This window comes from Malania oleifera, chromosome 3, assembly GCF_029873635.1.
Source record: "Malania oleifera isolate guangnan ecotype guangnan chromosome 3, ASM2987363v1, whole genome shotgun sequence".
Lineage (NCBI taxonomy): Eukaryota > Viridiplantae > Streptophyta > Magnoliopsida > Santalales > Ximeniaceae > Malania > Malania oleifera.
In genome coordinates this window covers 74613739-74685827 of record NC_080419.1, presented here as the reverse complement: position 1 = coordinate 74685827, position 72089 = coordinate 74613739, and the positions used below count along the sequence as shown (strand labels likewise).

The window sequence follows — 72089 nt, the reverse complement described above, 5'->3', positions numbered from 1 at the left end:
TTAGATCACAAAATGTTGCAAGTTTCAAGTGATATCAATGCTTTGTATTGTGCTCTAGATATTAATGAATTCAATAGAGTCATGGCTTACAAAATAGCCAAAGAAATTTGGGATAAGTTAGAGGTAACCTATGAAGGAACGGTAGATGTTAGAGACAATAGAATTGACATGCTAACTAGTGAATACAAAGCTTTCAAAATGAATACGGATGAAACAATCACTAGTACGTATACTAGGTTCACAAATATTATAAACTCCCTCAATGCCCTAGGAAAAACATATTCAACGTATGAAATGTATTGTAAAATTCTTAGAGGGCTGCCACCAATATGGGAACCAAAAGCCACAACAATAACTGAAAAAAGAAATTTGAAAAACACCTCTTTAGATGAACTTATAGGTTCCCTACTCACATATGAAATGTCAATAAATGATAGGAATGGTAAAACCCAAGCTTAAGAATCTATAGCCTTCAAAGCTTCATAAGAGAACTCTAGCAGTGAAGAAGAGATGGATGAAGATGAACTAGCCTTCATCTCTAAGAAACTTGCAAGAATATTAAGAAGGAAGAACAAATTCAAAAGAAGAATCCAAACTCTGAATCAAATAAAGAAGAAACCAATATAAAGAAATCAAAAAATAAAATTCCCACGTGTTATAATTGCAACAAAGTTGGACATATAAAATCAAAATGTCCACAACTTAAGAAAGACTCTAAAAAGAAAAAGAAAAAGGTCATGAAAGCCACTACTTGGTATAGTTTGAATACAAGTAGTTCTGATAATGAATCAAGTGACCAAGAGGTTGCTTATACTTGCTTTATGGCTTGAGACGGTAAGGGAAGCTCCTCATCCAAATCGGTTAATGGTTATAGTAGTGATGAATCCAATGATGAAAGCATGTCATCTTATGAAGAATTACAAAATGATTTATTCAAAGTACATAAGATGCTAATCAAAGTAACTAAACAAAACACATCATTAAAAAAAAAAAATGATGGAGTAATGAAAGAGCTAGAATCAATTAAGCTTGTTGAAAATGATAAAGATTCAAAAATCAAGAAAATAAAAAATAAGTATGAAGCTATGATAAAAGAATTAGAATCTAGAAATCTTACTGAAAAAGAAAAAGAATTGAAAATTAAGAAATTAGAGAGCAAGAATGAAAAGTTGATAGAAGATCTTCAATCCCAATCCTCTATGGAAAATGAGAAAGACAAATATATTTCTGAATTAGAGAATAAAATCAGAAAAATGTCTCAAGAATTAGAGAAATCACAAGAGATTATTGATGACAAGAAAGATATTGAGATAAATTATCTCAAAAGTCAAATTGAAGATAAAGAAAAGATCATTTACAATTTCACAAAAGGAAATGAAAATTTTGACAAAATGATAGGATCACAAAGAATGACCTTAAATAAAGAAGGCATAGGATTTAATGGAGTTGAAAATTCGAAAAAGAAGAACCTCTATATGGGGTACTTTACAAAAGCCTCCAAGGACTATGCAAGCACTTCTTCAAATGCTTACACTCATGCCATATGCTACCTATGTAAGAAGAAGGGACATATAAAGTTTGAATGTCCATTCTAAAGAAAGGGTGTGAAAATTAAACAAGTATGGAAAGTAAAAGAAATATCTATTATTAAACCATCGGGACCCAAGAAAGTATGGGTACCTAAATAAAAAGTCTTGTATGGAAAATCTCAAAGAAGAGTTTAAGAGCTTATCTTATTAAAACAAATAAAAACAAAAATAAAAATTGTTGGTATCAATTAATGAATGATTCATACAAAGCTTAAATTAGAAAGTATTAAGTTTTGAAAAGAAATATGAATATTGGGAATCCATATGTAAGAAAATTTGAGCTTATTGCATAAGTTTTTAAAGAAAATGATATTTTCACTAAACCTCTATCCAAAGAAAGGTTTGTGTCTATAAGAAGAGAACTTGGACTATTACAAAGTAGGGAAGTAAGTTAAAAAGGTTTCAAAACAAGAAAACAAAGAAATTTCTGAAATTGGAGAACTTCGGTTGAGTGAACTGATAAGTTCAGACACCTACACGTACTTCAGGCGACTGAGCTCTAGACCTCAAGCGACTGAAGAGCTACTGCCTGCTGAATTTCATTCCAGAAATTCTTCAGGCTACTGAACTTATTCTTCAGGCGCCTGAAGTCACAAATCCCTTATATTTTAACGTGTGAAACCCTATTCTTTTCTAAACTCTAGGCTCCTGAATCCTATTACATCACTCAACCAAAGTTTCCACACTAGATTTTCCTCAATTCCTTGCTTTAAAACTTTTGAATTCGAGCCTCTAACCATATGATCATACATCACCTTCCACCTATTCTAGGGTTTGAAAGAAGTCATTCGTTTGCTCCAAAATCTTCACGATGCCTCGAATAAAACAAACGGCACAACGTGGTTCGTCTTCAAGTAGAGATGATACCAACATTGAGCAATGGTTAGTAACCCCTCATTTAAAGCATATATATCGAACCCGTCTTCAGTTTATAGAACCAATATTCGGTAAGGTTCTTGATGTTCAATTCTTCAATACTGAGTTTCCTGAAATCCTACCATTATTCCACAACATAGGATGGAAAAACTTCATTGTGTATCAAGCTAAAGGGATCTTTAAGTTGGTTGGGGTTTTGAAGGGAAAGCATTCGAGAACTTTATTTATACGTTGTTTATGATGTAATTGTATGGTTATTGGTGTCTATGACACAAGATAGTAAGAAAATACTGTCAATTGCTCCCATGGATGTAAGCATTGCTGAACCACGTAATCCTTTGTGTCTTTTGTTATTGCTTTCATATAATCTACATGATTGTGTTTTTTTATATTTTCACAGTTGAGTGCTACGTTATAAGATTGTGTTATTCTGTTGTGCATTCGATTTTACACAACATAGGCAATTGTGATTCTTGAAGTAATTCTTTTGAAGAATTTTTGTATGCTTCCCTATATTACACAATTTTTTGAAAAATAATTGTTCTATTTTGTAATGTTTTTGTTTTCACTAATGAGTAAAAGATTAGCATTGAATGTTGAAGGCAATTTTGAATCAGTGAACTAAGTTATGAATATAAATAGAATTAGTTTTTGAGTATGAATGCTAAATTTTTTTAGTTGTTTGATAATTAACCTATGAATATATGTATTTTTCTAGTTTTAATCCTTTAAACTATCACGGGAAAAGTTTATTAAATTAATATAAAAAAATTTTGAGAACAATTTTTTTTATATTTATAAAAAAATAATGTGTCTCAAATATAAAACATAAAAACATTAATTGAAAATATTTTCTAATGTAAATACTTTAAAATATAAAATATTATTTATTATAAAACATAATAAGAAATTAATTTTTCTAATTAACACTTCAACTAAATACTTGCTTTTTATTTATTTTTTTCACCTTTCTTCTACAAAAATCTCAGTTTTATAATTTCCATCAATGGATCTAATGTTTTTTATTCCTTTATATACACAAAAAAAAAATATTTGTAAATTTCCACAAAGGAAGTGAGAAAGTTAAAAATCTATCGCTTTCATAGCCTCTTTTTGCTATGGCTTGGATTCATTGGGGAGTAGAGTTCATTTTAATATGCAAAAGAATATTTTTTATTCTTTCCAAAATAGTTTGTCACACTAGTCGAAGATAATTCAAGCAAGATTTTTCTTCCCAAATCATATTTTGAGATCTTGTGCAACAGTAGATAAACCAAAGTATGACTAGGAAAAAAAAAATCCCAGAACAGAAATGAAAAGGAAGAAGGAGAAGGAGAAGGAGAAGAGGAGAAAGAACATGCTAGTATCGAATGAGCAAGGAGAATGTTGAAAGAAGAGAGATAACACAAAATGTGCATGTTTAGCAATAGAGAGACGAGAAAGATAAGAGCTTGGGGGGGATAAGGCATGAGTTGTTTGGGTAATCATGGGAGGAGAGCCAAGGTTGTGTAATTTGTATCATTTTTTAGGGGTAAAAATGTCAAAAAAAAATTCTAGTTTATACTCTTACCATAGCACAAGGAGATTGTTGGTTTTCCTTGAGGCAATCCAGAGCTATTTCAAAGGTTGACCAAATAACACCGATTTGCTAAATTTTGGACCATTAACAACCCAGTCTCTATTTAGAGACCATTAAGTGCAAACAGACAATCCCCTTAGTCTATGATTTCACACCTTATAATTTTTGCAAGTGAGGAATATTTTCCTTGGATTTACCTCAACCTATGATCTCCTTAATGATGCTATCCTTGTGCATTAACAAAATGAAATCCTAATCTCTTTTTGAATGACTGCAAGAGTGTGAAAAGAAGGGATACCACCCTCTATTTAAAGGATGGTAAAACTTTTGATAAAGTTTGTAGGTGGAAAGGAGCAAAGCGGCGCATTTCAAGCTCCCAAATTTCTTTTATATGTATGCAAATGCAAGACCATATTGCATCAAGCCCAAGGACTTAAATTTTGATTTTCGATGAAAATTTTGATGGTCTCAATTTACGAAAATTTCGATGGAAATTTTGATTTTGATTTTAAAAAATTATGGAAATTTATAGTCAATGATTGAAATTTACAATAAAACTTTAAGAAATATTAAAATAGATAATTATGCTTAATATGGTATTAAAATACATTAAAAAAATGCATATATGACAAGTTTTTAGTGTGTAGGATATTAAAATGCATATCGCGAAACAAACTATAAAGTGAAGAACATTCAAATGATTATAAAGTTTTGAAGCTATTCCTTTAAAGATTTAAGGCAACAAGTTATCTTAAACAACTACATTTTTCAATGAAATATCATACATTTAATGATGTAATACCACATGGACTTTCTTAGTGGCTCAAAGTCATCTCTTCTATCCCTATCATTGGGATTTTGAGATGACATATATTATTTACAATAATCACTCCATGTCATATAGTTTCCAAAATATTGAGTATAGGTGTACATGTGTTGCTCATACTCCTCCATGGTCATCTGATTCATAATAGCTTCTACTTGGCGAGAAGATCTTCATGTACTAGGATGTCTTCTTGCAGGCTCTACTTGTTGTGTATGTCTATAGGATTGTTTTGCGTTTGCATACTGGTTATAACCATATTATTGGCCTATTTGTCCATACTCATAGGCATTTGGTTGCCAATTTCTATATTATCATGCCTACTCATATGCATATGGAAACGCTTGGCCATATGTAGATTGTGAGGAGTTGTTCTGTGTAGATTCATAACCACTATAACTATTAGAGTCATGCTCTATTCCTATACTTATAGATTCCATACTAAGGGAAAAGGTATCCTCTTTTATTTGATGCATCTTCCTTTTCCCCTATCTACGACTATACTTCCTATCAACTGGACATGTTTCTCTTTGTAGACCCTCGTCTTCTAGTTGGGGAGGACATGTATATTCCACTTCTAATTTATAATCTTGACATCCCTCATTTCCTCCATAGTCCCCAACCATCACCACTTTGCCCATTGCTACCGCCAAGGTTAGATCCATCACCACCAACATCATCGTCGTCATTATCATCACCACCACCAGAGGGCATAGTGGATGAAGTTCCATATCTAGACCCAAGAGTCATTAGTGAATCATCACTACTAGATATTACTTCTTCTACCATCACTTGATTAACATCAATTTCAAAGTCATCTCGTACATGCTTGGCTATTTGTGGGTGGGGACTTCTATTTCATTCATCGAGATGGGATGGTCTAATCCACTGAAAAAGTGGATACTCATCCTCATCAACCAATTCAATTGATATGTCAAGAAGGTCCAGGGGATCTTGTTTAGCCACTTTGTCCATTTCGGCCTCCATATATCTTATTTAAAGTTTCATGTTGTAATAACAAAAAACAAGCTGCTAAAGTCTAGTGTTGGCTAGTCTATTTCTTTGCTTTGTGTGAATGAGTGCAAATGTGCTCCAATTTCATTCACAAGCTGATGAAAATGCAATTTGTGACAAAATGCACAATGCTAGCTTCCTTAGGATTGGAGCACTTGATCTATACATCATCCACCAATAAGTTAGTACTTAGTAGATTGTACTTGAAGTTTGCAACTTTGTATTATATATTTATATATAAATACTTAGGAGGTGTCGTGGTTGCCCCAACTGTTTTATTAGCTGCTTCTCCGAAGCTTCTTTTAGCATCTCTAAATAGAATAATCTAAAAAAAATTGTTATTGAAAATTAAACATGGATTAAGACTTATTTTATTTAATTTTTATTTTAAAAATATACCTCATTTCCAATTTGATACAAGCTAGAGGAATGTGGCTCAAGGGTGTTAAAAATTTTATGAACTGCATCAAGAAAATAAGGATCTTCCCTAACACCTTTGTTGGCCTAACTGGGCTTTTCAATCTTATTTTGATGATAACAAAATGAATGATGTTTTAACATGCGTTGTTGAGTGGTTTTAATTCAGGTTTAAGTAAAAGGACACTCACGATTAATCATGGAAGTAAGCTGAAGATCAAAGTTAATCAAATGAAAGCTTCTCAAAACATTAAAGAAATAAAAGATACGTGAAGAGCTTAAAGGCCAAGCAGACCTTAAAGTAAAGACTGAACCTCTAGAGACTTAGTGATTAAGGAGATCATGCTTAGAAGGATATTTGTAAGTACTTCAACTCATCACTATTTAGATATGTGAAGCTCCTTAAGATACAAAAACTTAAAGACTAGCATTTAAAAAAAAAAAAAAACTCTTGAAAATGTTTTTGAAAAGTTATAATTAAGTTTTTCAAGTAAACTAGATTTTAAAGAAATCAGAAATAGAAAATATTTGAAAAGAGAAGACTGCCCAGCCGACTAACTAGTGCAAAAAGTGACCCAGTCAAGTGAATTAGCCGACTGACTCTGCGGATAATTTTGGAATTTCAAACTTGTGGGAAAATTTTCAAAATTAATTCTATAATTTAATATTTTTTGAAAAGTTACCTAAATACTTTATATTAAATGAGGAAACTTTTCCTTAAAAAAGTCTATAAATTACCTTCCTTGCTAAATGAAGAATACATTCAAGCAATACACGATTTCTATGCTAAAACCCTCCTAAAGTTCATTTTTTATCACACCTTGCTGAGGGGAAAACTTTACGAAATTGTTGGATTAAAAAAGGGTTCTGATTCTGAGTTGCATCTAAAATTCTTATATCAATAAGAAAGAAACTTTGGTGACTTCTAAACCTTGAGTTTCACATTATCTATTTAGTTTTGGTTTTGAAGTACGATTTGAGATTTAACTTGTACAACTTGCTCTGTGTTTGAGAGTGTTTTTGTAGGCAGATATCCATTTCCTTTCTACTTGATCTTTGACGGTTCAAGGTATAGTTGGATCGTTAGACCAAGCATAAGTTGTTGTTTGGAGAGGTTTCTCTTCCTAAATAAAAAAGGTTGGTTATTGTAAAGGTTTTTGTTCCCCCTAAAAGGAACAAGGTATGAAATCCTTAGGTGGTTGACCTAAGGTGAAGACGTAGGCTGGGGTAAGCCGAATCTCGTAAAAATAGCGGTGTCATTCTCTTTCCCTTATTCTCTTTAAATTTCAGCAAAAATATAAACAGCGTGGATGTTGTAATTCTTTCAATTATAAAAACAATGCATATTGAAAATTAAATAAACCAAAGCCTAATTTGTTCTTAGGCTTGCGAAAATCGAAAGGGAGTACGTTGGTTAAACAATTTTTTGCGGAAATCGTAAGGGAGTACATTAATTGGTTAACAACCCAAAACCTATTAACTGAAGGTTTATTTAAATTTTAATTTTGAAAAAGGGGTTGGATGTTATTTTAATTTTCAGTTCAAAGGCCAACTACAGGACTTGCACATTCATGAACAGGGTTGCTGAATATTGCAAAGTTAATATTAATTACTTGTATGGTGTTTTATTTGGCTTGAATAGTTATTCAATTGGTTGTGTATGTTGTGGTTGTAGATTGAATAGTTGAAATAAGTGTTTGTGTGGATTTCCTAATCAACAAGAATATAAGAAGTCTTTAAAAGATTGTAAACAATCAAGAACTTATAAAAGGACTCTCAGGAATTTTAAATAACCCAATTCACCCCCCTCTTGGGACTACACCTTAGGTTTCAACTTCTTTGTATTGACATTTTGGATTTAAAAAATAAGCTGTCAATCAAATAAAGTAAAATATAAATATGTAATAAGTAATTTGATATATGAATTTCTTGAAATTTATAAATATTTAATACCTACTGCATGAGAAGGATGTTCAAGGGTTCTTTCTCATCAGTCATTGATTACTTTGAGATTTTATCTTACACTTCTTGCACCTACTTCAAAAGCCTCTTTCATCACCTTTATTGCTTTAAACACAACTCCTAATATTGGCCACACTTCACTATCGACTATACGCAATACTCGATATATAGGCCCATAAATGTTACAAACTTTTGCCACTCTATCTCAAAATTGATGGTTAAGAACTATACTTCCAATTTCTCTATTCAATTTTGTTCAACTAAGAGCATGCTCAGCCCATTCATTAGATGTGAATAGAGATTTTAAACCTACTTTTTTTTTTATAGGCTATCAAGGACAATGTAGTTTGTAGCAAATTGTGTGGCTCCTGGACACACAATATCCCATTGACAGTGCTCCCTCATTTTAGCAAGCAACCATCCATGGTTATATATAAGATTAGTGATTTGTCTCCCTTACACGATCATTGCGCTTATTGCCTCCCTTTTTTTGATCTCCTAAAAAATGATATCAATACAATGGGTAGCGCAAGGAGTTCAATACAAGTTGAATTTTTTTTATTAATTTTAGACCCTCTTTCTTGTAGGCGCTGTCATTGTCGGTCACCACCTAGATAACATGTTGCTTTCCTACCTCTTGCACAAGATGTTTTAATAAGGAACATATGTATTCATGGTCTTTTATTTTGTCAAAAGTATCTACTAACTTTAGAAAAATTGTGCTTCCTTTCTAGTAAACCATGAAATTTATGATGGATAATTTTGTAGGGCCTGTCCATCCATCACACATTACAATGCAACCATACGTGGCCCACGTTTTCTTCACTTCTTCTGCGTGGCCTTCCATTTCTTTTACCCCTAAATCAAGGTATTTTATTTTAATTTCATATGGTGTTGGTGGACCGAATACCATTTCAGCTGATTGCCAACCCCATACCATGTTTTTAAAATGAGGCGATTTTGCCTTCTTAGGTGGAACATTATTGTTGGCCCTAGAGTTGAGTATAGAGGGAGGTGAATAGACTCTTTTTGCATATTTTCACTTTTCTCTATAAAATATAAATCTTGACAATATTCAAACAATTATATCACAATATGTAAAATGTAAATGATGCACAAGACATAAAATAAAAAAAGTAGGGAAGAAAAGCTCGAAAAACAATTTTAACGTGGTTCGGCCTCTTGCCTATGTCCATGCCTTGAGATACTCAAGGATTTCGCAATCTACTATAAACCTCCTTCACTAGCAGAGAAGCTTTTACAAACGGGAATAGTCTCCCTATCACTCATCAAGAGCCGCAAGGTTCCCCAAGAACCTTCACATGAGAACCAATCCCTTTCGCTTACTAAGAGCCACAAGGTTCACCAATAATCCTTGCAATTCGGTTCACCAAGAACCTTCAATCATGGTTCACCAAGAACCCTTTGCAACTCGGTTCACCAAAAAACCTTTGTAATAAGAAGATGAATTACAAAAAATGCTCCTTGAATGAGTGGATATTTGATACAACACAAACCTCACACAAATATCTCAACTAATGAATCAACACAAAATTAGAGAGTAAGAGAAAGATTGAGCACAAAAATGATGAACTAAAAAGTAGTGTGCTTGGGAATGATAATCACTAAATTTTAATCACTAAGAATCATGTTTAAACAAGTCTTTGGACTTATATTTATAGGCAAAGGAGCGAGTTAGTCGTTTTATGGTCGTTAGGAGTTTAATAAAAAAACCATTTTGAAAACTAACCATTTTTCGCCCGTTGGGTGTTCTGTTTCCATATCAAAACATCGATGGTTTTATGAAACATTTGACTATTTTTGCCTGAAAGTCTTCAACATGAAAGTTATGGGATTTTTCCTTAACTTTCCGAAGATACCAAGATTGCCTTTTTTGGAGTGTTTTAGAAAAAGTTATGTTCCAAATACTTAAGGGTGTTTAGGAAATTTGAGAGATGCATAAATGAGGTTTTAAACCCAACAAGGACCAAGTTATTTTAAAAAAATTATAACACTAATATGATTTAAAACTTCTCCCATATAAAAATACATTTAAGTAAAGGATAATTTTATAAAACTCTGGTCTTGACTTTGAAAACTCATAAGTATCGAACTTATGATTTGGTGATATCCTATATACTCTTATGTCCTAGTATGCATATGCAATTTGCTCAACTCTTGCTCAATAAACATGTGTGAAACAAAACTATAAGAGTTACAACAAGTACTACCTCAAATACTCACTGTTACATATGATTCTACATTAGCTTCCTTGGATGTGCTTGAGTTCATCCGAGTGAGTGTCCTTTTGATCTTTCCTACTCGAACATCTACTCAGCCCAATCTTTACTTCTGATCCAGTACCTTCATGTATTTGTCATTTGTACCTGTACTTAATGTGATATTCAAAGATAAGATACACTTGGAACAACAAATAGGTTAATATCATCAAAACACATTATATATGATTATGTAGCCACTAAGGCTAACAATTATCATACATAAAAAACTTTGAAATCAACCTATTCATTTTTTATTTTATTTTACCTTATTCGAATAATTTTTTCAAGCTTTTTTGTTTTGCTATGTCTAACTTGTAATATTGAGAAGACTTTGAAAGATATGGCTCTGTTTCTGGCTCTATCACACTTTGAGATTGCCTCATCGAAGGTCTCCCTCCACTACTACCAGCCCCCAAACTGCCTCCTTGTTGGCTACCTTCAAACCTACAAGATTGGTCTATTTCCCATTTCATTTGTTTTGAAGCATAGAATGTTTGACGATATGCAGACCTTTCATACGAAAAAATGTCAGGCGGGTATGTAATATCGTCAGCATCGTCATCTTCATCAATTTGTTGTGGTTGCATCAAGTTCCCACGCAATTCATTTTTTATTTCTTCCTTTCTTTTTATTTTCATTGCCTTAATTGTTGTTTTTCTTTCTAAAAATATTTTATTTCTTGCTTAACTTCTGGAGGTACTTTGTCGCAGAATTTTTTATTATGTTGTGGGTCAAATTTGCTAAGTGCATTTTTAATCTTGTTGCACTATCACTCTTTATTGGTATTCGGCAATATTTGCAAATAAATCGATTCTTTACAGTGGACATCAGGTACCCATGTTCCCATGTTGGATCTTGTTTTCTTCCTTCATACATTTTTTGTAGATAATTTTACTTTCCTACAAGGTTATAATGAATAAAAAATTAGGTGTTAAATTAGTCAACAATTTTAAAAGAAAATTATTTAAGATGTTTTATTATCAATATAAATTAATAAATAAGACAAAATTAAAATATTAAATTAAATTTACAAAATTTAATGATAATTGTTAATCGTCCCACCCGAGAGTATATAGAGTGAGAAGGGAGGTGAATGGATTCTTTTCGCGAAATTCATATTTTTCTACAAAATAAAATACTTGGCAAGATTGCAAGCAATTATATCACAATATACAAAAAAAAAAAAAAAAAAAAATCATGCACAAGATAAAATAAAGAGTGAAGAGAGAGAGAACTTAACATCGGAGATTTAACGTGGTTCAGCACCAAGCCTACGTCCACGCCTTAGCACCAAGTCAAAGATTCCACAATCCACTATAACCCTCCTTGTAACGACCTGCTATTTAACTGAGTTATATATATACAGCAAAATTTATAATGCTTTGATTCCTACTAGATCAAACCAATCCATCAACCTAAACAGCGAGAAGTGGAATCTATATAAACATCATCAAGAAAATATACAATACCAGAGTACTAAAATGTGTCCCCAAAATATACATATATGACTATTTCCCAAAATACCCTCAACTGGCTAGAGCTATACATAAATACTCACTTTACTAATAGGGCAGTACTGAAGCCCCTCTATCTGCGAGCCTAATCTGCTCGCCTACTTAGATCACCTGAAAAATGTGAAAGTAATGGGATGAGCCAATGCTCAGTAAGACGAAATATCTCATTGCTAGTGTGTGGCAAATGAGTTACAATACTGAGAAGACCTGTTTCTATATAAACATATATAATTGAATCGGAAAATATAGTACAAATAAAATAATAACCATCATCCCATGTTACTTAACATAACTGTATTTTTAGGTTTCTACTCAAAATACTTCTAATGTACATAAGTATATTTTGTCTCTGTAAATCTGTATATACATAATAATAATTGAAAACTTCCCTGTCGATAACTGTGTGCCATGATTTAACCCCTCATGACAGGGTTGTGCAGCCCGTAGGCGAGATCTATCCTGACTAGTCGATCAGGATAAACCACTATACTCCGTCAGTCTGATCAGCCCTCTTCAACCCATATCTGATGGGGAGCCTATCCACTCGTGGGCACTATATGATCGACTTACATACCACGTATTATCTGAATAGGTGGTTGCACTCTATATTGGATATAGCTACGGTACCGTGCTCTGTAAACTGTATTTGTAATGGTCCATCAGGGTCTGATACTATATAATACATTTCTATTTACAACTATCTGTTTTACCATGACTTTGTAATAACTATATTAACCATGACGTTGTGATAAATTGTATCTATATAAACTGTATTTCTGAAATGAACTGTAAAACTGTATGTCATGTACTGTAAGCTGTATAATCATGGTATTCTATAATTACTATAAAACATATCCACTGTCTATATATTTTGTAAAACATAACTTTGAAAAATACTATAAAGCATGTTTCTGTACTATATCTATATTCTCAAGCCACATAGTAATTTAAAACATATTATTCATAATTACTAAACTGTATAAGTTCTGCTGTGAATAATGATCTGGTAAAAATATATATTTCATACTAAAAATCATTCTAAAACTACCTAGCATAGCATATTTCTCTTACCTGATTTCTGCTAAAATCTCCTTACTATGAAGGGTCCTACACCCGCAAGATTCTCCACTCAACACCCTAAAAACCATAAATCTCATAACAAAACATCATTATTTCTAGGTCTATTACATTTCCTACAACTGCTACTAAACCAAATTTTACTTAAAAGATCTTACCCTGAATTTGGGATGAAATTCAACTTCGTCCCATTGACGATCCACTCCAGCAGACTTGGAGAAAACTTCCCCAGAAGCGTCGTGGTGGCCTCAGATTATCGATCCGGCAACTAATGGGGTTGAAATCGAAGAGAGAGAAGGGAGAGGCCATAGGAGAGAGAAAATGAGAGAATTTCTATAAATTTCTGCTTAAAAATTCAACTTTCAGCTATTTATAAAGTCGGATTCATCGACAAGACACGTCGCCTCGTCGACGAGTCTTGTAAAAAGTTCGTCGACGAATTTCAGACTTCCAAAGATCCTCTCTCGGTATCTTCTCATCGACGAGACAGAACTTCGTCGACGAGATCCTGAAGAACCCTCATCAACGAAACCTTTGTGTTCGTTGACGAGGCTTGGGAACTTTTTTGGAATTATCACCTCCAAAATGCAATGTCATCGACGAACGCAAAGCGTTCATCGACAAATTCGACTACCTCCTTTCGTTACTATTTCAATTTTCCTCCTTCTTTATTATTTAAATATCATTATTCATCGGGTCGTTACATTCTCCCCTAATTATGAAATTTCATCCTCGAAATTTATTATTCATATAGGACATCATCCCTTAAAGGTAAAACAGTCTACTTATTTTATTACTTGCCCTCACTTATGGCGGAGGAATACCGTGGTTACATGGATAGTTCTGGGAGATTACAAGTATAAAAGAAAATTCTCCCAAAACCAAAATACTACCTATCCTGTACTCTACATTATAATTACGTTGTACAAAACAAAATTTTCACTACTTCACTTACACATCACTGCCATTACCCACTAAACAAGTGGGGGTTTTTCTGTCTAATCTCGCTTTCAAGCTCCCACGAAACGTCTCCTATCGCGTGATTCCTCCACAGGACTTTTACCAGCGGTATTTTCTTATTACGTAATTCCTGTTCCTTTCTATCTAAGATCTATACTAGAGCTTCCTTGTATGTCAAATCACCACTGAGTTCCAATTCCGCATAGCTGATGATATGGGAAGGATTTAGGGCGTATTTCCTCAACATAGAAACATGAAACATGTCGTGAATCCTAAATAGAGATGGTGGTAAAGCCAGCCGATAGGCAACTAACCCAATCTTCTCAAGTATCTCAAATGGGCCAATGAACCTAGGGCACAATTTACCCTTCTTCCCAAACCTCATGATTCCCTTCAATGGTGCTATTTTCAGAAATACATGATCACCCACTTCAAATTCCAGTTCCCAGCGGTGAGTATTTGCATAGCTTGTCTGCCGACTCTGTGCTGCACTGATTCGAGATCGAATGAGTTGGACTTTATCGAATGCCTGCTGAACTATCTCTGGCCCCAAAACTCGCATCTCACCCAACTCACTCCAATATAAAGGGGAACGACACTTCCTACCATAAAGTGCCTCATAAGGAGCCATGCCAATGCTAGCCTAGTAGCTGTTATTGTAAGCAAATTCCACCAATGACATATACTGAGTCCAGCTACCCACAGTATAAATAGGGTTAAACGAGAATTTTCAGTCATTTTCCTACGCCAAATCTCTCTCTCTCTCTCTCTCTCCTCATATGGTTTCTCCTCCTTCTTACTAAGATTTTGAGCCAAATTTTAGCCGATTCGATGATATGAGGCCACCACAACGCTCATGTGAAAGTTCTTTGCAAGTCTGCCGGAGCGGATCGTCGGTGGGGCTAAGTTGGAAACCATCCCGAAATCCAGGGTACGGCTTTCTACTCAGTATTTGGTTATTTGAAAGTTGTAGGAAGTGTTATACGCATAGAAATACTGAACTTTAGTTCTGGGGAATGCTGTTTCCAGGGTGTTGAGTTGGGAACCCTGCAAGTGTGGAACAGATTTGCTTATGGGCTTTTCAAGAATCAGGTAAGGGTATAAACTAAGTTAGTATTTTATGAAAAATATGTATATTGTTATAACATTTGATTTCAAGAAAATAAATATATTTATATATGATTTACATTTGGGAAAATATTGTTAAAATGATGGTATGTTAAATATGTGGAAAACCTGTTAGGGTGGCATGAGTATAAATTGTTATGAAATACTTGTTATGAAATACTGTTTTCTAGGAATGTATTAATGATACGGATTTTCATAATGGAAAACCAGCATACGGGCCGAGATTTTTATATATTTTGTCGGCGTACGAGCTGTGTTATGGATGTGATTTGCCAACGTATGGGCTGAGCTATGTATATGATTTTTCAGTGTACGGGCTGAGCTATGGATGTGATTTGCCAACGTACGAGCTGTACTATGATATGATTTGCAGGCGTACGGGCCAAGTTATGGTAAAATGTGTAATACCGATGTACGGGTTGATGATTGTCATGATATACGTATATATGCAAAATGATATGATTGATTTGATAATTAATGATATGAAATATCCATGTGTCACAGTTTCAGTATATGTTATATGATATCAGAACCTAGTTGGCTTGGTCTAGGCTAGTACTTGCATGATACCGTTGCTATGTGTCCATGGTCTTCATGATCATGATATTTGTGTTAATATCACTGTACGGAGTGGTGTGAGATTGGATGGTCGATGTGGTTTTTAAGAAGTGTGTGAGTGCCCCTGGTGTACGGACCAGGTCCGGCAAACCCATCAGACTTATAGATTGTACTTTTGACTTGGCAGTTGTCGGTCAACCATTGTCAGGTCTCGTCTTCGGGCCACACAACCCAGTCATGTGGGGGTAATAAATGACAACAACCAACTAACCTACCAGGAATGTTTTTGTATTATTATTATATGAGATGATATATGTTTATGAAAATGCAGTATGTTCTGCCATGTTTTGATGATATATATGTTTTCGTAGATTCAATATAACAGCTTATTGAATAGGTTTTGTATGGTATATGTACAACACGGAATACTCATGTTGCCACACACTAGTATTAGTTTATTTCCCTTATTGAGAGGTGTCTTACCCCAAAATTTTATAAACTTTTCAAGAGTCCCAGATAGGAGAGCGGGAAAAGCCCCGCTAATCTAGTGTTGTTTGTCTGTCCTCTTTGAAGGGTAAGTTTTAGTAGAGACAGTTGGATTTTGTGGGAAATGTCCCTAGATCTTGTTTTTGGGATGTATATACTGAAATACAGTAGATATAGTGACTCTGGTATTTATGGTAATGTGATGGATGTTTTTGTATTTATAATATTGTGATTGTATCTTTCCTACTACTTAGGCTTCCGTTATGTGTTCTGATGTATCCCTGGTACCCATGGGTCTAGGTGGATTATGATCTACTGAGTTGATGGTTGTGATTTTGTAATAAAAAAAATGTGAAAATTAAGCAGGTCATCACAGCAAATCTATAGGAAAGTCCACCTCGCGTTTGGGAGGCAACCCTGGTAGCTCCTCTTGAAAAACATTTGGAAATTATCGTACGACCAGGGTACTATCAAGCTTCAATTCATTCTATGACGCTTCCTTTACAAAAGCCACAAACCCTTGACTTCTATCATGGAGTAATCTGCTTACTATACAGTTGATACTATTTGCAACGGAGTATGTACACGCGAACCAACAAACTTGAATTCTTGCTAACCGAGGGGTCTAAAAAACTACTTCTTTCTAATGAAAATCAATACTGGCATAATTAGTTGCCAACCAATCCATACCCAGTATTACATCAAACCCACATATATCAAATACAATCAGGTCTACTAGAAGCACTCTCCCCTGAATTTTTATTGGATAACCTATGAGTACTCTCTAACACTGTATCACTGACCCTGATGGTGTAGCTACCAACAACTTCGTATCTAATAATTGAATCTCACTTCCATATTATTTAACATACGATGCATAGACAAAGGAATGAGTAGCACCTGAATCAAATAAAACAATAACGGATTGTGGTAAAATAGTAAAAGTACCTGTCACCACATCCGTAGCAGTCTTAGCATCACCGGCATCAGAGCGTAAACTCATGCTGGGGCTACATTCCTCTACTAGCCTCCACAAGGTGCCTTATATCCTCCCCGAGCTGCCTGATGTCCTCCATGATAGGGCCTGAGAGCTGGAACCTGGTCCTGCGGCCGTGGGCATACACGTGCCATATGGCCGGGTCTCCCACAATGGTAGCATACGCCTCTCCCTGCTAGGCACTCCCCCAAATGATGTCTCCCACACGTCTGACATACCGGGACATTTGGTGTACCCTGATTCCCACAAGGCCCTGTCATCTGCTTCTGACCTCCCCTATTACGACCTCCTCTCCATGGACCCCTACTAGAGCCATCCTGAAAGTCTTGAGGAGCAGACCTCTTCCTCTGAATCTGAGCCACAATACCTCTCTGTATACCACACTCAATGATTGCAGTTCTGTCTGTAAGAGCTCTGAAGCCAATCACCTGCTCAAACAAGTTCTACCTCAATCCCTCTTCAAACTTCCTTGCCTTTTTCTCTTCATCAGGTGCCAAATGTGGAGCAAAATGTGACAACTTGATAAACCGAGTTGCATACTGGGAAATGGTCATCTGCCCCTGTACCAGATGCATAAAATCTACTACTTTAGCACTCCGAACGATAGTAGAGAAATATCGCTCGAAAAACAGCTCCTTGAATCGGTCCCACATCACTGGTACTGAAACTGGCCTTTGCTCCTCAATCAATCACGCTGATCTCCACCAGCGCTTCGCCTCCCCTGTCAACTTAAATGCTGCAAATACTACCTTCTGTTCATCCGTACAAGGAAGTACTGCCAACATCTCTTCGATGTCCTAGACCCAATTCTCAGCTACAATTGGGTCATCTCCTCCAGCAAAGGATGGGGGCTTCATCAGCGTAAACTGTTCGATCACACAGCCACGCTCCCCAGAGCTCTTGGCCATCTCAGCCATCACTTGCTAAGTGACGCTACACAGTACAACATCTGTATCTCCTCCACCTATGCAGGAAGGTCCTAGCCTATCCTTCCTAGCATTCGTACCATTGCTTCGTGGGTTCATCTTGAAGCAAGAAACACACTTAAGCACCTTATCTCCTATACAGACCTATCCTATACCAATTCAAAATTAACTACCTTCCCTAACCTTAACTCAATATCCAATTCTGTCACCTAGACACACGATTCGACAATAGTTTACTATGGTTTTCCTGAAATCGTCACCTCAGGAAAAATACAGAAACCACCGCTGTAATCTTGTACCCAGACATAGAATAAACCTCAAATCCTTTTCTTATACTCTAGTATTGCTTCTGATGCACTCTAAAGTCTACAGAACCTAGCAACCTAGGCTCTGATACCAAATTGTAATGACCTTCTATTTAACTAGGATTTATATATATATATATATATATATATATATATATTGCAAAATTTATAATGCTTCGATTCCTATTAGATCAAACCAATTCATCAACCTAAGCAGCGAGAAATGGAATCTATATAAACATCATCAAGAAAATATACAATACCAGAGTGCTAAAATGTGTCCCCAAAATATACATATATAACTGTTTCCCAAAATACCCTCAATTGGCTAGGGTTATACATAAATACTCACTTTACTAACAAGGCAGTATTGAAGCCCCTCTATCTGCGAGCCTGATCTGCTCGCCTACTTGGATCACCTGAAAAATGTTAAAGTAATGGGATGAGCCAACGCTCAGTAAGACGAAATATCCTATTGCTAGTGTGTGGCAAATGAGTTACAATACTGAGAATACTTGTTTTTATATAAACACATATAACTGAATCTGAAAATATAGTACAAATAAAATAATAACCATCATTCCATGTTGCTTAACATAACTATATTTTTAGGTTTCTACTCAAATACTTCTAATGTACATAAGTATATTTTCTGTCTTTGTAAATCTGTATATACATAATAATAATTGAAAACTTCTCCTGTGCATAACTGTGTGTCATGATTTAACCCCTCATGACAGGGATGTGCAGCCCGTAGGCGGGATCTATCCTAGCTGGCCGACCAGAATAAACCACTATACTCCGTCAGTTTGATCAGCCCTTCTCAACTCATATCTAATGGGGAGTTTGTCCACTCGTGGGCACTATACGATCGACTTACATACCACGTATTATCTGAATAGGTGGTTGCACTCTATACTGTATATAGCTATGGTACCGTGCTCTGTAAACTGTATCTGTAATGGTCCATCAAGGTCTGATACTATATAATACATCTCTATATATAACTATCTGTTTTACCATGATTTTGTAATAATTGTATTAACCATGACATTGTGATAAACAGTATCTGTATAAATTGTATTTCTGAAATGAACTGTAAAATTGTATGTCATGGTACTGTAAACTGTATAATCATGGTATTCTGTAATTACTATAAAACATATCCACTGTCTGTATATTATGTAAAACATAACTCTGAAAAATACTATAGAATGTGTTTCTGTACTATATCTATATTTTCATGCCACACAGTAATTTAAAACATATTATTCATAATTACTAAACTGTATAAGTTTTGCTGTGAATAATAATCTGGTAAAAATATATATATTTCATATTGAAAATCATTCTAAAACTACCTAACATAGCATATTTCCCTTACCTGATTTCTATTAAAATATCCCTACTATGAAGGGTCCTACACCCGCAGGGTTCTCCACTCAACACCCTGAAAACCATAAATTTCATAATAAAACATCATTATTTCTACGTCTATTACATTTCCTACAGCTGCTACTAAACCAAATTTTGCTTAAAAGACCTTACCCTGAATTTGGGATGAAATCCAACTTTGTCCCACCGACAATCCGCTTTAACAGACTTGGAGAGAACTTCCCCAGAAGCGTCGTGGTGGCCTTAGATAGTCGATTCGGCGACTAATGGGGTCGAAATCGAAGAGAGAGAGGTAGTAGGAGAGAGAAAATGAGAGAATTTCTATAAATTTCTACGTAAAAATCCAACTTTCGGCTATTTATAGAGCCAGATTTGTTGACGAGACACGTCACCTCCTTGACGAGTTCTATAAAAAGTTCGTTGATGAATCTACACCCTCGTTAACGAATTTTAGACTTCTAAAAATCCTCTCTCGGTATCTTCTCATCGACGAGATGGAACTTCGTCGACGAGATCCTGAAGAACCCTCACCGACGAAGTCAACTGCCTCCTTCTGTTATTGTTTCTATTTTCCTCCCTCTTTATTATTTAAATATCATTATTCTTCGGGTCGTTACACTCCTTCACCGGAGGAGCAAGCCTTACGTCTCGAGTACACAACCTTACACTTGGGAATAAATCCCTACCCGCTCACAAAGAGCCTTCGGTTCACAAATAACCTTCACCAACAATGGTTCACAAAGAACCTTTACACCAAGAAGATGATTTACAAAGAGAATGCTCCTTATTGAGCTGGTTGCGAATACAAATCAAACCTCACACAACTCTCTAGAAGATTGAATCAAACAAGATAAATGAGCAAGAGATAACTTGAGCACTTGTGAATGAATAAACAAGGATGCAAAGTGTCTAGGTTTTGTATTCAATGATATCTTTCACTATGAACTTGTAATAATAATCAAAACAATGCTAAACAAGTCTATGGACTTGTATTTATAGCCACAAACCCCTACTAGCTGTTAACTAGCCGTTGGGAGCAATTCCCATGAGAAACTAGCCGTTATGGTGGTGGGCATGATACCACTCGTCGACGAGTCCCCTGTACTCATTGACTAGTCACCTGGGTAGGAAACTCGCGTTGGCTACTGGTTTTACTCGTTGACTAGTATCGACTAGTCACTCGTCAACAAGTCCCCTATTTTCGTCGATGAGTGCCCTGAATAAGAAAATTCATCAAATAGCTTTCCAGGGACACACCAAGATCGTCCTTTTTGAACTGTTCTAACAAAAGTTATGCCCCAAATATTAAAGGGTGTTCAAGACTCAAGGCTACACTACATTAGTTGACGATAACTCTATTTTTCTTTGTCAAAAAGCCTTTTAATGACTTAAAACATTCTTGGACAAAAGTGTATGAAATATATTAAGTCTAATGAAAATTAAAACTTGTTCAAATGAGTTTCCTATGAATATAAGATATATTATTTTATGAAAACATATTTGAAGGCTCGTTTTGATATCTTATATGCTTAGTATGTCCTTTATAAAAATATACTTAACTTTCTTGAGTACTTAGGACGTAAAGGTTGTTTTGATACAACTGTGACTAAGTATAAAGATGTTCTTAAAATTAGAATGTTAAAAACTCATCCCTTTGAAAACATATTTTGAGTATAGGAAATTTTTGACAAACTCTTTGTTTTGACTTTGAAAACCATGAATGATGAGTTTGTGACTTAGACGAAATCCTATAAACTCATGTGTCCTAGTATGCATATGCAATTGCTCAACTCTTACTTAAAAAATCATGCAAGAAATAAAATCGCAAAAGTTACAAACTATGCTACCTCAAACACACCCCATTACAAATAAACAATTTAACATTAAGTTTCATTGGGTGCTTGAGTCCTTTTGAGTGAGTGTCATTTTGATCTTTCTTTCTGAACGTCAACTCAATCCAATCTTTGCATTCGATCCAGTACTTCTGTATTTGTCACTTGAACCTATACTAAGCATGATCTGCAAAGATGGAATGCACTAGAAACAACAAGTATGTTAATATTATTAAAACACATGAACCATGATAGTGTAGCCAACAAGGCTAACAATAATGTACAAAATTACTAATAAATTATGGAAATTAAATTAGTCAAATAAATAAAATAATTTAAACTATATTAAGCTAATAAGTATTAAATTACTTTAATTTATTTAATTACAAGGCTATAATGATTTGGTGTTAAATTACTCTAAATTTGTAAAAAAAAAAAAATTATTTGAATGTTGCTCTATAATTTTAAAAGAAAAATATTTAGATGCTAAATAAATATAAATTAATAACTAAGAGAAATATTAAATTATTAAATTAAAATTACAAAATCAATGATAATTTTTACAAAATTACAATTAAGTAATAAATTTTGGAAATTGAAATATTCAAATAAATGAAACAATTTATTAATTTATACTATAATAAGATAATAACTAGGAAATTATTCTAATTTTATTTAGTTATTAAACTTACTATTTACTATGTTTACTAGCAACTAGCAAGTAGCAATGTAGGATTAAGGGGGTAAATGGGAGAGGAGGGCAATCTTGTAAATATATTGGGGGATAAGGGAGATTTTGAGTAAATAAAAAAAATACATAAGTAAGCTAAACTTAAAACATGAAATTTAAAACTTAAACCAACAATTTGCCTTTTAGTTCAACTCTTTCTTTTTTCGTGTTGTTGGTTGCTGCTTGTGGAGGTGGACAATGAACTTGAGTCTCGAGTCTCTCGACTAGGTCATATGACCCGTTTCTTGTTCGCAGTTCTGCGAGAACCTCAACCGAGAGGAAGATTGTAGCAATGAGAGTTTTTGCTGTTGGCTGCAAGTCTGCAACGATGACAGAGGTGGAGGTGTAGTCGAAGGCTAAAGTCAGAGGGTCGAAGGGTCAGAGCACTGGAGGGGATCTGAAGCCTAGGACTTTTCGGAGTTCAAACTTCGAAGGTGGAGGCAGGAGACAGCTCGAATCTAGGGTTTATTTTTTATTTTTTATTTTTAAGTTTGAAGATGGAAGATGAGAGAAGAATGCTTTTCTCAAGGTCCCAGAGGTATGTATCCTACCGTTGCATGTAGCTAATTTATAACAAAAATTTGTGTAGATATTTTCACTGATAATGGTGGCGGGTCTTAACCCTTCGATGAATTTGTGGAATTATTGGCTTGAATTTGTAGAGCATCTTTGTAAGATCTCTTTTTTCCACTTTACACTTACGAGTTGTACAACTTACACAATCATGCGAGAAAAACAAAATAAAGAGGGAACACTCATAACAACACTAAAATTCCCCCTTCCAATTTTTTTTTTCTCATGATTTCCAAAACATTTCATAATAAAAGTCAAAATTTTTAAAATTTATCGAAATCTTGAAATTTCTTTCAATTTCCTTTTGAGATCCCTCAAAATTTGAAAATTCGATCAAAATTTTGACATTACCACTCAAATTTGAGTCCTTCAATTTTAGTATAATAATTTAAAAAATTTATCGGCCTGAAAAAAATGAAGGAACCCAAATACGAGTATACAACTATGGCCATAGCCTAGAGTTGCAGTACAATTTACCCTATGGAAAAAATACTAATTACTGAGCGCTACTCGTTCCCTGTTCAGGAGAAAAGTGAAAACCATCAAAATGACCTGCAGACCGTTTACATTCCGCATCCGAGTTTCGAAGGGACGCTGAGCAGGGAAATATGCATCCCAGGGCAGTCGGAGAGAAGCATTGAGCTCGTTCATGGCAGCTTAAAGACCCCTTCGGAGCCGGATCGAAGCAGGCGAGCACAAAGAGAGAGAGAGAGAGAGAGAGAGAGAGAGAGAGAGAGAGAGAGAGAGAGAGAGAGAGAGAGAGAATGGACAAGAACCACAACCCTCTCATATGGCTGAACATCATGGTCTCAGAACCATTCTACCTTTCTCATTTCCTCGTTTTCTTCTCTTACTTCGTTCTTCACATCTCCGCTACCCAAATCCTCTCCCCTCACGCCGCCCATCGTCTTCTTCAAAGAGTAATCCCTCCTCGTCCCCTCTTCAATGTGTATGTGTGCGTGCGTGCTTTTATGGTCGTGTGAACTGTATTGCTCTTGTAGCTTTGTCCGTGTTCTTCTGCTAATTTTTGATATTTTTATCATGTATTTGTGATAGTTGATGGTTCTCTGTGTAGGAGATTCAAGCGATTCTCGCTTTTTGTGTGTTTGCTGTTATCAAGGTACGGCTTTCAGTCTTCCACTATTACATTTTGATAGAAATATGTAATTCTGGGGGTGAGTTTTTTGAATACTGGCAAGAGAATTGAAAATATGAAATTGGATTTGGAGTTTGGATGTACGGGAGACTGTATATCATGGTGTGAACGAAAAAAATTGCTTCTTCTTTTGTCTGTTTTTTTAGTGCTTGTTGTTGTTTCTGTTTGGTTCTAGTATGTATTCTTCTTTTGAATGCAACTGGTTTTACTTGATTTTATTCACTGACACTTTTCTCTCTTCTCTTTTTTCAGTTGTTGTATTTCTTTATTTACTTGTTCTGTTATGATATGTTGAAGGGGAATAGGAATGCAGAACTTGGGTTACAATGGGATGTAAACTGGTGAGGTTTGGGCTATTTTAAAATCCATGGTCAGAACTTAAAAGATATACCTGAGGTAAACGTAAAAAATATGGTGCTGTAGTATCATGGTGTCATTGAGAATTGCTAAAATAATTTTTCTTTCTTTGCACCCCTCTCTCTTATTTAATTGGCTTATTTGTCTACAATCCAATGGTATTAGGTATTTTCCTAAATGATAGGTTGGAGCTTTAAATGCCTGTTTAGTGGTGGAAAACATTTTCCGTTTTCTATTTTTTAGTTTTCCAAAAACTTATAAAATTTTTGGCATATTATTTAGTTTTTCAAGATTTGTATAAAAAAGGTAGAAAATAAAGAGTTTATTTAAATGTTCAAAGCAAATTTTCAATTTTAACTACTAGATTTCAATATAATTACAAAAAACACAACTATTTTTTTTTTGACTTTCTAAAAAATATAGAACAACAATAACAAACCAAGTCTTAAGTCCCACTAGGCGGAGTCGACTACATGAATCATTTTCTGCCAACTTATGTGATCAATGGATAATTTCATTTAACAAATTCAGGACTATTAAATCCTTACTATCTTATTTCAAGTTATTTTAAGTCTACCCCCACCCCTTCCACTGCCCCTTAGAGTAACTAACGCACTTTTCCTCAATGACGTACTATGCGACCTTCGTTACAAGTGCCCAAACCATCTAAGTTGTTCCTCTCTTATCTTATCTTTTTTAGGAGCTATGCCTAACTTACCGTGAATATGTTCATTTCTTAATTTAACTTTGAGTGTTATATCACTCATCCATTGAAACATCCTCATCTCGTCAACTTTTATTTTTAGCATAGCTGGCCTTACAGTCGTCTTATAAAACTTCCCTTTTAATTTTAAGGGCATTCTGCTATCACAAAGTACATTTGAAGCGCTTCTCCATTTTACTCAACCCGCTTTAATTGTATGCATTACATTTTTTTCAATTTCTCCATTAGCTTGCATTATAGATCCAAGGTATCGAAATCTACTAGTGCTATTGATTTCTTCATCATCAAGTTTAACTATATCTTTAATATTCCTTTGGTTATTACTGAAATTGCATTTCATATATTTTGTTTTATTTCTACTTGTCCTAAAGCCTCTATATTATAAAGTTTCTCTCCATAATTATAATTTTGACTCTACTCTACCCCTAGTTTCAACAATCAAGACAATATCATTTGCAAACAACATATACCTTGGAACCTCATTTTGGATACTCTTAGTCAATTGATCCATCACTAAACCAAAAATTATATTAGGTAATATTTAGGATTATGGATTTTGGGGTTTGAATTTGGAATTGTGTGGGTTTACAAGAAACTCTATGGATAATAAATACAAATCAAAGTCCAAGATTCAAGTTTCATGCTCCCATATGCAAAGTTAGAGTTAGAAATCTAGAAAAGTAATAAAAAAATGTTTTCCAACTCTTTTGGATAAATTTGGAAAAGTGGAAAACAATGTGGCATTTGTGTAATTATTTGAAATTTTAGAAATGGAAAATAAAAGTATTTCCACAAGAAAATAGTGCTAAAACTGTTAATTGTTATTCATTTATTTCATACAAATGTTGCAAAAATGAAAAATTAGTTTTTTTTTTTCTTTTTAATTTTTTAGAAAACTAAAATGTAAAATGAAAACTGATTTACACAACTAAACAGACCCTAAATATTTATTGCAAATTGCTCCATTACCAAAACTACTTATGATAACTTTGATGGGGCTATATAATTTCATATACTTGGAGATAACTGCTTAAGGTAATGTTGCTAGGACTATGTAATTTCATATTCTTGGAGGTTTTAAAACAGGAAACTTCATGTAAATTCTCATCAACTGAACAGTTTGATTGCATTATATCTCTGTATTGATTAATGTGGCGAGGACCCTTTTGAAAACAATGAGATAACAATTCATTTTAATTTTTGAAACTGAAGTAAAAAAATGAGGACCCATGTAGGTGGTACAAAATTTGCATGCAAATTGTAGATTTCTATTGGATTATTGCTTGACAAACAGTGGAATTGTTTGGCATGAATAGTAGCTAATTGAGAAACTATAGCTTCATAAAGTCATAGGCTCTAAAGATGGCAGATTTCTCCAAGTAAAACATATAACTTATCTTCAATGCCTTTCTCAACTATTGCAGCTGTAGTTTATAAAACATCATTTGTTAGATCAAAGTGTCATTTTTATTGTATAAATAGAATCTTTGTTGCAAATGGTTTCTACATTAATTGGTGGTTAAATTTATTTATTTAATTTTAAATTTTGGATTTGTTTTTATACATTTGCAACAGATAGTGAAACAAGAAACATGGGAGGCGTTCATTGGAGACGCACTGTTTTTTGCGAAGGTGGTTATTTCATTACTGCTGCCTGGTTTTGCAAATATTCTCAAATATAAACTTGACAAGTTCAATGCCTTCTACCTTGCATTCATCACATTGATGATGTTTTAATTTACATGTAGGCAACATGACGAACATCTATGTAGAAATCCAGAGGATTATTAGAAGTCCTGAGAATAATGGGTCAATGATACTAGAGATTGTATAGGGATTTATAGCCTAATACTTGGGCAGATTTCATGCTCCTATTTTAGGCAATTCTTTCCTTGTTGATATACGGTTTGTATTATTTATAGAGTGTTGTGATTGTACAAAATTAATTCAAGAAATACAGAAATCATTCATTCTGATTTCATGGTATTAGAGCTAGGAGATTAAACCTAGCTATCAATGGCGGAAACTGCCAGCCAAAGCAGAGGTTCGATGACCTCTGAATCTCATGAGGGTGAGAACGAAGCTATCTCCACCATGGGCTCAACAGGACTCGACAACTCGTCCTTCCAGCTCATGATGGAGAAGATGAATGGCAAGAATTTCTGAGAATGGGCACAATCGTTCAAACTTGTGATCAATGGTAAGGGAAAGTTGGGAATTCTTACCGGCGAGACACGGAGACCTACCCCAACCGAAGCTGCCGCCCTTTAGAAATGGATATTGGAGAACTCCATAGTCACGACATGGTTGTGAACTCCATGAAGCCGTTGATTGGGAGGACTTATCTCTTCCTGTCGTCAGCGAAGGAAGTCTAGGATGCCGTTCGTGAGACCTACTTAGACGCCGAGAAATCCTCCCAAATCTTCGAGCTTAAGACGCGACTATGGCGGATGAAGCAGGGAGAAAAGGATGTTACGGATTACTATATGGAGATGACTGCTCTTTGGCTGGAACTCGATTTGGAGTTTCGAAGAAGAGTGGGAATGCTTGGGAGATAGTGTCCGATATAAAAAATGCCTCGAAAATGAACGGGTGTTTGAGTTTTTTGCTGGTTTAAATCGGGCCCTTGATGATGTTCGTGGAAGAATTCTGGGTTGTCGTCCTTTACCATCAACATGCGAAGTTGTCTCAGAAGTGAGATGAGAAGAAAGTAGGCGTAAGGTGATGCTGAAGGAGACAGTCTCTACTGACCATACTGGATCAGAAATGTCTGCCTTGGTGTCTCGAGGGACTCTTCCAGGATCTAGTTCAAGACAATAGAAGGGATGCCCTTGGTGTGAACACTGTTGAAAAACTGGCCACACTAAGGAGACGCGTTGGGAGATACACGGGAAACCAGCTGATTGGAAGCCACGACAAGGCAACAAAATCGGGGCTACCAAGCCACGGTTGATAATCAAGCCGAGAGACCTCAAGGGGAGAAAAGAAATAATAGTTCCAATTCAAGTGTTGCATTTAATTCTGAGCAGTTGGAACAACTCTACAAGATGTTCTCTACCTTTCGACCTTCGGGTCAGTCTTCCACAAATATTTCTTCAGGTTCTTTAGCCCCAAGAGGTAATTTTTTGCAAGTTTTGAGTATAACCTCTAGATCCAAAGCTCCTTGGATTATTGATTCTGGTGCCTCTGACCACATAACCGATGCCTATCATCTTTTCTCATCATATTCACCCTGTGCTGGAAATTTGAAAGTTAAAATTGTAGATGGATCACTCTCATCTATCGCAGGCCAAGGGAATATCCGACTCTCTGACTCCATTACACTGGATTCCATTATTCATTTTCCTAATTTATCCTGCAACTTACTATCCATTAGCCAGTTAACTAAGAATTCCAATTGTTCTGCTAAATTTCTTCCCTCTCATTGTGTTTTTTGGGACCTATCATCGGGGAAGACAATTGGTAGTGCTAAGGAGTGTGAGGGACTCTACTAGTTTGAGGAGGCTAATGTCAATGAACAACGTCAAATTGTTATCTATGATTCTACATTTGTTCCTAAGGGTAGTGATATTTTGTTATGACATTTTAGAATGGGTCATCCCAATTTCCAGTATTTGAGACAGTTATTTCCTTCCATTTGTTCGAATAAAACATCATTTGATTTTCAATGTGAGATTTTTGTAATTTCAAAACACCAACGTACTTCTTTCCCAAAGTCCAAATACAAACCAACCTCACCGTTTACTATGATTCACAGTGATGTATGGGGCCTGTCTAGCACTCTCAATCGTACCCACTGTTTACGCCCAAAGAATAATGCGGTAGTTGTAGCATAGCTTTGGGGTGTCGATTCCATAGAGAGACAAATTAAAAGAATAGCAGAAGGAACAGAGAAACTAAAGAAAAATATTAAATGATTAATGGTGAACAGAGATTAATTTTAAATGCAAATTAAAGTGAAGCAAAGTGACTAACGGAAAAAAGTATCCAAATTTGACGAACAGTAAAGCGTCGGGAATCTCTTGCACAAATCTGGTATTTTAATTATTCTTAATTCATTGAATAACTCAATTGGGAACTCTATTCCCAAAATTCCCAATCGGAAAGTATAGATTTATAAACCAAAATTAAACCAAATGTAACCCTTTGAAAATTCATTCACCACTTTTAGAATACGTAAATTATTATCCCTATTGAGAAAATCCAACGATGACAATATACTCAGGGAGCGATATTGCAGCAAAGAAGTAAATCAACATAGATAAATAATTGATCCAAGCAGAATCAAAGAACTAATTCATTCAATAGAAAAAGCATGACTAAATCGATAAACATGATAAATTCTATGATTATTCGGAGAAGAAAACATCAACAATGAATTGAGAATGATAAAACAAAGGAGTTTAGTAATTGAAAATCAAATGCATAAATTAAAAATACCATCTAGTGTGCAAATTCATCCCTAGCCCTAGTTGAGAATTTTAGTTTTCCATCCTAAGATGAAAGACCAATAAATTCTAGAGAAAACCTAAAAGTCTCCAGTCTCCTTTCTTCACAAAAAGTTTAGCCTATATATGTCCCTCAACAAAACCCTAAAAATGGAATAATATAAAAAGAAAAATGCTGAAAAATATCCTTTGATTTCCGGGCTTGGATTGCGGCCCACTTTTGAACTAGTAAATGTCCGAATTAGAGAAATACTATCTCACAATGAATTGTAGCTCTTTTCGTAAGATTTCCAATGCCACTTGAATCACACCCTTCCGATATTAGATGAGAGAGTTATGATTAAAATACGGAAATATGTCCAGATTGTCTCTTAGCGAATTTCGGACTTGGACTTGTTGCAATTTCCTTTTGTGATTTTTTTCCTTTTTTTCTTTTTCTTGATCCAAATTGCTCTCAAGGCCCATGAGAGTCCTTTGAATTTGATTGGGCTTTGACTTGCTCTTTTATAAACTCTGAAATTAAACATAAAAATCTGCTTAGGAGTATCCCAAAGTAAATAGAAAACCAATTCAAGAATACACATTAATTTTAATGATTTCTATTCACATTTTAGCATTTTAGTCCAATAATAGGGTATTTAGAGAGCACTTTCCCACAAAAAATGGTTTGTTACTTTTATTGATGACCACACTCGTATTTGTTGGGTATACTTTTTGAAAGACAAAACTAAAGTGTGTTCTATGTTTATCAATTTTCATTCCATGATTCAAACACAATTTCACACGAAAATTCAAATTATGCGTACAAATAATGACACAAAATATTTTAATCATATTATGGGAAATTATCTCCAAGAACATGGAATAATTCATCAAAGTTCCTGTGTCGACACCCCCCAACAAAATGGGGTTGCTGAACGTAAAAACAGACATATCCTTGAAGTAGCTCGTGCATTGCTGTTTACTACTAATATGCCAAAAATGATTTGGGGTGATGCCATTCTCACAGCTACATATCTCATTAATACAATGCCTAGTCAAGTTCTCTCTTTTGCCTCACCTCTTCAAAAATTCCAGGCATTTTTTCCAAACTCTCGTCTCAGCTCAAATCTCTCTCTCAAAGTGTTTGATTGTACTGCTTTTGTCCATATACATCATCGACATAAATTGGATCCACGCGCTCTCAAGTGTGTTTTTGTTGGTTATTCTCCTACCCAAAAAGGGTACAAATGTTATGATTCTGCAACAAAAAGGGTATTTGTTAGTCTTGATGTTACTTTCTTTGAAACTACTTCTTACTTCCAAAAGCCCTTACTTCAGGGGGAGACTTTGAGTAGTAAAGAAGCTCAAGTTTTGGACTTCAAAACCTTTATTACTGAACTTGAGCATGTCCCAAACATTGAACTTGTCCCAAAAATTGAGCTTGTCTTGAAAAGTGCTTCTAATCTGCCAAATACAAGGGAAAACTTGAATTCAGGGGGAGATGCAGGAAAACAATATAACAAGGAGATACTTGTCTACTCAAAAAAGCCAAAATTAAAGGACATAGAGAATCTCATACCTGAGGCACCAAAAGAGTTGGAACCGGTGATAGATCCAAGCAATCATGAGTCTTCATCCACTCTTGATCAGGTCATGTCTTCAAGTAATCTTGAGTCCTCCTTTGATAAACTTGCGCAGGCTGATCTCAATTTACCCATTGCTCTCAAAAAACAAACTTTGTCATGTACTCTCTATCCCATTTCCAAATTCATGTCTTACAATACTTTGTCTACAGGGTGTCATGCTTTTACCTCTAATCTTGATAGGATAAAAATTCCAAAGAATATTCAGGAAGCCCTTGAGATCCCTGAATGGAGACAGGCAGTTATGGAGGAAATGTGAGGCTTGGAAAAAAATGGAATGTGGGATGTGATGAATCTACCGAGAGGGAAGAAACCAATGGGCTGCAAATGGGTGTGTACTGTGAAATACAAAGTTGATGGGACAGTGGAACGGTACAAGGCCTGCCTTGTTGCAAAAGGGTTTACTCAAACCTATGGCATTGACTACACAGAGACTTTTGCACTTGTGGCAAAATTGAATACCGTCTGAGTTCTCCTAGCCTTGGCAGCCAACCTGGATTGGCCTCTCCAGCAACTTGACATCAAGAATGCTTTTCTGAATGGCGAACTAGAAGATGAAGTCTTCATGATGATACCACCAGGCTTTTGTAAAAGGGGTGAAAAAAACATAGTATGCAAACTCAAAAAGTCCCTATATGGACTCAAATAGTCTCCAAGAGCCTGGTTCGATAGAATTACAGAGGTGATTAGGAGCCAAGGATATCGACAAGGACAATCAGACCATACTATGTTCTTCCAGCAGTCTAAAGATGGGAAGAATACAATTCTGATTGTATATGTCGATGACATCATCCTAACCGTAGACAACATAGCAGAGATGGATAGGTTGAAGAAAGTCTTGGCCACTGAGTTTGAGGTAAAAGATTTGGGACAAATGCGGTATTTTTTGGGGATGGAAGTTGCTAGATCAAAGAAGGGAATTAGTGTTTCTCAGAGGAAGTATGTCCTAGACCTCCTAACTGAAACTGACATGCTTGGGTGCAAACCAAGCGATACCCACATTGAAGCAGGAAAAAGAAGAGAAGACATCGGAAAACCTATTGAACGAGAAAGGCATGAGAGATTAGTGGGCAAACTAATTTACTTATCACACACTAGACTCGACATCGCATTTGCAGTAAGTGTGGTGAGTCAACACATGCATTCACCAAGGGAAAGTCACTTAGAAGTAGTGTACATGATTCTTAGATATCTCAAGGGATCTTCGGGTAAAGGACTATTCTTCAAAAAATGTGAAAGCAAAGAGGTAAAGGACTATTCTTCACAGATGCTGATTGGGCAGGATCAGCAGAAGATAGAAGGTCCACTTCCAAGTACTGCACCTTTGTATGGGGAAACTAGGCGACTTGGAGAAGCAAAAAACAGAACATTGTGGCTAGAAGTAGTGCTGAAACAGAGTTTAGAGCATTGGTGCAAGGGATATGTGAAGGACTGTGGTTACGGAAACTCTTGGAGGAGTTGCATGCCATGGTAAAGTTCCCTATCAAACTCTATTGTGATAACAAAGCAGCCATTAACATCTCTATCATTCCAGTTCAGCGCGACAGTACCAAACATGTAGAAGTGGACAGACACTTTATCAAGGAAAAGGTTGAAGAAGGAACCATTTGCATGACTTATGTTCCTACCAAAGAACAAACAATTGACATCTTCACCAAAGGACTACCTCGACAAAGTTTTGATGGTTTCACATACAAGTTAGATATGGTCAATATTTATGATCCAACTATTGAGGGGGAGTGTAGAATTCTCTAGGATTATTAGAAATCCCAAGAATAATGGGTCAATGATACTAGAGATTGTATAGGGATTTCTAGCCTAATACTTGGGCAGATTTAGATTTCATGCTCCAATTTTAGGAAATTCTTTTCTTGTTGATATACAGTTTGTATAATTTATAGAGAGTTGTGATTGTACATAATTAATTCAAGAAATATAGAAAGCATTCATTCTGATTTCAATCTAACTTCTAAATACTACTCTTAAATGCTTCAAAAATGGAGGTTGACAAAGTGAAGTACATTATAGGTGGATCAATTAGGAGTTGTCCAGACCTTTTCTTCATGAGGATGGCAAAGAAGGCTAACATGTATGGATTGCATTGTTGTCAATGTGGGGAGTTTGACAACCCAAGTTATGTTTGTCTTGTAGATGTATACATTTAGAGACACATGGACCAAAGATGGTGCATTAGAACTTGGCTTGAGGCTGGAAGAAAAAATTAATGGCCCATGATCGAACTAAAGATAGTAATAGATAGAGTATAGTGACAAACACATACCTATGTAGCCAATGTTAGCTAGTTAAGGCTTGGCTGAGTTGAAAAAGTAGAAATTTTTTGGAACTAATTCTTCACAAAATTAAATTGTATTGATTATCTTGGGATTCCTTGATTTACTTTTTATATATTTTGGATTTGGTATTTTATATCTCTATCTTTTGACTTGAGTTTCCTTTTCCAGGTTTCCCTTGTTGCCATTGCTTTAATCATGGATTTTCGGTTTGCTCTTTGGTACACGGTGGCATTTCTGGGTAGGTATATTGTCTTGCATTCTATTTTAGTTTTACAATTAGGGGTATACCATTGTCTCATTAAAACGAGCGGGAAAGAGTCATTGAGAGAATACATAAATAGTATTGCATAAAGTGTGCTGTAGGTCCATTAAAGCTACTGTTTGCTTATGTTTTGTTTACACTCAACCTAAATTGCTTCTCATTGTTATCTTGATAGTATGGTAGCTTTGTCATTTACTTATGTTTAATATGCATTAAGGCAGTCTAGTGCTATCATGTTTGTAAACTGTGGACTTCATATTATTCGATGCCGTGTCTCTTCATGTTTTTTTCATCTATATAATTCTTTTGTCTTTCTTTTGATATTGTGGCATGAATTTTTCTTATTCTTGTTCTTAACGAAAAGTATGCTTAGTGCAGTAAAGATTATCAACTTTAATATGTCACTTTGACCCAACAGCTTCTCTTTTATAATGTCCTTTTTTGCAGTGATATACATCTTGACACCGCAACCTACATGCGAAGAACTGGGTATGGACTCACTGTATGCCCCTATAAAATATTCCCTACATCTTTTCTGTAACATAATTTTATTGTAGAATAATAAGTTATGAATGAGCAAACTCAAAATGTCACTCTTTTCTTGTCATTCATTTGTCTAGGTTCGTCAAATAAATTAACCCCATTGCAGTTGGAAGCCTTGCTGACCGAAGGGAACACATCAAGATTCTGGCTGGTTGGTTGTACAGCTAGTTGCAAAAATTCTTAATTATCATGAATTGTAATGTATTTGTTTTGGCATTGCAGAAATGTGCCTTTTTTAAATTATTGCTTCTAATTCTAGAGTGCCCATCCTAGGGTAGACAAACTTGTAGATCTAATAATTTCACACTAGCAGATGCCTATTGTAGGAGATCCAACCAAAGGTAAAAAAAAGATGGCTATGGTAAGTGGAATCCATTTTCATGCATATTGTTAAAGTTTATATGGCGTAATCTACTTTCAAAAATAGTTAGAGATATACGTGTTGTGAGAATTCGTAGGAATTGGGAGTTGTAGTTGGGGAGCTTGTGGGAGAGAGTGTGAGCATGGTTGTCAAATTGGAAATCCATTTTCTGAATCATGAATCATAATTTTTGGTAACAAATTCAAGAATAGCTTTGGAACAATAAATACCTTGGTATTAGGATTCTCAAAGCTATCATTGGTTTATAGGATTTTTGGCAGGGATTTATTATGTTTTTTTTTTTTTGTTATTTAGGGATTTGATATTGTGTCTTGTATTTTTTGTTTCCTCGGATTTTAGGGGGTGATGTCTAAATAAAGGCTTCATTGTGTAATTTTGAGACAGCTTTGATTTAGAATTGGAAATTCAATTTCCTTGCTTGTTTTTCATGAAAATTTCTCTTTATTTTTCTTTCCTTTCTTCCCAATTGTTTTTGTTGGAAATTTCACTTGTGAGAATTGTCCCACATCGGAAAAATAAGTGGAGGATGGGGGTGTTCTATATACATGGACGAGGCCAAGACCTAATAGCTTAAGCTTTTGAGTCAAGTTGGTGCTCACCCACGAATATCAAGCCCCTCCCCAATGTAAAATGTTGTATTAGAGCAGATGGTTTGTGACTTTAGGTAAACAGAAAACAAAAAATATAAATTGAGGTGTAACTGCTAATTCTCTTGACATGCTAATCGGAGGACCAATTGTGTGATTGAGGCCATCAAGGATCATCTATGTTGGATAGATGGATCTATATAGGACCAAAACGTGAGAGCCAAGATTGATTTGAAGGCACGCGGAACGCAATCTGAGGCACGTAAAGTGTAAGGCCCACTTGAGCAACTATTGTAGTTGAGCCAACTCCTTCTCCTGCTGAGAGGAAGATTGTTGGAAATTTCACTTGTGAGAGTTGCCCCATAATGGAAAACTAAGTGGAGGATGGGCGGCTTATATATATGGTTAGGCTCAAGATCTAATAGCTTAAGCATTTGGATCAAGTTGGTGCTCACCCATGTATATCAAACCCACGTGAGGACTCCTTGATGTTAACAGACTTGCATCAATTGATATCAGGTTCAAGTTGATTTGCACCATCATCACCATCAATCATCATCACACTTTCATCCTTACGTCAACATTTGTATCCTTCTTGCTTACCCAGCTGTCTATCTTATTACTTTGTTACATGACCACAAGTTCTAATTGAAGTCTTGATCCAGAACTAATCCAAACCCCATGACCAAGCAACCTTCACCAACAAACCTGAACCTCAACTCACCCTTGTTCAGACACTGGCCCTTCGATCTAATCCAACAAAGAAGAAAACACAGAGCTGTGACAAGGAGCAGAGCATAGACAAAGTAGCTGGAATCAAAACAATAAAAGGAAAAAGAGTTGCTCCTTCAAAGTCTTTCTTTCTCATCGAAGCATGTCCATGCCCAATGCTGTTGAAGTCCATTGTCGTTCACTGAGACAAACTCAATCATATCGGCCTTGTTATTGAAGCCACATTGGAGAATGAGGCCCACATCATTGCTGGAGTGAACCATTGTGTCATTTTAGCCAGTGCAGACTGCTGTTCGTAATCATCGCTGATCCTTGCTCGAATCCTCTGTGAAACTGATCATCTGAGTGCCCAAACTCCATTCTCCTTTTGCCAGTTTCTACTGCATCCTAATAATATAACCATATTCCCTTTTAAACCTGACAACCAACTCGAGTCACACTCAACCTCTTTAATTAAAACATCACCCACCTCAACTTCATAACTCATGCCCAAATCATGAGCCAAGCCCTGATCTGATCCATATCCACGTAGGTCCTGACCACTTTGGGATCCTAACTGCTCTTCTGTTCAATTCAGTTTGAAGTCCAAAAAGGGCAAAAAAAAAAAAAAAAAAAAAACCAGGAGAGAAGAAATAAAAAATCATAGAGGAAAGAAATTACAAAAAAAATTCTTCCTGTTTGCAGACTTTGTTTATTGGTTCTTGATGATCTTTTCAGTGAGTTAAAGTATGACTTCTGAACTATTTGGTTGTTGGATTGTAGTGGTTCGTTGGCATGATTATTACCAACATTGCACGTTCCAATGTTGTGTAATTCTGATTAGCATTCTATTTAACTGGTTGTTCATAAACCTTTGATCTGTTTGTTGCACTCTTTCCCTTTGAAATTCCTGTTGCTGTTTTGTGGAAAAAAAGAATAATGAAATCCAATGCATTGTGATATTGTCCTGAACTACCACCTAACCTAACCGCATGTGCCCAAGCATAGGCCCCTTGTTAATTTTGCATCTTTATTGTCTTCATTGCTCAAGTGCTCTTCAATCTAAAATCAGCACATCTTGCCAGCTTTCCAACTGTTTCTTTCAACATGATCATTGGAAATCAAAACATGCCCATGCCACCATGGGGGGAAAAAAATTGAAACCACAAGGAATAAGAATAACTAAATTACTCCCCAAGAGGCTGTTGCCCAATTCCATAATTTAGTTAAACAAGCGGGAGGCTACACAGACATAGTGAGTCTCGTAGGTTAGCAAATTGAGCGTCAAATTTCCTTGCATGAGAAGCACATGGGAAGCTAAACGTGGAGGAGACCCAGGTCAAAGCCTCTGATACCTAGATTCTTGAGACGTCACAGTTCATTCATCATCCCAAACTTCATAATTTAAAGTTCTAACTAAAACAAGTCAACAACTTTACACTTGCTCAAATTTCATAGTTTAAAGTTTAAGGAGCAAAACAAAATTAAAATACCCAGTCACCGGCATGATTAATACATGAACCCATACAAACACAAAATAGAAGTTTGCATGTCCATACATCATGATCAGTATAAATCATCTGCATCATTTTCATCCAAAGTAAAACTAGCTGCAGCAACATCATCAGCGTAAACATTGGTGGCATCATCTAAACTGCTCTTACCATCCACTACCCTCCTATTAAGTTCCACATCACCAACATTAATATCATGAATCTCCAAGGGACGTGGCAAATTAGTAGTGTCATCAACTGAAGTGTCCTCCATCTTCACCACTTTCATCTTTGCTGTTTCTTAGTTATCCATTTATTATCCGAGGAGAGATCATCCAAGTTGTTATTAACTTCTCATTTAGTCTGCCTTTCTCTGAACTTCAAATAGCACCTCACAAATACAAAGTCATTCATCTTCTTTTGCTGCAGGCAGTTTCTTCTTTTTGTATGGACCTCAAAAAGTCATAAAGGTTTTAACAATAAGGCAATAAGTAACAAAACTAACACGTAAAGTAAAAAAAGTACAGTGTCCAAACGACAAATTGAGGACGTCTGCGCATAATTGGAGGAGAATGTCATGAGCCAAACTTGCTTAGGGCCTTATGATTGCCTGCGATTGCATGTATTATGTTCATTGGGTAGGTAACCATCATGTAAATAATAATGGAGGGTTCATTTTCTGCAAGGGGTGTATGACTACCTGGTCATAGTGATGTTTCCTAGTGGTTGAATTATATTTGCATTGAAAGCTCTTTAAGGGGAGTGGGAGGGTTTATCAAATCGTTATATAACTCACTAGTTATTGTAAATGTGTTAATCTTACTAGAGTTTCTCACTAAACACACATTTTTGACATAGGTGTAAGAAGATGAATTGTGTTGCTTTACAGTTGACCAGTAGACTCTCATGTTTACTTCATGATTGCTTACCACTTACTGTGTATGTTGTATTTAATGCTTATGAACATGTTTGAGTGATGCGTTGCGGTTTTACTTTCAGTTGACTAGTTAAGCTTGTCTACTACAACTAGTGCCACACAGCCTTTCACTTGATGTGAAGTGCTTGTCCAGCAACAAATGGCCATGTGTGCTTGAAGTGTCAATCGTGGAATCACCCTTGGCAGAAGACTTATTTCCCAAGTCTGTTTCCCATTGAGATCCCCAAAAACGATCAATAGTATGATTGTCCTTGAGACAATGTGTGCAAATGCGAGGATTGCCACGATAAGCTCTTCATCCTGATGCATTACGTTTGCCTCAAGCTCTTCCCAACCTTGTCCTCGTCTTCCAGCTTTTTCCTTACCATGGTTAGGGACAATGCTAACCATGGCTAAACCATCACAAAAAGAAGCTTGAGATTGATTTGTTGGATTCTAGCATATGCTTCATTCATAGTTGGTATTGGCTATCGATGAGAATTGGGTCACAAATGGGTTGAATCTTAGGACAAAAACTTGGTAACCAAGAACTTTACCCATGATCTCTTAATCATTGTTATGTGCAATGGATCTACGTCCTTGGTCATATTTGAAAAGCTTCTCACATAGGTGAAAAGCATGAGTTTGATTTTTACCTTGCAAGAAGCTTCATATGGTCTTTGCTGTTCTATGAAACATCACAGTAGTAAAAATTCATGGTTCCATGCTATTCCACAACATCACAAGCATTCTTTTTCATCCAATGTTCATAATCTTTGAAGTCTGGAGGCAGAGGAAAATGCAACATATACTTGGACTTCCCTTTTTCTTTAATACTAGACCATAACAAGTAGAGGATCCAATCAATTGGTGGCTGTGATCTCTGCATTCGTAATATCAGTTCTAACTCTCTGTAGAGGCCATCAGGGCACAATTAGAATACACCAATATTAGAAATGAATAATACAGCAACAGTGCAGAATCAGGCAGCACACACTAACACAGAACAACACTTCAAAGATTCAGAGAACTGTAAAGTTATATCCTAGGAGGAATCTGTGGACCAAACAAAATGGGGCGGATCGCAACAAAGCACTGCAGGCATTTAATAAACAATCTGGCAGCATCTAAAGGCATTATGGCTGGCAGCAACTAGAAGTGAGTGCAGGTAAGAGGAGGAGATAGGGTAATCCAACACCAATCAAAACCAACCAGCAAGAGACAAGATTGCCAGCAGTCTAACTGAAAGGAAGAGAGTCCTTGAACAACTCTCAAACTAGACAATCAGATTTGAGAACCAATTAGGAAGATAAGATAAAAAGGGGAAAAAGAGTGCCCAAAATCAACTCAGATAAATAAGATTTAGGGGAGTTCAAGTTCAACACTTGGATACCATGTAAATCTGAAATAAGTTGAAGATTCAATGAAGAAAATACATTCCGAAGCTTGTGTACAGTTCCAGGCCTGCAACATGAGATACAAAAGTAACACTCCCTCCCCTCCATTTGTTAGAATACCACTTTACCTAGAAGCTTAAGCTATTAGATGGTGGGCCAACAATGTATATCTGGCTTTAACACTCCCCCACATGTGCAGCCTGGCGCACGTGGAGAGATAAACACACAATAGATAACACCCAATACAAGGAATACAATAAATTTTTAAACACCACATAATAAATGCAGACAACGAGACTAGAACCCAGTATCTTTTGGTAACCAGCTCCGATACCATGTTAGAATACTACTTAAACTAAAAGCTTAAGCTATTAGGTTTTAGGCATGTTAGAATACTACTTAAACTAAAAGCTTAAGCTATTAGGTTTTAGGCCAACAATGTATATCAAGCTTTAACAACATTAAAAGTTAAAACACCAGGGTCCTACAAATATTGCATATGAGTGAGTGACTGAGAGAGAGAGACATGTGCATGCATTGAAAGATTTATGCACATTAGATTGTGTATATAAAACAAAAGCCATAGGTTATATGAGATATAAACTAAACAAACTTATAAAATACATGTATTGCTTTCATTAAACAACAAAAACGAAGTTCTGTTATCATCAAAATCAAAATTTCTTCCACGTCAATAGTTTCAACTTGTAAAATCGTACAATTGTATAATTCAAAATGCATTTTTACAATTTTACAGGTCTTTGAATTTTCATTGTAAAATCATACTATTTTCCAATTTTTTGAAGGTGAGGCTTGCCTTAAGAGTAAGCATGCCCAAAACATGCTAAGACATAATCTAAAATATCAATCAAATCCCAAGAGGGCCAACATATTATGCACCAAGGCATATGCATTTATACAAAAGAATTGCTTTTTGCTCCCATTTAGTTGAGGCTTATGCATTTTGAGTGTGTGAACTGTGAATCTGAAGTTAGATTTGGTTAGAAAATTTTGCCCACATGCTTATATAAAAGGTATCTCCTAGTATGAGATCTCTATAAACTCTGAAACCTCGATTGTTCTAAAATAATTGAGAGTTGCATCTTTGATCATGAAGAAAATTTGAACTTTGTGATGTTATAACTATCCTGTGCAATTTACCAAATGAATTCTAGTTTTTTTTGAATGGCTACCAAGCTGTTTATAAATTAGATTTGTTTTTTCAAATTTCTTATTTTTATTTATTTTAAAAATTATTTGTACTTTGTTTACACATTGTTGAAAATACATTTCTATTTTTCACACATAAAATCATATGATTTTACAATCGTTAGTCTCCAAAATTAGTTCTGGCCTGACCTATTAATTTAGCAAACATGCTTGAGCATGCCCTTTCTAAGCTAAGCACTGATATTCTCATGATGTGGCCCTTCATAATACATGATTGATTGCAAAATTAATTTGATCTCTTCTATGTGTTGTTGATCTTGATGAGTTCACATGCAAGTTATTGTATATTTTTGTATATGGATGCTTGACAAACTTAAATCTCTCTCTCTCTCTCTCATCACTAGAACAATGATGATGACAAACTCAATTTTGGCAGGTAGAATTTCGGGCCTTGTGTTCATCCACATGCATTCGCACTAGTCGCCTATTTCCTGAACTCTCAATAATGTGCGTTTCTCACCCTCTAGTGCACATGACTTAAGTGAAAACTCTGTACTTCTCAATTTGTGTGGATTGCTAAGCAATGCTGTTTCCTTGCTGCCGTATTTTAATAAATTCTATTTTTCTTAGTTGTTCATAAATCATCCTCCTTGTTCTGTTTTTTCTATGTTTGTAAAGTCTAAACATACTCATATCTCCATTTGGTAGATACTCAAACAAAAATCTGTCTTTTGGAATAGTTGACCTTAGCCTCTTCCCAAATGCTGCAGAAAATTTTGGAATATTCCTTGATGGTAAATTATTTCATTGTTCCTTTGTTTCCATAATCTCTCTGATTATCTCGTTTTCAACTGGAATTTTTTTTTGCGGGTTCTGTTGTAAAATCCAGTTTTGCTTCATTTCTTGGTCATTCATGAATTGATGACATGTGGGCACATTGTACTTGTAGGGAATATGAGCCAACTTCCTATCTATATACTATTTGAGAATGCAGCGGAGGTTACACGTTTTCCGGAGATTGATTTTGAAGCGAAGGGTTCTCATCTTTCCATAAATAAGGTATTGCCTGCTGGTGGATTATATCAGATGCAGGTGTTTTGCTAATATTTGACTTTTTGGCAAAAATTGTCCGGGAAACCACATACATTTTTTCTCATTCTCTTGCTTTCTTTCCATGCCTTAGGATTGCATTTACATTATTAATGTGCTACCTTGTTGGTCATTTGTAGAGGTTTTCTTTCTCATGCACACCCTCAGAGCCACCCTATAATTGCCCAATTAACATTTTGAGATTTGTGTATTATGCTCAGATCAGCCAGATCCCAATAAGCTCCCAGAAAAAATATTGGGTACCGAGCAATTTCTGTACAATTTGCTGCCTGGAACAAATTTCTTTCTCCTTCATTCTCTTGTTAGCCTATGACCAAACACTACATTGTGTCATCTCACTGTTGTCATCGTTTGGAATTAGAAGCAAAGTGCCTATTGGAACTGAGATTCTTCTGGTGGTTATGGAATGTTAGGTCCAGATATGTGGTTGGACACTTTAATTTTTTAATTTTTATTTTGGATTAGAGATAGTACCAAAGGAGGATGAGACTTGCTCCAAAACAGAACAGAATTATACGAGGAAAAAACAAATAAAATATTTTGTATACATTAGAAAAGACTAAATCTGTAACATTGTTAACGCAAGTGCACAAGAAGCAAGTTTTATGAACTTTAATGAATAGAGCAAACCACATAAATAGAGCAGTGGTGTGAACTTTTAGCCTCCTTTCTCCTAAAGCGCCTAAACATAATCTGCAGCTTTTATGAACTTTGACGAATTGGATCCACTATCTGAATTTTGGTAGAGTTTCTGAATAACAGCCGATTATGCAACTTTTGGGTATTACACCCTGTGAAACAATAAGAGTCAGAATTATTTCATGTCCCTTTTCACATGTGAATGGTGCTTGTAAGAATGAAGGTCAACTTGATTTTTTTTTTTATCAGAAGCATTTTGCAGTTATGCTATGACATAAAGGTACTAGAATTTTATCATTTATTAGTGGATTATGTGTGGCAGAAACTTCTATGCCAACATTTCGAGCTTGACCGACGCCTTCTCGAATATGTAAAGGGTAAGTAAAACTTGCCCTGATAAATGATCATTTTTAATGTTTTTTATTTAGAAGTTGCCACGCCATGTCTTAATTGCTTTGGGAAGAAATTTTGGCTCTGTTATTCTGTTGAGGTTTGTTGTTTGACTGATTAAATGGTGGGGTAGGTGAAAGAAGAAATGATTGAAAAATATGTTCTTCATTATTTTGTTCATATGTACAATCCAATATATAATACAATTACCTATTCTAAACAAGGAAATAATTTCCTATTGAATAATATCAAATTCCCCATAATTACCCACTTTCCCAATTTGTATTTTATTTACAAAGATATTTGGGATTGATATTTTAACACTCCCCCTCAAGTTGGATCATAAATATTAATCATTTCCAACTTGCTAATAAGATCATCAAAGCTCTATCGTCACAACCCTTTAGTGAGAATATCTGCAGTTTGTTCCTTGGTTGCTACATAAGTCATACATAAAATTCCTTCTTAAATTTTTTCTTTGATGAAGTGCCTGTCAACCTCCACATGTTTAGTCCTGTCATGTTGAACTGGATTAAGAGAGATGCTAATAGCTGCCTTATTGTCACTGTAGAGTTTGATAGGAAGGTTCACCGGTACCTGTAATTCCTCCAATAGTTTTCGTAATCACAATCCTTCACAAATCCCTTGAGCGACTGCCCTGAATTTAGCTTCAGCACTACTACGAGCCACCACATTCTGTTTTTTGCTTCTCCAAGTTACGAGATTTTCCTAGACGAATGTACAATATCCTGTGATGGACCTTCTATCTTCCACTGATCCTGGCCAATCTGCATCTGTAAAGATCTCTACTTCCTTGTTTTCACATTTCTTAAAGAAGAGTCCTCTTCCTAGGGATTCCTTGAGATATCTAAGGATCTTGTATACAACATCTAAGTGAACTTTCTTTGGTGAATGCATGTGTTGACTTACTACACTGACTGCAAATGCAATATCTGGTATGGTATGTGATAGGTAGATCAGCTTGCCAACCAATCTCTGATACCTCTCATTTTCTACTGGTTTTCCACAATCTTCAACCCTCTTTACTGTTTCTATCGGGGTTTTGCTGGGTTTGCATCCTAGCATGCCAGTTTCAACTAGGAGGTCGGTAACATACTTTCGCTAAGAAACACTAATTCCCTTTTTCGTTCTTGCCACTTCCATGCCCAAAAAATACCGCATTTGTCCCAAGTATTTAACTTCAAATTCAGTAGCTAGAACCTTCTTCAATCTCTCCATTTCTACAGTATCATCACCAGTAAGAATTATATCATCAACATACACTATTAGAATTGTTCTCTTACCTCCTTCAGACTGTTGGAAGAATAGTGTATGGTCTGATTGCCCTTGTCGATACCCTTGATTCTTTAGTATCTTTGCGAATCTGTCGAACCACGCTTTAGGAGATTGTTTGAGGCCATATAACGATTTCTTTAGTTTACACTCTGTTTTCTTCACCTGTTCTACTGAATCCTGGTGGTATAGTCATGTAAACTTCCTTTTCTAATTCTCCATTTAAGAAAGCATTTTTAATATCAAGTTGTTGTAGTGGCCAATCTAAATTGGCTGTCAGGGACAAGAGAACCCGAATTGTATTTAAGTTTGCCACTGGTGCAAATGTCTCAGTATAGTCAATGTCGTAGGTCTGTGTAAAGCCTTTTGCAACAAGTCTGGCCTTATATCTTTCAACTATTCCATCAGATTTATATTTTACTGTGAAGATCTATTTACAACCCACTGGTTTCTTCCCTTTCGGTAGATCTGTCAACTTCCAAGTTCCATTTTTTTCTAGGGCTCACATTTCTTCCATGTCTGCCTCTCTCCATTCTGGTATTTCTAGAGCTCTTGAATATTTTTTGGCATTTTCATCCTATCAAGATTAGAGACAAACGCACGATATCTTGTAGACAAGCTTTTATAAGACATGTATTTCGACCAAGGGTATTGAGTACATGACCTGGTTTGTTTTCTGATTGCAATAGGTAAATTGATATCATCAGGTGCAGAATTATCAGAGGAAGACTCAATTACCAGATCAGGATAAGGCAAGGGCTTATGATTATTCGGATCCATCACCGGTTTCAATGGTCTTGGTGCCTCATGTATGAGATTCTCCCTTTCCTTTGTTTTCGCCTTTCTTGAGTAAACCAGTATGTTTGCGTTGTTTTGTTCTCCTGCATTTCCCCCTGAGGGTAAGTGTTCAGTTGTGTTTGGCAAGTCGGGAAGTAATGTAATGGAAGACTCAATAGATGGGTCAGGGAATAGAGTAACTGGAGTAACTGCAGATTCAGTAGTAAAAGGATCAAAGAATTGATCTTCACTCCATTTCTTCCCCTGAAGAGAGGGCTTTGAGAAATAAGGAGTGGTTTTAAAGAAAGTGACATCAAGACTAACGAACAGTCGTTTTGAGACCGAATCATAGCATTTGTAGCCTTTTTGGGTAGGTGAATAACCAAGGAAGACACATTTAATGGCACAAGGATCCAATCTATCATGATGGTGTGCATGGATATGAACAAAAGTAGTACAACCAAAAATTTTTAATGGGAGACTGGAAGGGAGTCGAGAGGTAGGAAAGTGTTTCTGAAATTTCTGAAGAGGGGTGACAAATGAGAGTGCTCGACTTGGCATTCGATTAATGAGATGTGTGGCTGTTAAGATGGCATCGCCCCAAAAATAATGTTTCATGTGGGTAGTAAACATTAATGCCCTGGCTACTTCAAGTATATGTCTATTTTTTCATTCAGTAACCCCATTTTGCTGAGGGGTATCCACACAAGAACTTTGATGAACAATCCCATTATCTTGAAGATAAGTTCCCAGGATGGTATTAAAATATTCCGTACCATTATCAGTACGTAGGATCTGAATATAAGTCTGGAACTGTGTATGAATCATGGTATGAAAATTGATGAAAATGGAGCGGACTTCAGTTTTGTCTTTCAGTAAGTAGACCCAACAAAGACGAGTATGGTCATCGATAAAGGTCACAAACCATTTTGTATTGGTGCGATTTAGGGAACGTGAGGGACCCCATACATCACTGTGAAACATAGCAAATGGGTGAGATGATTTGTATATGGATGATGGAAAAGAAGTACGACGATGTTTAGCAAGCTCACATACTTCACATTGAAACTCAGAAGTTATTTTATTTGAACAAAGCGAAGGAAACAAGTGTTTTAAATATTGAAAACTGGGATGACCCATCCGTGAATGGCATAACAAAAGTTTACTATTTCTAGAAGTAGATGCAGAATCACAAATTGCAGTATTACATAGTTCACTCAAACTTGCCTCCTTAAAGTAGTAGAGTCCCTTATACGCTTAGCAGTGCCAATCGTCTTCCCCGATGATGGGTCCTGAAAAACACAATGAGAGGAAACAAATTTAACGGAACAATTCGAGTCTTTTGTTAACTGACTGATAAATAACAGATTGCAAGATAACTTGGGGACATGTAAGATCGATTGTAAAGTTAAGGAATCAGATATGCGAATACTTCCTTTTCCAGCAACTGGTGAGAGTGAGCCATATGCAATTTTTACCCTCAAATTCCCGGCATATGGTGATGAAAAATATTGATTAGACCCAGTCATATGATCAGATGCACCCGAATCAATTATCCATGGACATTTGTAACAAGATGTGGTTTTTAAAACTGATAGATGATTACCTCGGTGAGCCAGGGAACCAGAGGAAGACTGACCCGATGTTTGCATTGATGAAATCATCTTATATAATTGATCCAACTGTTTAGGACTGAATGCACTGCTGGACGGGGTATTGTTGTTCTCTCCCTGTGATCTTTCAGTTGATCCGTCAGTGCTGGCCTGGTACCCACGATTTTTTTGATATTGTCTCGGTTTCCAATCTGCCGATTTTCCATGAATCTCCCAGCAGGTATTTTTTGAATGACCTGTTTTTCGGCAATGTTCGCACCATATTTTTCCTCTTTGCGGTCGTTAACTAGGTCCTCCTGGGCCTGCCTTTTAATACAAGAGCTGAGGCATCTGGCCCAGCGTGTAGCCCATCTAATTTTTGGGCGGATACAGGTATAGGAGGGTCCAGCCCAACGGATTCAGTTTGAGGCCGCAACATCACCCGCCTCCTGTTCTCTTCCCTCTTGACATCTGCGAAGACCTCTCGGGTTGAAGGGAGAGGTCATCGGCCAAGGATCCGTCCCCTCACGTCGTCGAGCTCTCAATTTAGGCTGGCAAGAAACTCGAAGACCCTCTCGTTTTTGAGCCTCCTTCGGTATCGCGTGCTATCACCGGAGCACTCCCACTTCTCGTCGATGCTCAGATCGAGCTCCTGCCAGAGATGAGTCATCTCCATGAAATATTCGGTAACACCTCTCTCACCTTGCCTCATCTGCCACAATCGGGTCTTGATGTCGAAGATTTGTGAGTAGCTTTCAACATCGGAGTACATCTCACATACGGCTTCCCAGACTTCCTTCGCTGTCGGCAAGAACAAGTAAATTTTTCTGATTGATGGTTGCGTTGAGTTGACGAGCCAAGCCATGACTATGGAGTTTTCGGATCTCCATCTTTGCAAGGCTATAGCGTCGGAAGGGTCTGATTTCCTCCGCTCACCGGTAAGATAACAAAGCTTCCCTTTTCCCTTAATCACCAGTTTCATGGACGGAGCCCATTCACGGAAATTTTTTCTGTTTAGTTTTTCCAATGAGAGTGGAAAGACTGTTATCCAGTCCATTCGTACCCCCACCGGACGTAACCTCTGAGTCACCGGTGATGTTTGCAGAGGAGGTTGAACCTCTGCTGTTAGCCATCGTTTAGCTAGGTTTAAGAAACCCTAGCTCTGATACCATGAAAGAAGAAACGATGGAAAAATATGTTCATTATTATGTTCATATGTACAATCCAATATATAATACAATTACCTATTCTAAACAAGGAAATAATTTCCTATTGAATAATATCAAATCCCCCATAATTACTCACTTTCCTAATTTGTATTTTATTTACAAAGATATTCGGGATTGATATTTTAACAGTAGGGAACAGTTAGCATTTACAGAATGTAATTTGGCGTTATTTTCATCATGTCAAGATCAGACAAACGAATAACATGAAGCAATCATAATGATACATTCTAATTTTGATGTTTTGTGATATGCAGGCCCAAGCTTGTGAGCAATTGCTGCAAAATATGTTTTTTTTATTGGTGAAAATGGTGGGATAACTCCACTTTTCTTCTCTGTTCTGCTTCACTAGCCGTCATTTGTCTTGATTTAAATTTTGATGGAATTATTTGTAATGACCTTTTTTCGTTCTTCCGGGTTCGTAATAACTCGATGCCACTGTCAAAAGCATGTATTTTCAATTTTTGAAGTTGCACTCCTAGTTTGCTGCTAGGTCTGTTATTGTTTCATCTGCCGAAGGCGTCTGCTTCTACACGATCGGGGCGAAGAATCCTGCAAAGCTAGTTCTGAAACTGACCCTTGGCACTTGAGCTCTTGGAAATGCAAGAGAGGTGGAGAGGCCTGTGAATACCTCTCTGGGTGAAGAAATCTGTTTAACGAGTAGCAATACATTTTATACGATGCAAAAAGTACTAATTAGTTCTTAATATTGCATGACTGCATTAGTTTTAATATAATTCTGTATTACAGTTCATCCAAATTTAATATAATTTTAAATTCACGGTCTCTTCAAATATAGATTAAGAGTTTGAAAATTGAACTTTAGATTCAATGAGTAATTAAAATTAGGGGCTATGAAAGACAACTTGGCATGTTTCAATTGTACAGTGGAAAGTGGGTCTTCAAAATCTCATGCACTGATGTAGTTACATAAGAGATCAACTCATTCATAATAGTAAGAAATAAGAATTTAGACATTTAAACCGCAATTCAAGCTGTTAGGAGGCTGCCCAAATACAGCCAGGGAAAAGGCTCTTTATTAAAAAGTTATAATTGAATATTGGGGAAAAGGTGATGGCTTTTCAAAAATAGAGGAAAGAAAAGCTTTATGTTGTGAAAAATGTGAGGCTAAAACTTAGGATGATATAGATTTGGTTTATTTACGGCTATACATAGTTGACCAGAGCTGTATCTATATTCATTTGAAGAATACTTATGTTGGAACAGTTTTCGCATGTTGAATTCATGTTTGGGTCTGCTTGTAGATGAAAAGAAAGTCGAAAGGACACAAAACCACCCCATATTTGCTCTCTTGGACACACTTTTCAGGTTCAGCACTTGCTTTCACCTGATCTACTGTATATTGAATATTATCATTATTAATGAAAAAAAAATCATGATATATTGTGCCTGTGCCCCTTAATTAGAAATTGTGGCCCCTTAATTGGAAGTGCTTTTAAGAAAAAAGTGGTGAATTTAATAAGTGCTAATAGTAAGTGTTGAACTGGAAAAGTATTGAAAGTTATAAGTGGTGCTTGATTGAATTTAAAATAAATGGTAATTGGATACTTACTTTTATTATAGGGGTACTATATGATTATTTTTAAATTACAAATATTAATATTTTGAATTAAAGATTTCATTAATAATCATTTATTATTTAAATTTGAATATAGTTTATTAAAAAACTAATATAAGATCATTATTTTTAATTAATGATAATCTTATTATCAATGTATATTTATACCATATTATTATCATATTAAATTGCAATAAAAATAATATTATTAGTTAAAATTTAAATTTTAAATTATTTAATATTAATTTAAATTAATAAATAGTTCTTGTTCAAGTTAGAACTGAATTGTAATAACTAATATGTCATAATACATAGTAAAATAATATGTAGTTATTTTCAAATATATCTTAAATAAAAATATTAACATTTTTATAATTAAAAATTTAAACAATAGTTATATTAATTTTATAATTAAAATTTAAATATTTTCTATTAACTAAAATAATAAAATATTATTATTTATTAATTGACAATAATTTTGTTACTAATGTATAATTATAACATGTGATTATCACATTAATTTATGTCAAAATAGTATTAATAACTAAATTAAAATTTTTATTTATTTAATGTTAATTTACATTTATAGATGGTTCTTTTATTCATTTTAGAGTTTAATTATATTTTATTAATAGCTAATAGGTAATAATGTGCAATAAAATAATATATGGTTAATTTTTAATAAAAATTTAATCAATAAATTGAAAGGAAAGTTTTATAGGATAGCTGCTTTATGGAACGGAATGTTGGATGACAAAGAAACATAATATTCAAAAAATAAAGTTGTTGAAATGAAAATGCTTATGTAAATAATATCCAAAAAGTAAAAGTTGTCGAGATGAGAATGCTTATATGGATAAGTGGTATAACATTAAAAGATAAATTAAGGAATGCACATATTCGTAGTAAGTTACGTGTAACTCCTATAGGGGATAAGATACGAGAGGGACGACTCAGATGGTATGAACACTCGCAATGTATGGCACATAGTGTACCAGGGAGGAAAAATGAGTTAGTTAATGTGGGAGCAGTAGAAGGGATGGGGGTAGACATAAAATAACTTGAGAGGAGATAGTGAGTAAGGATTTATCCCTAAATCTATCAAAAGAAATGATCCATGATTGCATAAATTGATGAAAAATGATTTATATAACCGACCCCACCTAGTGTGACTTAAAACTTAGTTTTGTTGTTGTTGTTGTTATTTTTAATTAAGATTTAAATATTGTTATTAAGTAAAAATAATGTAATATTATTTTTTGATTACACAATAATCTTGTTCTTAATTTATATCTATAACATATGATTATCATATTAATTTATCTTAAAATATTATTAATTAAATTAAAATTTTAATTTTTAATATTAATTTAAATTAACATACGGTTCTCTTCTTCATTTCAAAGTTGAATTATGTTTCATTAGTGATTAATATATCATACATAATTAAAAATATTTTTAAATTATAAAATAGTCACTAAATTTTCTTGCATTTATAGAATTGACACGGCCTATAAAAAGTGCTACTTATAAGTGATCAAAAAGTTATCTTAAATTGTTTTTCAAAATTAACTTAAATAGTTTTCAAAAAATTGGTTCTAAAAAAAACATTATTTGTATTAAGTGTTTGTTATAGTACAATCTAAAGGACATTTTTCTTTATAAAAGTGCTTATTTTAAGTGATAAATGTTATAAGCATTTTTTTAAAGTGCTCCTAAATGAGAGCTTAGACACTTTTAAAAAATAAATAGGAAATTTGTAGGCATAATTAAAGTAAAATTAAAACTCAATTAACAAAACTTTTGTTTATTAATCATGCCAGTTGCCCAAAGCCCAATTCCACCCTAATTTATTGCAACTATATTCAAGGAGAGCTAACTGATATGCTCATTTATAATGCTTGATAGTTGAAATTTGATAGTATAACTTTTATTTCATAATAATTCATAATTAAATTGTTAAATGAAATATATTTATTATTCATGAGAGAGAGAGAGAGAGAGAGAGAGAGTATAAGTTTAGGAATTGATATAGACCCATGTCTATTTAAAGTATATATATATATATATATATATATATATATATATATATATATATATATATATATAAGGACAAACTATAAAATGCATTCAATTGTAATTTTTTAAATTAAAAATTGAGAAGGCCATAACATTATATCAATCTCAAATAGTATACCAATAAGTTTTCTATTATTTTCTTTATCACATGTGTGCTGACATCCGCCATATATAACAAAATAGTTCGTATAATTAGAATGAAGATTTTATTTTTTTGTCGTTTTCGTCTCGTAAACGAACACAAGTTTGATAAAGCCAACTATTACGGGTGCATGCGGTAGAGAGTAGCGAGACAGAGGATCAAGTATAAAATTTGGAGATCAAAGTAGAAAATACGAATCTCCCATCCCTCTTTCCTATCCCTTCTTATTCTACGCATTCGTAGCCTTTTGACTTTGTAAAAATTAGTGGGAAGAGAACTATACAAATTAGGAAGAGGGACAATGAGAAAAACAAAAGATTCAATTTAATATAAGAATTGAAATGAAAAAAAGTTGTGTGTCGGATGTGCCCCCAACTGTTGATGCTGTAAAATTAGACCTAATAAAGTACCCTCAAATTAAAGTGTGAGGTTTTAGACTTGGCCTAATATTTTTACACCGGCCTATCACCGGCCTACCCTCCCCTCCCCTCGCCTCCCTTGCAGAAGCCAAGTTAATTAGAATGAGGAACTACCCTCATTTTCTTAAGATGATGTTAAAAAAAAAAAATAACAACTGCAATAAATATCGTATTAATAGTTTTTTTTTTTGTTGAGAAAAACGTAATTTATATATCGGGTTTGAATAATTACTTAGCTCGATATATTTATCTTTAAAAGTGAAATAGGAAACAACTCTTACTTTACTTTTCAAAAGTTATATTGAGATAGCAGTTACGTTTTCTCACCGCATATTTATTATTTATCGAACACTTAATATTTTTGTTTATATTTTTGTAAGACTAGGTGTAGGCAAAAGCACACAACAGTAATAATATAAAATAAAGTCTAAAAATAGGTGTGGTCTTATTTTTTACATAAAGTGAACAAATTGGTTTGATTTACTTTTGGAAAATAAAAAGTACTTTGCATACAAATTTTTTTTTTTTTTTTTCCAAAAGGTACTTTGTATACAAAAGAAAAAAAATGTTTTTATAAAGGGAACAATTTTTTTTTTTAATATTTTGAGGGACATTCTAATAGCAATAAAATTATGAAAATTTTAATGCACATATATATTGTACAGCTATATTTTTATATAGTATTACTATTCAACAAATTGTCAACAAACATAATGATTTTTAAAGACACTTAAATTTATAAAATTATGTAGATAATTTATTTTTTTGATGGGAATGCCGACGATTCATTGAAGTGACATATTAAAGGGAACCAAAAAATGGATAGAAAAAATCCCTTGCTTTAATAATCAAATTAATAAAAATAATAATCAAGGATTTGCTCAATTTTCAGGGTCAAGAATTTCAAAAAATGGGTTTTTTTTTTTTTTGGGTCAATTGAAAAGGGGTATATATATATATATATATAAAATCAAGACAAAATATGTGATTGCTAAAACTGTGACATCAATCATTGTGCATTAATCATTTTGAGTTCCAAGTTGTCTTTAGGATCAACACGTGGCCCACATCTAACGATGGATCCTCTGTTTTAAGTGACACAAAATTATCCCTTGCAATAATTATATATCCATTTGGGGTGAGATGCTTGCGGCAGACGCTCCTCTCCCATTGTGTATTTTTTTTGGTCCATCAACTTAATGATTTTGTCCCCATAACTTACCACAGAATTAAAGCTTAACGTCTTCTCACTTCATTTTATGTGTGACACATACACATAATTATTTTTTATCTGCTAAAAATTTACACTAAATATAAGATATAGTAAGAAATAATTCATATCTTTTTATACTTCTTAAAATTTGAACTTACAAATGTTGTATACTTTCTCTGCACCCCCTTAAGAAGATCATTTTTCACAATGTTTTCTTATGCATTTGATTGAAAAATTATAATTTTTTGGATGGTAGTTGAGGATTCTCTCTATGGTAAAATGTAGAAGATGATCTTATGAAAATATAATTGTAAGTCATGTATTTGTTATTAATGATTGAATGGTAGTTTAGACTATGTTTGGTATGTAGGAATGAAATGAGATAACAATGGAGTAGATTTGAGAATGGAGTGGAGTGAGGAGTGGAATGGAATGACCATTTACATTTCATTATTTGATGACAAACATGGAATCATACTGGAATGGAATTGACATTCTCTCCATTTCACTCGCATGTTTGGTATAAGTAATTAATAATGAAATGAAATACTTATCAACTTTTAAAAATATATTGAACTGTACAGTTCTAATAATTTTTTTAAAGAAATTAACTCTTTTAAAGATGACTTTTAACTAAAGAAAAAAAAAGCATTCATTTATAATGCACATGTAGAATTTAAAAAAAAAAATTAGACAGAAAATACCAGCAATTTCATTATATCAATATCACATGTTTTAAGTGCATACTCAAATTAAAAAAATTCATATTCTATAAGAAGTTTAATAGTTTGTTAAATAAAATCAACATCCACATAACAAAACTAACTAAAAATGGTCTTTTATCCTATCTTCCTTTTCATTATCAGTAATAGTGAAGATATGTTCGGTTCACATGCGATCTGATTCAAATTTTATCATTGTCATACTTATACCTTGTATCTTCAAAAGCTCATCATTGATCTTCAATTTCAATTCCCTAACTGATACATCTTGAATCACATGACTAATCTATTTACTAGATCCGTATAATTCATTATTTAAACATGCCATAATTGCAATAGATATGCCTAAAAGAAAAAAAATTATAAATATATATTTATCAGAAAAAATTATGTAATATGAAATTTGTTTTCCAATAGGAGGGAAAAAAGTACAAGCATTAAGTGAATAATAATTTAATCAATAATACTAAACAACACCACAATATACTTTTTCAAACAAATAGAAAATACAAGCATGCAAAAAAAGGGAAATGACATAAGTAGAATGAAATGTAACATTTTTAGAACATTAAAATGAAATCCAAAACTCAATTCTATAGGAAAATCAACTGGAAAAAAATTTATGATGTTGGGGTTGAAACTGAATCCACCAAAGAAAGGCCATCTAACAAAAGATTATTAATACAAGTCTGCCATTGTGTAGCTTTTGTAAAATAGTCACAAATAATGGTCACCTGAAAAAAGAAAAAATTAATTTCCTTCAAGGATCGGTATAAACGTACCACCAGGGAAGGACTTGTTGTGAAAATTGAATGCACAACGGAAATAAATGATCTTACAATGTAGCAATCAATAGTGAAATATACAGAACAATAATCATGTAGATTATATGAAAACAATAAAATAATGGCACGAAAAATTACGTGGTTTGGTAATGCTTACATTCCTAGGAGCAAACAACAGTGTTTTTCACTATTTTCTATCAAAAGACATGAACCTTACAGAGTTACAACATATTCCATGCATATATAAGTTTCTTAGAGGCTTTCCTTCCAACATTTCAATATTCACATTTCACATTCTCATATTCACATTTCAACATTTTCATTGCAAAATTAGCATTGCAATATTCACATTTTCATACTCACATTTCAGTATTCTCATTTTAGTTTTCACAATTCAGTTTTTCCATCTCAATATTTACATTTCAAGATTTACATTGTAATATTTTCATTTTCAGCATTAACAACTCATTTCATCATTTCTATGATATTTCATAAATTCAATACTCATTTCATCTCATAATAACATATGCATATCTCATGTCACATTATTTAACATTTCTTAATAAAATATTTCCACATTTCATATTTCATCATTTCTCAAAAGGTACTTATCAGTTATATAACTTTTCATCATCTTTCACATTTCAAATCTCATATTTCAGTACACATTTCATAACTTCATTGCTCTCCGTATAACTCATTTAACTCAATTTCAAATACATTTCAATATAAATCATATGCAACACAATTTTCATTCAATATTCATATCGTATTTCAATTTCTCATATTTCCCAACTAGTAATTTTCAGAAAAGACTGCTATAATTTATTCCCCTTACTTGGCTTACTGAGAGGTTTACTAACACCCTAAATCATACGCTCCTCAGCGTTCACAATTCAAAAGTCTGAAATTCATTTTTCCCCAAATTATTCAACATAACCTCCACAATATTAACATTTAATATTCCCTAAGCTCTATATACTCCAAATTAACTTTAAAAATCTAAAATACCCCACTTACCCTAATTTTGGGATGGTGCCTCGGAACTCTAAACTGAAAATCTACTCCACCTAAGTTGCAGAAAATTTTCCTAGGAACCTCGTGATAGTTCTTGATCATCAATCCCGACTTTAATGGAGTCGGAATCGAAGAGAGAATGAAGAGGGGTTCGCAGGGTTTTTGGGGAGAGAGAGGAAGAAAGATTTTGATTTTAGAAAACATGACTCGCAGGTTCCCTTATAATTTCCATTGTAGAGAAAATCGTTGACAGTTTTTTCTGACTCTTAGAAAATCGTTGCCAGTTTTCTATTAATCGGCTCAGTCTACCCTTTACCTATTACCAACTAGCGGTAAAATTCCATAACCGTCGACAGTTTTCTCCTCTCCTAGCCAAAAATTCTCTTTTTCCTAATTTTTTTTATTTTTATATTTTCCGGGTCTCTACATGGGTTTCCCCCAAATTTCTTCATTTCCCTCCTTTCCCTATCTGCTTCCCTCCTCCCCTTTCGATCCTCCTTTTTTCCTTCCTTCCTTACCCTAATCTATTTTCCTCCTCCCCTCTCGATCCTCTTCTCTCCGTTGCATCCCCTTGTTGTTGTCATTCATCGTAGCCCCACGCCGTCGCCGTTCGTCGCAGCCCCTCGCCTATCGCTGTCGATTTTGGTGCCCAACGATTCCCACAAGGTTCTGATTTCTCTTCTGCCTCATTCCTCTCTTTTCTTCTATATCTCAAAATCCTTGAGGGAGACTGTTGACCTTATTGATCATATCCCATTTTGATTATGACAAATACTCTGATATTTAATGGTTGATAAGTTTGTGTGCAGGACCAATCAAAAGTATCATATGATGCACGCACATGATACATGAAGTGAAGACCTGAAGACCCAGACCTTTTATTTGTTGTAATATCATTGGGTCTGTAATAATTTATCATTTTATGTTTGTAATAGTAAGATAGGAAAATGGTCTGCAATAATTAATGTCTCACCTGCATGGTAGGATGGATAAACTCAAGACCATAGATGGACCTTAGAGAACACCCTTCGGTCGACCGATGCCGGATTTTTTCGGTGCCCTAAAGAAGGCCTAGAATGACCTCAAGACACTCACACATGCACATATATGTATGGTTAAGTGAATAGGGTGATCACATAAGTAAAAAGGACTGAAATACACTAAATATGCATGTTCGATTGACCATACTGCCTAAGTACAATATCACCCGGTCGACCGAATCAGGATCAGGTCAACAGTTTAACCACAACCTGGTCGACCGTGCCATGGCCAGTATATTCCTTCTGATTAACCGAACTCCCTATAAGTCAACATTTTGACCACCCGGTCGACCGAGCTCAAATTGTAAACCAACTATCTGGTCGACCGAGTTCCCACGTGTGAGAACTTAACACTCCGGTCGACCAAACTAGTTAGTTCAAAAGGTTCTCGGTCGACCGAACAATGCTAAAATGGAAAATCGACTTGGAACCTCCATGTCTGGTCAACCGAATTTGCAGTTCAATTAATACCCAGTCGACCGAACTTCAAGCAACTCGGTCAACTAAACTTACTTCAGTCGACCGGTGCTCTTGGGTTGCCCCATTATTTTTACCGTGGTTAAAATAGTAAAACGGGGTTAATTTGGTTAAAACATTTTAAAACATTTATAATAGTTCCCTGTGTCCTGGATGACTTTAATCAAGGGGAAGTCTATATATACCCCTTCATTTGCAAAAATTAGTATGAGATTAGAAAAATAATTAGAAAATATCTTTAGAATCTCAAAAAGCCTATTTTTCATATTAAACTTTATACTCCCATTCTTAGTCATCCATATTGCAAATACCACTTAGTAAGAGTGCTTTTGTGTTCATCTTACCAAACTTAAACTCTCACTTGCTTGTTCTGATTGAGATATATTTTTCATAAAGAGTAAGCTTGAGTTTGTCTAGGAGACTTCATTAATAAGTCTTCTGTTGGAAAACTTCGTAGAGCTTGTGAGTTTTACATCATCATTGCAATACTCAAGAGTTCGTATTGTTTTTTGTTTGTGAAAAAAATTCTTATGAACTGTTTTCAAATATCTAGTGTGCTTATTTTTGAGAAAAATATTTTTGGGATATTTGCTTGTGAAGATCTTTGTTATTGTTCCTTTTGATAGAGATTATCATTTTATTACAAAGACAAATAAATATTTTACAAACCATTTTTGAATATCTCTTGTGGTTTATATTGACAAAAATATTTGTTGAGATATTGAAAGTGTGCGAAGGATCTTTGTTTGTACATTGTGATTGAAATCATTATTTCGACACAAATATCATATCATTTACACTATCTTACAAATGTTGTATACTTTCTCTGCACCCCCTTAAGAAGATTATATTTCACCATGTTTTCTTATGCATTTGATTGAAAAATTATAATTTTTTGGATGGTCCAACATAGTTGAGGATTCTCTCTATGGTAAAGTATAGAAGATGATCTTATGAAAATATAATTGTAAGTCATGTATTTGTTATTAATGATTGAATGGTAATTTAGACTATGTTTGGTACGCAGGAATGAAATGAGATTAGAATGGAGTGGATTTGAGACTGGAATGGAGTGAGGAGTGGAATGGAATGACCATTTACATTCCATTATTTGATGACAAACATGGAATCATATCGGAATGGAATGGACATTCTCTCCATTTCATTCGCATGTTTGGTATAAGTAATTAATAATGAAATGAAATACTCATTAACTTTTAAAAATATATTAAATTGTACAAATCTAGTAATTTTTTTTAAAAGAAATTAACTCTTTTAAAGATGACTTTTAACTAAAAAAAAATGCATTCATTTATAATGCACATGTAGAATTTAAAAGAAAAAATTAGATAGTAAATACCATCAATTTCATTATATCAATATCACATGTTCTAAGTGCATACTCAAATTAAAAAAAATCATATTCTATGAAGAAGTTAATTAGTTAAATATTTTATTACAAAGATCAAATAAATATTTTACAAACCATTTTTGAATATCTCTTGTGGTTTATATTGACAAAAATATTTGTTGAGATATTGAAAGTGTGTGAAGGATCTTTGTTTGTGCATTGTGATTGAAATCATTATTTTGACATAAAGATCATATCATTTACACTATCACACACTGATTGCAATATTTGCATAGATATTTGAGAGTAGACACTTAGACTACACCGAACTTTTCAAATCCTAACTTTTGGTAGTGTATTAATTATACTGTGTGTATTGTTGTACATATCTACTTAGATGAGAAACACATTTGTTGTACACAAATTTTATTGAGAAATCTGTTGTATTCCAGGCGTGGCCTGAGGGGGCGGTAATCCAGTCTGGAAGGATTGTGTAGGTTGAAGTCAGCCTTGTGTTAATTGACCTGGTTGTAAATGGTGAGGTCAACCCTATGCTAATCGACTTGGTTGTTTAGGTGCCGCTCCACCTGTTAAGTAAGCCTATAGCGGTAATCCTAGTGCTTGTTAGCCAAGGAGGGGATGTAGGCAATTTGACCAAACCTCGATAACATTTCTGGGTGTCATCTCCTTTATTGCTTTATTGTGCATGCTTGGTTAAATTTCTATTGTTGTTTAAATTCCATTGTATATTTACATTAATTTATTCTACATGCACTAGATTCACCTTAGGCTTGTGTAATACTGTTGTTAGTAGATTGACCTAGGGGATAAAATTTTTAAATACCAATTCACCCCCCCTCTTGGGATTGCACCACAGCTAATAGAGACATTTTTTAATTATCAATATCTTAATATTGGCCAAAATCCAGATAACAACACAAATGCACAAACTAAAGTTTATGGAATCTCAAGAGTAATTTTGACAAATTGATAAATGTAAAAATTTGGGTTCATCTTCAGAATTTCTTTAAAAATGAATAGAGTATTCCAACATTTTCATCTTAAATGTGGACATGAAGGTTAATGTGACATGTTTTTAGTGTTTTTTGGGTAATAATCATATCAATAATAATCATTATAAATGAAAGTTTTTCTTTCTCTTAATAATAATATCAACATTTTCTCTTTCTCTAATCATTTTTCTCTCTCTAAATCAAGAACCTCTTACTCATTCAAACTCCTGAATAATGAAAATTGATACAAGGATAAGTTGTGGTTTCTCCCCACCCCTCCTTTTTTTTTTTTTTTTTTTCATGCTAAACCCACACCAAAAGTGTTGTTTATGGTGTGGCTTTTATACTTTGTCAGGACTTATAAACAAAGGGAGGAAAAACATATGTTTGTGTAGTAGCAATGACTTGTCGACGAGTGGATACCGAGAGCTAGAAAATCTCAGAGCAGAAAACTCATCGATGAGATGATAGACTAGTTGACGAGTGGGCTTCTTGGACTCATTGATAAATCCCCTGTTCTCGTCGACGAGTACGACTGGGCTGCAAGAGGTTATTTGAATTTTGAATTTGAACGTCGTGACAGTTGGGGATTCAGAGGGAAACCTGTGAGGGCTTGTTATATATGCTCTTCTGGGCATATTTTGACAAGTAAGAGAGTAAGAAAGGGGTAAGAGAAAGAGAGAAGATCATTGAGTATGTATCTTTGATTTTCATAGTGAAATCTCTTACCGATTGCTCCTATGGATATAGGCTTTGCCGAACCACATATTTCCTGATGTTGTTGCTCTTATTTTTACTCTCTTTATATTGCTATAGTTGTAGAATGTTTCTGTTTATCACCAAATTTGTTTGTTGCAAGTATGTATGTGTGATCCTTTATACAATGTTCATTCCATTGCGCATTGTTGGGAGAGGCCGCCCTTATTTCACAACAATTCAAAAGTACTATGCTATTGCAAAGTTTGGTCATGAGATTTTATAAGAAAGATATGAAACAATATGGTTATTTATTTATTTATTTTGTGACTTCCTCATCAAATATGTCTAATGAGTTTGGTAATTGCCATGAACAATAAATATTATATAAAAATTATTGATAAGTTGTTTAAAATTAAGTTTTTGAACTCAAGGATTTTTTTTTTTTTTTTTTTACCCAAATCCATCATTTGGATTTTTTTAAATAGCACTGAATCAGTATCCTATAATTGGGTTGTTCTGGTAAGATAAATTTATATTAAAATATTATTTCATGATGGTTTATATATTACAGGTGGATTGGTTTGGGTTTCCATTGACAGCTTATGTATATATGCAAACATTACATCCAAATTAAATCTCTTAATATTTCTTTCTTTTAAAAAAATATATATATATATATTTATATCTTGTGATCACTTACATTAATAGGCTATGAAAGTAATATGATTTGATTAACTTGTTGGCCTTATAAGGCTTAACATCCTATTTTGATGCTAACAAACAAGTGGAACTTAACATATTTGGTTAAGTGATGACATTTCAGGACTCAACCTTGAGAAAGCAAGGTCAAGTATTTACAAGGATCAATTGAAGCTTATATTCCAAAGGAACATGATCATAAGAAGCTTAAAGAATACTTAAAGGCATGGATGATATATTAGAGCTTGACGACTATGACAGGATGAACTTGATATTAAAGCTTGAAGAAAGGGCTAAGACAAGATGAACTTAATATTAAAGCTTGAAAAAAGGACCAAGACAAAGCATGAAAACTTAAGTGTTTAAGAATGACAAATATCTTAGAAGTCTTTATGTAAGTGCTTTAATATTTAAATATCTTTTGAAATATTGTTGAAACTCTTTAGGGAAAATACATGGACTTAGAGACCTATTTTTAAATCCTAAAAAATGTTTTATGAAAGACCAAAACAAGAGAGCAAAATTAAATTTGAAAACCAAAAATGAAAAATTAGAAAAAGGACTGGTCAACCGACTGACCAGAAATACTCTGGGTTTAGTCAGCCAATCGATAGATAAACAACAGAAAAATTAATTGTCCAGCAAACTGACTCAATAAACTGAAACCACCCAGCCGACTGACCCATTTTGAACTATGTCACACCAGCCAATTGACTATTTCCTGATTTTAATTTTTAGAAGACAGAAGGGTGTCAGTCGCCTGTCCAGCTGACTGACCCTGTGGAAATACACTACCCAGTCGTCTGGTCAGCCGACTGACTCCAGGGGTTTTGATTTTTTAAACTCCAACAGGAAAATTTCAAAAATTATTTTTTCAAATATGAACGTTATAAAAACTTGGTGGACACTCCAAGTTACTTGGGGAACAAGAAAATTAATCCTAAAATGCCTATAAATACTTCTTCAATCCCAAGAATTCAAATATACAAGCAATCACACAATATGCTTGCATCAAATCTTTCAATCTCTCATAAAGTTTCAAATTACTCATACTCTTGCTAGAGAGAAATCATTTGAATTGCTGAAACACCAACCTAAGGTTCTCATACTAAGCTTTCTCAAATCACAAAGGAACCCTTGGTGAATTCTACACTTGAGCTTCAATTCTATTTCTTATTGGTATTTATATTATTGAAGTACCTAGAGCTGAAATTGTACTAATCTACTCTGTTTTGAGAGTGCTATTGTACGCAGAGATTACTTCATATCTTTTGTAGTTCTTGGATGATTCAAGGTGTTCGGATCATTGGCTAAGCAAAGGGATATTGCTTAGAGAGGTATTGCTCTAACCTAATTGAAGGAGTGACCGAATGAGGGTATATCGTTTGGAGAGGTGGGCTCTAGCCTACTGAAGGAGTGTGTAAACGGTGTTGTTCCACCTAGCAAAGGAACTAGTTTTAGTGAATCCTTTGGTGGTTTGCTAAAGGCGAGGACGTAGGCTGGGTATAAGCCAAACCTTGTAAAAATCCTGGTCTCACTCTCTTTTTTCCTTACTTTTTATTTTCAGCACATATAAATTGCGTGGATGATTTAATTTGTAATCATATACACTACATATATTTGGAAATCAAGTAAACTTAAAGTCTAATTTTGATTTGGGTTGTGGAAATCGAAAGGGAGTACGTTGGTTAAAGCATTCTTTGAGAAAACCATATGGGAGTACGTTACTTGATTAACACCCAAAGATAAATTAACTAAGAGTTTATTTGAATTATGAATTTTGGGAAGAGAGTGAATGTTTTGTTGAAAATCACTTTGAGAAAGCTAATTCATTATCAAAGGGATTGCATTAACAATAGGGCTACAAACAAACAAAAGCTGAAATCTTGTATCCTATATATCTTGGTTTGGATATTGTGTTTGATTTGATAATTGGTTTGGTTGATTGATTGGTTACTCGATTGTTTAAGTAGTTGTGTTGTTGATTGTATTAAAGGAACCAAGTTATTATGTGATTGATAAATTAAACAAACAAGTCAAGAATTGGTTAAAAGAAATAAAAGAGGTTAAGAAGTCTTAAAATGAATTAAGAGAAAATTTTTAAAACCAATTCACCCCCCTCTTAGGACTACATCTTAGTTTTCAATTGGTATCAGAGCCTAGTTATTGTAAATCTTAACAAGAAGCTATAAAAAGATCTAATGGCACATATAGGAGTAACTCCCTTCAGAGAGGGCCGATCCTCAACCCGACCACCTATCTTTTGTGGACATGACTACACTTTTTGGAAAAAACGAATGCAAATCTATCTTCAACATATGGATTGGAAAGCATGAGAAGTTGTTATGGATGGAGATCGAATTCTTATAAAATAATGGATGGAAAACAAATTCCTAAAGAGAAAAGGGACTTGACCGATATAGACTACAAAATGCTTCAAATAAATTCAAGTGTCATAAATGCCTTGTATTGTGCTTTAGATGCTAATGAACTCAACAGAGTCATGGTTTGTAAATCGGCTAAGAAAATATGGGACAAGCTAGAAGTCACTTACAAAGGCACTATAGATGTTAGAGATAATATGATTGATATGCTTACAAGCGAATATAAAGCTTTTAGGATGAATCCAGATGAATCCATAACTGATATGTTCACTTGGGTCACTCACATAATAAATTCCTTAAACGCCTTAGGAAAAACCTACACAACCTATGAAATGATAAGGAAAATTCTTAGAGGGCTGCCACCTATATGAGAACCAAAAGTCACTGCCATAACAGAAGGAAGAAATTTGAAAAACACCTCCTTAGATGAGCTAATAGGCTCTCTACTCATATATGAAATGTCAATGAATGAAAGGAGTGGAAAAACCAAAGCCCAAGAGTCTATAGCCTTCAAAGCCTCAAAAGAAAACTCTAGTAGTGAAGAAGAGATGGATGAAGATGAACTAACCTTCATATCTAAGAAACTTGCAAAGATACTAAGAAGGAAGAATAAATTTAAAAGAAGAATTCAAAACTATGAATCAGATGAAGAAGAAACTCATACAAAGAAATCAAGAAATAAAATCCCCACATGTTATAATTGCAACAAAGCTGGACATATAAAATCGGAATGTGCACTACTAAAGAAAGAGTCCAAGAAGAAAAACAAAAAGACTACGAAAGCTACTACTTGGGACAACATGAGTACAAGTAGTTCAGAATATGAATCAAGTAACCAAGAGGTTGCTTATACTTGCTTTATGGCATGAGACGATGAGGGGAGCACCTCATCCAAATCAGTTAATGGTTATAGTAGCGATGAATCAAATAGTAAAAGCATGCCATCTTATGATGAATTAAAAAATGATTTATTCAAAGTACATAAGATGCTAATCAAAGTAACTAAACAAAACACATTGTTGAAAAACAAGAATAATAGAATGATGTAAGAGTTAGAATCAATTAAGATTGCTGAAAGTGATAAAGATTCAAAACTCAAGAAAACAGAAAATAAGTATGAAACTGTAATAAAAGAATTAGAAGCTAAAAATCCCGTTGAAAAAGAAAAAGACTTGAAAATCAAGAAATTAGAAAGTAAGAATGAAAAGATGATAGAAAATCTTCGATCCCTATCCTCCATGGAATATAAAAAAGACATATATATTTCTGAATTAGAGGATAAAAATAGAAAATTATCTCAAGATTTAGAGAAATCAGAAAAGAACGTTGATAAAAAGAAAGATATTAAGATAAATGATCTCAAAAATCAAATTTAAGATAAAGAAAAGATCATTTACATCTATACAAAAGGTAAGGAAAACTTTGACAAAATGATAGGCTCACAAAGGATGACCTTAAAGAAAGAAGGCATTGGATTTAATGGGGATGAAAATAAAAAGAAAAAGAATCTTTACATGGGTTATTTTTCAAAAGCATCCATAGATTATGCTAGCACATCTTCAAATGCCTACACTAACACCATATGCTATCAATCTACGAAAAAAGGACATATAAAGTTTGAATATCAATTTAAAAGAAAGGGTGTGAAGATTAAACAAGTTTGGAGAATTAAAGAAACATCCCCTGTTAAACCATCCGGATCTAAGAAAATATGGGTACCAAAAATGAAATACTAAATTCTTCAACTTCAATTGATATTAAATTTATGGAAACATCATACAAACATAGAATAAGGATAAAAATTATTCAAGCTTATCTTATTGAAACTCATGAAAAATGTTGGCCTCAAATCAATGAATGAATCATACAAGGCATGAAATAGAAAGCATTAAGATACATGAAGTTTGGATGTTTATATGAGATCAAAAGAAAAAGAATAGCTAAAGCAAATAGAACTTGTTGCATAAGTATTTAGAAGAGAGCTCAACATAGAAGTGGTAAAAGAAAACAAAGGTTAGCTGACTGACCATATGATCAGTCGACTGATTGAACAAAACCTTGAAAGAGAAAGTATAGGTCAGTTGATTGGACAGAAGCTCAGCCGATTGACTGAAAGAAAAACTATTGAACAAGTTTGAAATAAAATACTTGAGCAACATAAGAACAATCCAAGCAAAAGTATAGTACAAAGCACATGATATGATTTAATCCATGCTTATATGAATGCAATATGACACATGTGTACATCTTAAATTTGATATTTTGAAAATTTTAGAGACAATGAAAATATTGATAATTTATGGCTCACTATATTTTGAAAATTTGAGCATAAAGTTATGAAGCATAATTTAAAAACATGAATTTTGATATGAATTGATAAATTCTTGGCCATGTATGCTTATGATGGATCACATGGATAAATGGATAAATTTGAATCTAAATAATAGAGTATTCATGAGTTGTGCATAATGTGACATTAACATTGGTATCTATAAAGTGTATTAGTATCCATGAATATATAAATTGGTATTTGAGCATGACAAGTATAATTATATCCATGAGTAAATTATGAAATTGATATGATATTGGTATTTGATATCCATGAGCATATACATCAAATGTTTGAAACACGGACGATAAATTTAGAAAGCATAATTGGTATCAAATTTGAATGTATTAAATTCAGGGGGAGTATTATGACTCATAACTTGTATTTTGTTTCCCCCTAATTTTTTTTGGCATCATGAATGATTTTTTATTGGTATCATTCAATTGGTATCATAAATTTTCAATTTGAGTTTGGTATTAAAAATTCAAAAGTTCAATTGGAATTAGAATTAATGAAAATCTAAATTGGTATCATATACTTGATATGCATGATTGATATTCATATGCTCAAAAATATGATTTATTTTGTTTATATATCCTATTCTCTTTGATTGATGTCAAAAGGGAAAGAAGTTTTGAGTAAAAATTGAAAATTAAGTTTCGTATTGAAATATTTTGAAATTTTGAAACATGAAGTATATTTCAAAAGGGAGAGAAGTATTTGACAAAGGGAAGAAGTATGACATTGAATGATCTTGAAATTGGTATTGATATGCATGATATTGAATGATCTTAAAATTGGCGTTGATAGTAATCTTGATCTTACAAATATGTTGAAGATGATGCTTATTGAAAGGGGGAGTCTTTTTAAGGCTTACTCATATTTTTGCTCATTGTTTGTCATCATAAAAAATGGGGAGATTGTTGGCCTTACAAAGCTTAACATACTATTATGATGCTAACAAACAAGTGGAACTTAACATATTTGGTTAAGTGATGACATTTTAGGACTCCACCTTGAGAAAGTAAGGTCAAGTACTCACAAGGATCAATTGAAGCTTATATTCCAAACGAACATGATCATAAGAAGCTTAAAGAATACTTAAAGGCATGGATGATATATTAAAGCTTGACGACTATGACAGGATGAACTTGATATTGAAGCTTGAAGAAAGGGCTAAGATAGGATGAACTTGATATTAAAGCTTGAAGAAAGGGCTAAGATAAAGCATGAAGACTTAAGTGTTTAAGAATGACAAATAGCTTAGAAGTCTTTATGTAAGTGCTTTAATATTTAAATATCTTTTGAAATATTGTTGAAGCTCTTTAAGGGAAATACATGGACTTAGAGACCTATTTTAAAACCTCGGAAAATATTTTATGAAAGACCAAAACAAGAGAGACAAATTAAATTTGAAAACCAAAAATGAAAAATCAGAAAAAAGACTGGTCAATCGACTGACTAGAAATACTTTGGGTTTAGTCAGCCAACTAACAAATAAACAACAAAAAAATTAACTGTCCAACCGACTGACTCAATAAACTGAAACCACCCAACCGACTGATAGTGCCCAGCCGACTAACCCATTTTGAACTGTGTCACGCTAGCCAACTGACTATTTCCTGATTTTAATTTATGGAAGACAAAAGGGTGTCAGCCGCCTGTGCAACCAACTGACCCTGTGGAAATACACTACCTAGTCGCCTGGTCAGCCGACTGACTCCACGTGTTTTGATTTTTTAAACTCCAACGGGCAAATTTCAAAAATTATTTTTTCAAATATGAATGTTATAAAAACTTGGTGGACACTCAAAGTTACTTGGGAAACAAGAAAACTAATCCTTAAATTCCTATAAATACTCTTTTAATCCCAAGAATTCAAATATACAAGCAATCACACAACATACTTGCATCAAATCTTTCAATCTCTCTTAAAGTTTCATATTGCTCATACTCTTGCTGAAGGGAAATCATCTATTTTGTTGAAACACCAACCTAAGGTTCTCATACTGAGCTTTCTCAAATCACAAAGGAACCCTTGGTGAATTCTACACTTGAGCTTCAATTCTATTTCTTATTGGTATTTATATTATTAAAGTACCTAGAGTTGAAATTGTACTAATCTACTCTATTTTGAGAGTGCTATTGTATGCAGAGATTACTTCATATCTTTTTTCATTCTTGGATGATTCGAGGTGTTCAGACCATTGGCTATTGGCTAAGTAAGGGGATATTGCTTAGAGAGGTGCTGCTCTAGCATAATTGAAGGCGTGACCGAATGAGGTTATATCGTTTGGAGACGAGGCCTCTAGCCTACTGAAGGAGTGTGTAAATGGTGTTGTTCCGTCTGGAAATGGAACTAGTTTTAGTGAATCCTTTGGTGGTTTGCCAAGGGGGAGGTCGTAGGCTGGGTATAAGCCGAATCTCATAAAAATCCCGGTCTCACTCCCTCTTTCCCTTACTTTTTATTTTCAGCACATATAAATTGCATGGATGATTTAACTTGTAATCATATATACTATGTATATTTGGAAATCAAGTAAACATAAAGTCTAATTTTGATTTGGGTTGCGAAAACCAAAAGGGAGTACATTGGTTAATGCATACTTTGCGAAAACCATAAGGGAGTACATTACTTGGTTAACACCCAAAGATAAATTGACTAAGAGTTTATCTGAATTCTGAATTTTGAGAAGAGTGTGAATGTTTTGTTGAAAATCACTTTGAGAAAGCTAATTCATTATCAAAGGGATTGCATTAACAATAGGGCTGCAAACAAACAAAAGCTGAAATCTTGTATCTTATATATCTTGGTTTGGATATTGTGTTTGATTGAATAATTGGTTTGGTTGATTGATTGGTTACTTGATTGTTTAAGTAGTTTTGTTGTTGATTGTATTAAAGGAACTAATTTCTTGTGTGATTGATAAATTAAACAAACAAGTCAAGAATTGATTAAACAAAATAAAAGAGGTTAAGACATCTTAAAATTAAGAGAAAATTTTTAAAACCAATTCACCCCCACTCTTGGGACTACATTTTAGTTTTCATAACTATTCATTTCATTCTTCATTAAATTGCTTGAATCAATATTTTTCATTATCTTGATTAATTTTTACTTTCTTTAACAGCTTTTAATAAATGATGTAATTCATGAAATGATAAATAGGATGATTAACATTTTTACTATCCATAATGCACCGAATGACTAAATCTTTTTATGGATGTTGGTGTTTGTGCCTCACCTTGTGCGATGCCCCATCCTTGCGCACTTAGGGTTTCATCTTTCCTCTCCAATGCCTCAGTGAATGGAGCCTCGGGCTTCCTCGAAGCATGACCACTCGCCATGATGCACTACCAAGCGGTAGAGGGTTTAGGACCCGCCAAGGGTCAAGCGGCCCTAAGCGAGCACGAACGGATTTCGAAGGAGACGAGAGCACCAAGGTTGACTCTTGAGGATGTGCAGTTGCCCTTGACACATTCTACTACGCCACCCATTAGAGAACAGTCCCCGAATGTTACCCAAGGGCTTACAGAGGACATGCTCGCTCAGCCAGTGCTACTCCATATGATTAGGCCGACCATGCCACTGGATGCTGCCGCAGTGCCTCTAGCGAGCACATCTAACTAGCTGGTGCCGCTCCATATCCTTAGACCATGCAAACCACCCTCCTCTCTTACCCCTAACTTGCACCGTATTCTAGAGGAAATGGCATGGGACCGAGATGCCGCTAGAGCAGTAGTCTCCTCGCCTTGCTCAGCTAGTTCTGATTCTGATTCTGACTTTGATTAGGATAGATTAGATGTTTGGGATCTTTTGATGCACTTTCTATTTAGCTTATGTACTGTGCTCATGCACACTTTGCTTTTCTTTTCTTTTCTTTTATTTATTTTTACCTGTATTCTATTTTACTATACTTTTGAATGGTTGTACGTGTGCTTTGATGTTTCTATCAATATTGTACTGCCTATGAAATTAATAAAAATACATGGTGCTTTGGTTTCTACCTGTATTTTGTACTTCACTATATCATTATGTTTTTCTAGCTACTTCTGGATTTTATGTGGATGTTACTTACACAAGTACACTAGTTGATTACATAGCACCATGCAGTGGAGATGGCTCACTGGGTGCATATAGTGGAAATGGAGAACCAACAATTGAAAAAGAAGGTGTCTGTTAATTTAAGTGTAATCCCAAGAGGGGGGGGGGTGAATTGGGTATTTTCAAAAACCTTTACCACTTAAACCCTATTTCTAAATTAATTAAATTGATTGCTGAAGTATAAGACTGATTTAAATTATTACACCAATGAATTCTTTCCACCCAATTAATTTTCAAGTACGTGTGGAGTTATTCAACATACACATGCAAGATAGATATTTAAATGTGATGCATAAAGTAAAAAGAGTAAAGAAAGAGAGAAGAAAAACACGGATTTTACGAGGTTCAGCCAACCCAGCCTACGTCCTCGCCTTGAGCAACTTACTCAAGGATTCCACTAATTCCCTGCTCCTTTAACCAGGACAAAGCTTCCCTTACATCCGCTGCTTATAAAAGGCACAACTTCCTCCTCACACAGTTCACAACCCAAACTGTGATTATAATATAATATCAAATCTGTAAAAACAACTCAAGATTCGCTTCTAACAACGCTAGTGAGTACAATTAAAACCTAGCACATATACATATGATGAAACTTGAAGCTCAGTATATATGAAACGATACAATCGTTATATGAATGAAATGCTTCAACCAATATCCTTTTTTTTTTTCTTTCAAATCTCCCAAGTAATGATATAAGTAGAAGTTTTGGACAAAATTAGGGTTCTAGTTCACTTTGTAAAAATGCACGTATATCAAATGCGAACTTATCAAAAGCTTTGTCTTAAATATTATATCGATCAAAATCAAAAAGTTTTCTATCAAATATTCAACCACAATATGATCTTTGTAATATGCAAAATATATATATATATATATATGTATATATATAATATGATTTCCAAAGATCAAAACATTGAATATAATGTTTTCCAGAAAATATCCCTCAATAAAATATATAGTTATGAACACTAAGAATATTTAATCAAGTGGTTTTAAGATATAAAAAATATAGAGTCGTTAACTCAATACATACTTGAATCAAAACCGTTTAACCAATGGCGAAAATCTTTCTCAAGTATTGATCTTATCAAAATAATCTATAAGTAAGTACACTTAAGATTAATCACTTAGCTTATATTCAATAATATATTTTGAGATGAAAAGTTCTTTGAAAACTAAATATCAACAAGTAAATCAGTTTATATGAAGAACTCTATGAGACTAAATATTAACAAGTAGTTTGATTTACCAAACTTCAATATCAAAATGCTTGCACAATAATCACAAGAAAACCTTTTGAGGAACAAAGTAGAGTTAGCTTAGATGTGTAGTATAAGATTTGAAATCTCAATCACAACCTTAGTAGTGTGATCTCCCAAGCTGTGCTAATATGCTCAATCGTATGCCAAAGGTTTCATTTTCTTCTTCCTGTGGTTGTTTCTTATCGTTCTTCTTGTTCTTGTTAATCTTTGTACGGGCACTAGGGTTTAGATGTTCATTATATGGGTACCTTGCCTTTAGAATAATCTTAGCCGTTGGATCAAAAATTAATTCGTGTGTTCGCTCATTAAAAATTAAAATTTTAAACTTTCCCACAGGTTCAGACGATTGAGGGTTAAGGCTGAGACGACTGAAGTCCCTTATAGTTTCGAAAAAATTAACCTGGACACAGGGTCAGACGACCGAGATTTGGGTTCGGTCTTTCGAAGTGTCAGGTTCAGATGACTGAAGTCCGAGTTCAGTCTTCTGATATGCTTCTGCCAGGTTCTGCATTTCACCAATAATTCTTCAGACGTCTGAACTTAATCTCCAGTCTTCAGAAGAAATTCTTCAGACGACTGAGCTTAACTTCGATCTTTCGAAGTTGAATCTTCAGATGACTAAACGTTGAGCTCGGTCTCCTGAACTGACCAATTTC

At 34.4% G+C, this 72089-nt stretch overlaps 1 protein-coding gene across 3 annotated transcripts; it reads left to right on the top strand.

The window, feature by feature from the left end:
* The first annotated feature begins 23541 nt into the window (after window positions 1-23541).
* Window positions 23542-48909, top strand: LOC131152055 (uncharacterized). 3 transcript variants are annotated; one of them, XM_058103654.1, is made up of 11 exons: window positions 23542-23943; window positions 24099-24143; window positions 26836-26892; window positions 33796-33865; window positions 34337-34378; window positions 34510-34583; window positions 41525-41595; window positions 41797-41882; window positions 42038-42147; window positions 43160-43214; window positions 48373-48909. In XM_058103654.1, exons 1-11 carry the CDS (start codon window positions 23788-23790, stop codon window positions 48384-48386), a joined length of 780 nt encoding a protein of 259 aa, XP_057959637.1. In that variant the 5' UTR covers window positions 23542-23787; the 3' UTR covers window positions 48387-48909. The 3 variants fall into 3 exon arrangements, with proteins under 3 accessions (XP_057959637.1, XP_057959638.1, XP_057959634.1); XM_058103655.1 differs by lacking the exon at window positions 24099-24143 and having other exon boundaries at window positions 23544-23943; XM_058103651.1 differs by lacking the exon at window positions 48373-48909 and having other exon boundaries at window positions 23544-23943; window positions 43160-43222.
* Window positions 48910-72089: the final 23180 nt, after the last annotated feature.

Coding starts and splice junctions, on each gene's coding strand:
- LOC131152055 (XM_058103654.1), top strand. CDS start 23,788: ATGGACAAGAACCACAACCCTCTCATATGGCTGAACATCATGGTCTCA. Junction 34,379..34,509: donor ACCTACATGCGAAGAACTGG/GTATGGACTCAC, acceptor TCATTTGTCTAG/GTTCGTCAAATAAATTAACC. Junction 42,148..43,159: donor CTCATCTTTCCATAAATAAG/GTATTGCCTGCT, acceptor TATGTGTGGCAG/AAACTTCTATGCCAACATTT.